Raw genomic sequence first — 71736 nt, 5'->3', positions numbered from 1 at the left:
GTGCGGTCTGCGTCACCATGTGTTGAGTATGTTGATTGCACTGTAGTTAAAACGGCATTTATGCAACCGATTGAATCACTCTGTGGGGGAGGATTTGCTAATAGTGTTGCATTTAACCTACTCCCTAAATCTTTATGTATATTTAGGAGCCCAACATTATGATCACTGTATGATCATCGGTAACGTTTGTTAACCTCATCTACGTCTTGACCTTTTTCACTTCTGTTACTTATGGTCATTCTTGGTGACTACTGGCAATGCTGAAATACAGTGTCTGTACCGTTTAATTTAACAGCCCACACTGTCCCGTTCACTGTAGGGAATCCAATCTGTGTCTAAATAAACAGGAAACTGTATATAGTACTATAGTACTTTGACCTTTTCCAAGAAATGCATCCTCTATTTGGGTAATGATTTATAATCCAGTTGTCTTTGGTTTGTCATAAAGTTGTCCCAGCATGTTGTCTGCTCTTTCTGTCAAAAGTTTTCCTCAAATCCTTGTTCCTTGAATCTCCAGATGTATATTCTGCCCTTGCATGACCAAGTTCCCCACAAGAGGGAGGTCTTTAGAGTTTCATTGAGTACATGGTACAGGTGGGTAGTTTGCCTTTGTGATGCCTGTAACATCAGTATTAAACTGACTAATATTAACAATGTTATTCAGTATTAAACTTTGAAAAATTTATTGAATGGTGCTATAAGCATTTGTAATTCTTCAGTGTTTGGGGGTGACAGCCCTTTGTAGGTGAGCTTCCACAAAGCTGTTGTAGTCTTTAGTGGAACACCAGAGAAAAGAGCTAGTAGTTATTTTGCAAATGGCAGTGAAACTGGCCTCACGACGTGACACCTGAGAGAAGGATCTTGGCTGCCTCTGGTTACTGACCCCAGGAACTTCCAGTCTGGGGCTAAGTTTGGGCAGCGCTTTTTCTGAGGGTTGTTTGGTTAAGAACTTAGAGTGGTAAGGAGGGATGAAATCTGGGCAGACCATGGGTTTTAGGAGGATGAAGAAAAAACTGCTTCACAGGGAAATGTAATAATATTAAGGAAGTAGTATGAGGAGCTGCAGAAGTTCTTAATCTCTAGTGCTTCCTGACCTTGAAGTTGTGTCACTCTCTACTTCTCACCAGAAGTCAGTCACATCCAAATCAATTCATACTGCAGAACTTCCTTGTCTCCAGCTGGGACAATATGTTCCTCAAAATGTCTTTCTTTTTTGTTTTTTTTTCAGTCCTACAACAACATGAGAAACATGGAAAAGCCTGAGGATTTTAAAAATGTTATTGTAGTGTGCTGGTGTTCTCAGCATTTAGGGAGTACTCGTTTAAGATTAAAAGCTCTTGTGACCTGTACTTTATAGTCTGATTTCAAAATACTGACTCCTCTTAGCAGAAATGTGTTGTTTTAAAATTATGTCTTCTTTCACAACAAAACTTCCCACAGTATTAACATGAGCCAGCAGTGTGCCCAGGTGGCCAAGAAGGCCAACAGCATTCTGGCTTGTGTCAGGAATAGCGTGGCCAGCAGGAGTAGGGAAATGATCGTGCCTCTGTACTCAGCACTGGTGAGGCCTCACCTCGAGTGCTGTGTTCAGTTCTGGGCCCCTCTATACAAGAGGGACATTGAAGTGCTGGAGCGTGTCCAGAGGAGAGCTACCAGGCTGGTGAGGGGTCTGGAGACCAGGTCATATGAGGAGAGGCTGAGGGAGCTGGACATGTTTAGCTTGGAGAAGAGGAGGCTGAGGGGAGACCTCATTGCCCTCTACAACTACCTGAAAGGAGGTTGGAGAGAGGTGGGTGTTGGCCTCTTCTCCCAGGTGATTAATGACAGGACCAGAGGAAATGGTCTGAAGCTGTGGCAGGGGAGGTTTAGATTAGATATTAGGAAGAATTACTTTACTGAAAGAGTGGTCAGGCCCTGGAACAGCCTGCCCAGGGAGGTGGTTGAGTCACCATCCCTAGAGATGTTTAAGAAACGTCTAGATGTGGCACTTCAGGGCATGCTCTAGTGGCAGAGATTGTAGGTTGTTTGGTTGGACTCGATGATCTCAAAGGTCCTTTCCAACCATGAAGATTCTATGATTCTATGATTTTCTATATTTTCCACCTGGCTCTACCAGAGTCTTTCCATTCTTTCCAAGTGAAGACATACTTTGTGGAAAACCATTTGTAAAGCTAACGATGTATATTTAATACAGCAAATAACATGAGATTAATTCTTAGTGATCTTTGGAAGACAAAGTGTCTGAAAACAAGCAGTCTCCAAGCTTATAGCTGCAGAGGCTCTCCCAGAGTGACTCCCTCGAGGGTCTTCTCCTTCCCCTCAGGCCACCAAGCTCGGGGCCTGGGCTCCTGATGTGGGGGATTGCTCAGACATCAGCCAGATCCCAGCCTCATCAGATATCCCAGATCATGTGGAATTTCCCATATCACATAGTTACATCCCGGGCAGGACACACTCTGGAACCCACCCTCCCAGCGTGCTCCGGAGGACTTGGGCACAATGATTTCGCCATGCGGGACGTGCGGCTGCCCTGTGTGGTGTGTCCATCTCAGACCGCGCCAGCCCTCAGTCACTGCTGTGCCCAAAAACTTTGAGATGGCCCTTCCCAGGGCAATGTGGGGCTGTTTCTGACGAGGGTTTGGCTGCGTGGAGGAATAGCTTCCCTTGCAAGCTGTGGCATGCAGTAGTTGCTGGCCCCAGAGCACCCCTGCGCTGGTAAGGCTTTACCTCACACTGATATAATGAAATGGCCAGTAGGGTTACATCGGCCGGGGACTCAGCCTCTTTGACAACCTTAGGTTGATTGATGCAGCTGTACTGATGTTTTTTGTTTGGGGTTTACGGGTAGAAGATACTCAGTAGGGAAAATAAAACAGAATTTTTAATGCTACCGTACAGCTTTTAAAATTTAATGTTGTCACTTAGGACTGTTGAAATAAGTCATAATAAAGTCAAAAAGAAATATAAATAGTTGACTGAAGAAACACTTCATCTTGTTCTTTTGCAAATAATTTTACTAATATATCACTTAGCTTAGTGAAAAAATACATATTCTATTCACTTAATTTTTTTTTCCATCCCCTTCCTGACTCATATTTCTCTTTGGGCTCTGAAATAATGATTCAGAATATGTCTGGGTGTTTATATCCTACCTGAGATATATAAAAAAAGGCTTCATTCCAGATGACCCATATAGGGTTATAAAGTAATTTAAATTAAATAAGAACTTTTTTCCCATGTTTAGAAAATAATAGAAAACATGTAGTTTTGTTTTTAGCTGAGAGTATTATACAATTCTCCAGTAAAGCAACAGCTAAAAAGCTATTTACTATGAAGGTGCAATTTACACTAGCACTTTCCCTTTATTAAAAGGGTGAATTGATGATAATTCTTAATTAGAAAAGGGAATATTAGTCAGCAGTGTTTAAAGAGATGTCATGCATTATAGCTATACAGTAATTAAAAAAGAAGGGAAGATGTCTGCACTATTTTGGTTTTTTGTGTTTGCAGCTGTGGACTACACATATTCAAATATGGGTCAAAAAAACTGCAAAACATCCTTGGTACAAGATAACAGGGTGAGGTTCTCACTACAAAACCAAAATCATTAAATATTCTTAGGCCCAGTTTAAGCTTTGTTCATAAAGAAATGGTGAGGAGGTAGATGGCATAAACTCTAATGTACCATTTCTGTTTTAAATAGGCACATTCAGCTTATTTAATGGAGATTCATCTGTTTCAATCAGCATGAATCTTAGCAGTCATATTTAGTATACGTGACTCTGAAAAATCTCTTTAAAGGCAGAAATCCCGAAGTGCACTGCAGAAAACACAATACCATGAACCGATTACCTAAAGAACACAGATGTGTTCAGACCTTTAAAGACATAGTAAGCCAAGGAAAACTTATTTCATTAGTGTGCTTTAGGGGAAGCTGGTGACTCAGTACTTGACTTCTAGCAGGATTCATATACAGGGTATTCATATGTTCATACCCTCTACACCTCCATGCGCAACTCCTCCACTCTCCTCTCTTAATCAAGCAAGTCTGTATCATAGAATCATAGGGTTGGAAGGGACCTCTGGAGATCATCTAGTCCAACCCCCTGCCAGAGAAGGGTCACCTAGAGCAGGCTGCACAGGAACGCGTCCAGGTGGGTTTTGAATGTCTCCAGAGTTGGAGACTCCACCATCTCTCTGGGCAGCCTGTTCCAGTGCTCTGCCACCCTCAAAGTAAAAAAGTTCCTCCTCATGTTTAGGTGGAACTTCCTATGCTCAAGTTTGTGCCCATTACCTCTTGTCCTGTCCCCGGGCACCACTGAAAAGATCCTGGTTCCATCCTCCTGACACCCACCCTTTAAGTATTTATAAGTGTTGATAAGGTCCCCCCTCAGTCGTCTTTTTTCCAGACTGAAGAGACCCAAATCCCTCAGCCTTTCTTCTTAAGAGAGGTGTTCCAGTCCCCTAATCATCTTGGTAGCCCTTTGCTGCACCCTCTGTACTGCCTGCATACAACCGTATTACTGCTGGGTACCTCACTCACGGGTTTTTAGAGCTCTTTTATCACTTGTGTGTGTACAGCTTAATATCTATTGCAACACAAAGTCTTCTGGATACTTACCCAGTCACCCTGTTTATGTTCACAAGCTGCTCAGGCTTATGATTGAATAAATGAAGCTAATCCCTTTTTCTCTGATACCTTATTTTTCAAATACTGGGAAATTAGCTTCTGTCTGTCTGACAAGTGGGAAATTCTTGCCTTGACGTTACAACCTGGCAAAGAAAGTCAAACAGATCAAGTCTCTTGTCAAGGACGCACCAGGAGAGGGTGAGGTAGCTGGGAAGAGCTATTTTCTGCTGCTGAGTCCCTGGCTTTAACCCCAGGATCATACAAATGAACACAGGCAGAAGCCTGACCTGAAAATAGCAGATTTTCAGTTAAGATCACTAATGAGGATTTTAATTAGTTGAGTAAGCCAGTGTCAATACCATCAGTAAACGAAACTCCATGACCTAGCAGCCTACTTCTTTCTGAAGGAAACTGTATTGTAGACGTGTGGATATCAGGCCTTTCTCAGCTACTTTTTACCATTTATTGTAACGAGTCTGGCTTCCTTAATTTGTATTTTAGTTTATGTTAAATAACACGGCTCTTCTTAGAGTGTAAATCCATTCTGAACGCCCTCGTCAGGACTAGGGTGACCACCCTTTTCCACCAATGGCCAGTATGGCTGTGTGGCTCACTCCTGGGGACCTGCTAGCCTGGTGTCTCCTTCTCCCCTGGCAGCTGGTCTTTCCCCACCCGGCCCTCTCCAGGCTGACAACGTTTGCCTTTCCTCTGGTCCCAGCAGTTGCCCTCCCTGTGTTACAAGGGGAACTTTCTGCTCTGTGCCAGTGCTTGTGGGAAGGCCCCCTCCCCAGCATCACCGGACGTTTTCTGTTCCTGGGACCTGGCTGTTCCTTAGGTAACAACAACTAAAATAAACTTTTCAGCAGACCTCATGCCCCACTCTGATTTGTATTATTTTAGCACATTACCCATTGTGAAAGGCTTGGCAGTGGCTATACTATTACGGCTTAAAATTTATCTAGACAATCTAGACACATTCTGTGATGCAACAGGGTCTCACTACCCTTTTAAAGTAGCGTAATCACCAGTGGAAACAGTTTGCTCCGTTGACATGGTTTGTTATTTCCGCGGTGTGAAGTCATGTTTGCAACAACAGTCAGGCATGCTTTCTAGCCGAAAAGTTGTGAATATGCAATAAAATAGGGAACTTTTGAACTTGCAAAAAGCGTAGGATGACTGCCTGCATTATAAACAGTAGCCTTGCGACAATCACCAGCAATCACAACTGCAATACGTTGTGCAAACGCTGAACAGGAGACTTCCATATCCCACGGAGTTTATAAACAAGACTGGGTGAAAGGGCGGGGGAAGGCTGGAAATAGGGCAGGAGAGAGGATAGTATGAGAGCTGGCAATCAGCGGGGCAGTAGCAAGGAGGAATTAGCAAACCAGGGAGGGAATGGAAGGAAAATCAGGTAAAGAAGTTTCCTTACAAGCTCCCGAGGAAGGGAGGAGAATAGCTGAAGAGAAAAGGAAGTGTGGAAGGGCGAAAATAGTACTGCTTTGCTGGACTCTGCTGGATGAGTTGCAGAACGTCCCTGTTACGAGTGCACTGAGCAAGCTATACTAGCCTGGGAACACACTGCATAAAATGGCATAGGGCAGAGCTACTGTTGGTACCAAGAACTGCTTCACCATTGGAATCAACTGCCTTTCTCAATAGCAGCAAGCAGGAAAAGCCCCATACGAAGCAAGCCTGCGCAGGGCTAAGTAAGAGAGTCCTGCTGCTGGAAACGATGTGTTGGTGAGGGCTGTGGGAGGCCTTTGCAACTCTCCGTTCCATTGGAAGCCAGCACTTCACAAGAGTGAATACAGACAGAAATATAAAATACAGACATACTCTCAGGAATGAGAATGCAGAGCAAAATTGTCAGGCTAGGTCTGATAAAGAAAAAAGTTTGGAATGAAATCAGAGCGAAGCATCTAATGACCATTGACTTAGGTCGGTAAAGGACTATAGGTACAGACACTTAAGTCAATAACCTTTTAAAACCTTTAAGCTGGTTTCTAGGTGCTGTTGGGCATGAAATGTTAAATGCACAAGAGATACTACAAGCAATCAAAGACAAAAATAAAAAATGTTTTAAATTACTTCCTCATGTCTTGGTTATACAGACTATTAAGTGGCAATAGAGCAGTGCCAATTTGTATTAACTTCTGCCATTTATAGCAGACAAGAATGTGGTTCTATTTTTATCCAGCATCAGTGGTGTGCTGATAATTAAAAATATCACAGCTTCAAATAATTTTCTAATTCAGTAACTTTTCTTCTACCTTTTTACCTGAGTTCAGAGTAAATGAAAAAAAAAAAAAAAATCTGAAATGCTCACCAGTTAAAACTTTAGCCAAGTTCTCTGAAGATTACTAGATTTATTTTTTATGTCTGAAACTTTTTGCAGAAGCATGATTTTTCTGAAAAAGGAGTAGCTGTTTTTAACGGTGTTTGTCAGCCAGCCTTGCAGGGGCAAGAAGCTTGCATACGTATCCAGGATTTATGCACCTTCCTATGCACAAACTTTTGGAGCCTATTTTGACTGTTCTAGAGCCTTCTTTCACTTTCCTGCTCGTCCTTTCTTTCCTAGAGCAAGCTCAGATCAATTGGTTTTGAATTTTACCTGCATTGCAGGGCATTCTTACCAAATCATTAGCTCAGGTCTCAAACGGCTCGCTTCATTATACGGAAAGCTGCGAGGAAATGAAGTTACTGCAGAGAGACCTGCACCATGCATCATTCATCTTTTCAGCGAAGAGGACAAGATTTACTAATGCAATGGTGAGTCAGAGCTGCCTCTTGAAAATATCTTTGGTCAAATTTTCAGCTAGAATAACTCATTTTGGTCCCACAAACATTGGTTTGATTTTTCGTCCATTTCTAATATGCTCAGAAGTATTGGTTTTATTTCAAGCTGTGGTCTAACTCTTACCACACTTACTCAGATACCACGCAGCAGATTCTCTTTTTAAAAGTTAAACACATTATATGAAAGCACTATGCCTTTGGAAGACAAACACAGCTCTTTTAGGACACTGTATCCTGTTTATTCCTAAAATGGAACTGTCTTAGCTTCCTTGAGTGTAAAGCTATAATAAAAACTAAAAGGGAGGCAGCAGGTACCAATTATAATGATCAGTCTGCATGGGCACCAAACCTGCAATTATAATTTGCAGGTTAAGTGATCACTCCACAGAAAATCTGGGAACATAATAAAGAATTTATTCAAACTTAATTAGGACAAGTCATTAAAGCAAATTTTGAGGGGGAGGAGGGGAAAAAGCAGGCAATGAAAAGAAATTGCTGTCCTTAATACTGTCATATAAAGTCAAGTCACTCTCAAGTGAATCTAATTATGGCAGCGAAATGGTAAAAAAAAAGAAGAGTTGGGAAAAAAAGCAAGGGAAAGAAATTGAAAAGAAGTAAACTGTTGGTTAATGAAGGGGAAAGGAAAAAAACAGGTATATGGTTTTCTTAAATCTTTGTGTGTTTTCTGCTAGCGTGGCTGTCGTAGAAAGGTTGATGTTGTCCGTGCACACCCATTGCTGATTTCTTCCCTGGTTCCACATCAGCTCATTTGCCGTTGGCTCTCTGCTCTCCTGTCACAATGTTTGGAAGGACTTTAATGAGGAGGTGAAGGGCAGTGCTGAGAAGGTATGGCCAGAAGTGGCCCATCGGCCAGGCCTGAAACTGCAGTGTGACCACAGCTGCACTCTAATTGCCTGCCTTACTGACTTTCCCAATGAAGGTAATTATTAAAATCTGTTAATTGTATTTCTCACTTTGAACTGTTCCATGGTTTTGGTTAAACCCTAACTTCAGTCTTTTGATTCTGTAGCACTCTCTCCTTTTAAAACTACAAAGCAACTAATAAAAGAACAAACCTACCTGAGTAAGTACCCTTTCCATGCCTCACTATTGCAGAGAAAAGTTTGAAATGCAACTGAAGTATAAACAGAGAAACTAAAAGGCCTGACAGAAAAAGAATTCAACACTGCTATTTTAGATCTCATGATGGTGTTTTTTAGGTTTATTAGTTTGGGAGCCTGATATCTGATTTTTGAACAATAAGTTAAGACAACACCGGTAGCAAAGTACTGCTGTCCCCCTTTGTCCCCCACGGGCACTGCCCAGTCCTGCTGACTCTCTCCCAGCTGAACAGCACAAGCACAAAGCTCACACCACTTCAGGACTGCCAGCCTCTGGTCTATCAATGCAGGAAGTACTTAATTAGGATTATTTATATCCAGATTGATGTCAGACTCTGAATATTCTTGTTCTGGCAGTAGGTTGCTGAGTATCTGTCCCATTTGTGCAGAAAGCTACTTTTGTCGACCTTCATGTTCTCAGCACAGCTGCTGCCTGGTCTACCCAGGTACCATTTTCAGCTGTGCTCCCATCGTCATTTATCCTCAGATGCTCATGGCACCAAAGGACTTCTCTGGTGCCTGTGATCAGCCAGGGCACAGCATTTCTCTGACAGTGCCTTATAGTGCACTTAGGGGTGAGAAATGTATATCCTGTCCCTACTTTACACAGAGAAATCATTCTCAGATGATTATTTCCTAATGACCATGTCTGTGTCACAGCCTTTTTCGTTCTGCTAAAGCAATGGGATAGAGCCACAGGGCAACTGAACACCAGCGCTGCTCGAGCCCAGGGTGTTGGAGGCACGAAGGTGACTCACTGTCACAGGCTTTTGCCCTAAGCCCTGTTTCTAGGGTTCTGATCTTGCAAAAGCACCCTGCTCTGGGCCATTAGCAGAAAGGGATTGCCCGTGCTGTGGTCAGGAGGCTGCGTTACCCCCCCTTAGCCTGTGCCGATGCATCTTCCCAGTCACCTGAGAGGTCGAGCTGCTGTCAATCCCCGTCCTCCCTCTGCCCTGGAATTTAAATAAAACATTGTCAGACTGTTTTAAAAAGGTCACGGATGTCAACAGGACGTAAAACCTACAACACGGGAGGTACCAGTCGGCAATTCTGGCGTTTTCGCAGAGCTCTGAGAAATTGTAGGACTGCGACGATTGCAGCTGGTGTAAGATGATGTTTAGCTCCCCCTCCGCCCACCATTTTCCCTGTCTGAGAAACGGGCGAGGAGTGTAATTAGGGAAACTTTGTTGGTGTCTAGAGACAGCAGGGCGAGGGGCCAGGGCTGCGCCCAAGCGCTGCGGGCATGCGGGGGGTGACGGCCCCATCCCGGCTCCCCGTCCGGGTCCCAGCCCCGCCGCGGCAGCGCAGCATCGTCCTGCAGAGGAGCAGCCTTCTCCCTGCGTCTCACCCCGCATCCCCCAGGCGACTGCTGCCGGAATGTCCTCAAAAGGGAAAAGGCTTTTAGTTTGGGACCCCCTTTTTTTTTTTTTTTTTTTTTTTTTAAGTGCTGTGTTAATCTCTGCACTGAAAAATATCTTTTCACGTCCTTCTCCATAGTGACAGAAAGAGGCAGCGTGGGTACTGAATCTGCGCATACCGAATTAGAGCTGCCTTTCTAGGTATTCCAAACCTCTTGTTCTTTCCAGAAACACTTAGCAGTGTGAAATAGGACCACTGCTATTCTAAAACCCTTTTGAAATCAAGTGGAAGTTGTAGCCTTTCCATAATGCAACTGACAGTAACAGGAAAAATTAATGCAAAGCTATATCCTTAATATTACATGAAGGTTTAGAAAAGTGTAGCTGATGTATTACTGTAGACTGTGCAGCTCTAAAAAAAGCACATATTAAAGCCTTACTATTTAAGTGTTTAAGCATCATCTTATCTTTGAGGTATGTGCTTCAACAATCTTGCTGTGAAGAACTCCTGATACCAGCATTTTAAAGAGCTGAGGCTTAGAAAGAGGTAGATAACTTGCTTGTCATCACACAGGTTACATCTCAGATCCCCAACCACCAAAACCACCTACAGCGGCTTGGGTGTGCTTGAGCTGGGTGAAGACTCAGCCCCAACTTGAACACAGACCTTACAGGCACAACTGGCTAAGCCCATGAAAGGACTTAGGCAAGAAACGCAACATCGGTGTAACTATGGTGAGAATGAAATCGAAGCCATTACCTGAGGCAGTGCCCTCATCCTTTTTTGCATGCTGCTTGTGGTGGAAGCATACGACTTAAACAAATAGGGACTTGAGGAGAATGGAAGCAAGAAAATAACTGAAATCCAGGAACGGTTTCTCTATGGCGGACTATATAGCTGAGAAACACCCATCAGAAATCTTTACTGGGTTTCGTTTCTAGGCACACTGAAGAGTCTCCAAGCAAAATATCATAAAACTGTTTGGCAAATCCCAGCATTTCCTCTGTGTTGTTTCTCTTCCTTTTCTGCCTCAGTGCCTCATTCAGCCCTGAAAACGGAGCTGTTATGTTTCTTTTTGTCTGTTAAAAACGACACAGCTTTCACTGACATACCTAGATCAGCCTAAGATCAGATCAGCCTCTGGAAGCGGAAATCAGTCCATTAAAACAGAAGTTAAAGTCGGCTCCTGTATTTAACCTTTAAAATGTGGTTTTGGGTTGCTTTACGTGGAGGGCATTTACTGCTGGCTCAGTTACTGTAACCTTTCACTTGCCCTCTTCTAGGCTGATAATCACAGCAGCTCCTGGTGCACGGGCACCTGGCCCTTCCTATGGTCCTGTCAGGGCATTCAAGACATACAGGAAAGTTTGTTACTGTCTTCTTGGAGAGTTTAGCATGGGCTGTTTGAGGAGCCACCAAAAGTCTTTCAGTGCCACAGTATGTAGCTGTGCTCATACACGTTTTAAGAACCCCTTTCTTTTGGATGTAGCTATGCTCATTTTGTTTCTGTGTAATATCGCTTAGGATGTAAAGGGAAAAAGGCAGCAGCTCTCACGAAATTCACTCATTAACAGCTAGGCTGGTGTTGACGGGCTTGCTGGAAAGCTTGCTCAGTCTATATTCCTAGGAAATGCGGGGAGATTCAGGAACTAGAGGAAAAGCAGGGGGAATCAAAAGGCCACCTGTTAAAAAAATCAAGACCCAAGTGAACAAACTCAGCCCACTCCCCTGAGATGTCTGACAAGTCAGAGCGCACCAGCTCTTTCACTCCAGATGTGGTGGTAGGACTGCACCGCTGCAGAGAGTGACAGTGCCAGATTCACCCAGCCTGTAAATGGGTCTGAGAGACCTCTCTGAGAGAGACACTGGAGTGTTTATTACCCTTTTATTATTGCCCATTAGAAAGTAAGTTAATAAAACCGGAAAGACTTAGAAAAAATGCCTATTCTGTTTGTAAAATAAAGAAAAGTTGGATAAATTCTCAGGTAATGTTAATTACAAATCCCGATTGACTATAATACTTTTCAGCCACTGTGAATTGGTCAGACCAAATCTTGCCATATTGATATGTGAGGTTGAGTTAACACTGTTCACCCCTGTCCTAAAATAGTGTTGCTTTGAGAGTATGCATGGCTGAAGAAGGCTGCTATAGTTCCAGTAAAGCCAGCATGATTTTTAGCAATCTTTATGCCGTTTCTTTGCAGGTTGCATCCAGTTCTATGTTAGTATGCTTCCCATAATTACTCACTAAACCAGATACTTCATGTAGTCAGCTCATGAAATGCCTAAAAGCAAAAAGAAATAGTTTCCTGGGTCCATTTCTCTGCCTCGCCCTTCCACAATTTAAACCTCTTTTGGCAGTCATTTACGACTTGACTAGTCCCGAGGCAGCAGCTAGATTACTTGTGAAGCTGTTTGTAAAAGTGAGTGTTTTCTGGATTCAAAGTCAAAATGTTTACCTCGTTTGTCTTGATAAATTGTAGGAGCAGAAGTCAGTGTAACAGAGAAGTGGGGATAAAATCACTGTCACATTTCTCCTTATGACATGTCCTGGGCTGTTCGGTTTTACCTGGTTTCTGGTGTCCTGTCTTTTGGAGAAATAAGCATATGCCTTGAGCGTGCAACATACTCAGTTGGTATTCTTGGTGTAGTATTGAAAATAATTGCTGTTTGCTAAACAGAATAAACATTTTCATTCTTATTACTCTACAGAGATTTTATCTTCCCAATTCTACTCATCATCTGTCCTTCCTGAGCTCCCAAAAGAGGAGGTTTACAGCAACATCTAGGCAGTGGTCCGATGGCCTCTGAAAGTTTGTTGCATAGCCAAATTCTTACCTGGAACAAGAATCAAGTTGCATTTTGTTGCTCCATTCGTTATCATCTTCAGCCATGAGGTAAATTATAGATTATTTTCCGTGTATGAAAGTTTGAATCTTTCTATATACAAATTATAGAATAAACCTTACTCTCCAAAAGGCCTCAAAGCTCTTAGAAAGTTGAATCACTTCTTTTGTACCAGAACACGCATGAAGTCTGGTAATCTGCACTGCCCCAGAAAAGCAGAAACATCTTAGGGACTTGTAGGTCTCAATTCAATATTTAGTGTATCTGTGATTTGATTCATTAGTTGCAGTGAAAGTTAGGAAGAAATCCTGCTCACTAGCGTCTGTTGCTGAATTGGAGCCAATATAATATCTGAAGCCAGGGCTGATGAGCTCATGGCAGCCAAGGTCATGCAGAAGGTGAGGAGGTACGTTTTGGGTCAACTGGAATTGCTTCAGCATCGGTAACTTCCTCCTCAGATGCAGCTGATGCAAACGGCCCTGCCTAAATGCGTGTCCCCCAGAAGGAGGAAGAGGCGAAGCTCATGCAGTGCAAGGGCGTAAGGTGATACTGTCACAAAGGACCCAAGTGCCACCATGCTGTTAGCCAAGCCCAGCAAGCAATTTAACAGGGCTCAGAAACTCTGCACAGCTGACAAACGAAGGCATGAATGGAAAGTGGGAACGCTGTCAAGTCTGCTACTTCTTAATGCATTTTGGAGAATGAGTAGCTGAGACATATGGAGGGAGGTCAGTAGGCCAATATACATCTCTGTGCCATCCAGATTTGCAGCAAGTGCTACAACTAATATGGGTGCTCTGCCTGAGAGAAAAAGAAGCAAAAGGAAGAAATGAACATGAAACCTGCACACCCTTCTCCACTTGCTGCCTTTTGCTGGCAACTGCTTATAGAGATCGTGCCCACTCTGTGCGTATTATTCATTTGCAGCTATTACTGGCAGGAGCTAATTCAGAGTACCTTAATGTATGGAGAGAATTACTGGCAGCAGATGGGTATCATAAGCTGAGATGAAAGGCAAGGATGGCTTGGTATTCCACTAAGTGGGCAGAGCTAGGTGACTCCTCTAAAAGGCAGAAGTGAATTCAACACAGTGATATGGAAAAATAACAAATATATATATAGAACAAAAGCCATAGCTGCCCATGTATTGACATCATATTGGCAGGAGGTCAACAGGCAACTGATTTGACCCAAGTGCTGTATTTTCCAAAAGGTGTCTTTATAAATAGCTCTTCACTACCAAATAGCAGAGAGACTTGGAGATTTCACAAGTTTTATCTGAGGAAAAGATGAAGAAGGAAAAAGGGAAGTACGAGGACAGAGAACTTCTCAGACATTCAAATAGAACCATTTTTTTTCATTTCCATAAAATAGCTCATTTATTACTATAAAATAGCTAATTTATTATCTATTAGATACTTTAACTTGTTTATTATTTATGCTTAATATGGAAGTTCTGAAAAGGATGTTCATCATCCTTTTGAATTAGGAATTCATATATGCTGTGAAACAGCCAGGATGGGAAAATCTGTCTTCTGCTACAGACACGAAGGCTATCCTATAAGGAAAGATGAGTGTTTGTACTTCAACCTCTTCTCCATCCGTATTTGCAGAAGGATGTTGTACAGCATTATTCAGAACACGTAGCTGATACTCTTCACTGGCACTAAGCCTGTCCTTCTCAGGGCTTTTGCTGTGGGTGGGAATATACACATGGCTCTGACTTTGCTGCTCTGAGCAGAAGGTCTCAAAACGACGGGCTCTCTCTCTTTCCTGAGCGCATCAAGCAAAGGAGTTCTCCCTCTTGTGGAGTCAAATGTAACTCCACTGGAAACTTTAAATTCTGCTTCCATGAACACACACACGCAGAGCCAGGTAGGACCTAACTCCGCAGACAGCAAGAGAAAGGTGAACTTAATTTGCAGCTTTCCTTATGTGATGGCGTTGCATGGACAAGAGCAATAGCTAATCAGAAATAAGGTAATATCATCATAGCAGGAATATTTTGACCCCAGCACATACTGTGTCATTGCAACCAGGTTCTGAAATTCTTATTTTGTGCTATTATAGAAGCACATCTCAATTGGTCAGGCATCTTGTTCAGCAGCTTGTCTTGAACTTACCATCATTACCATCAAATTTGCCTTTTTTTCTATTTCTAAATGACTCTTTACACTTCCCCTCTAAAGAGGAAAGATCTATTACAGTTTTAAACTAGTGCACGTTCCTTTCTTTTTTTTCTGGTCTCTGCATGTAGATAGGATATTCTTAAATGGCCCCAAGTAGGTTTTTTCCCAATTTAACCTCTCTTTGCCCTCTCTCCAGCAGCTGTGGCTCACAGTTGTTTTTGTCTGCGTGAAATGAACATTTCTGAGCACTAAGTAAATATATTGCTGAATAAATCTTTGTTCTGTTTGTATGCCCAAGCGCATTCAGTTCCATCACTTGACACCCAGCACATTTTGGGTGACCAGCTCTTTAAACACTTACTAATTTCTACTGTGTTCTTTATTGAACTGGAGCATGGACCAGTTGGTTCTCATTTATTCTTCTTGTTAGAAAAGCATCGACTCACGATCATTTGCTTTAATGTTGACCTTTCCCATTTCAGAACCATGGTCATGTAAACCAAATCCCACTCCCTTCCTTTGAATCTAATACTGACTTTTCTAGGTAGGTAATAACCTGACATTTCAGTAGCCCATTCGTCTTTCATGTTTGCCAGTGACATCCGTTACATTAAATGTGTGCTCCTAAATAAGTACTTCTAATTTCTTGTGATTGTAATGCAGGCTCCTGATGTACAAGTCAACGAAGTTATTCTCCTGTTATTGTATGGCATCTTGTTTAGGCTTGCATCTTATTTTCCTCATTCGCCTTCCTTTTTCTTTTAATTTTAGGGCTTTTGAGGCACTTGCAAAATTATAGCACTTCACATAGGCTTGGCTGCCACTCCTCATAAGTAAAAAATTAATCCTGCAGAAAAAAAAAGGGAAGATTTACAAAACCTGATAGCTTATCAGCTAAAGAACAGGGACTTGACAGATCTAGTACTACAGATTCAAAGATTGTGCAATAATACTTCTAAAGTTCCCGTTGCACAATGAAGGTAAATTTCAAGAAAAGATCTTTAGGAAGCGCCTTCAGTTTCAAGTCACAGATGTTCTGAAGGTGCTTCATCCTGTAATAGAGCTGTGACCCGTCCCAGTGCCAGGTCGTGCATCTCTCAGGTTGTTTCACACTCCAGTATCCTTGTCCTACCCGATAGGTGAAGGCATTTCTTCACCTCCCTACCCAGGGACCACACAACCCCCCTTACGGCTCTTCAGGCTCATGCAAAGCCCAGACACCTTCAGACTTTCTGTAGCTGATAACCTTTCCTCCATCAACACCAACCTCTGTTTTCCTTTGCTGACACAGAAATGGAATCTGATACCAATTCTCTTCTGTTTTTATTCAAAGAACTGCGATTCTTCATAAAAAGCAAGAAATCTGTATTTTCTTTATTCCTAAAGGAGAGCTAATACTACTCCCAAGTACTGTATTGCCCCAGCTTTTACCCCTGAAAGACCCTGCCCCAGCTCTGCAGGTGGGCTGCTCTCTAGGGTCTCTTGTCCCTGCAGCCTGCCAGGCTCCCGTGACTCCATGGGAGTCGCTCCTCTGACTCCTGTGACTCCATGGGCTACGTCTTCCAAAGGCTCCCCATAGAATCATAGAATTGTAGGGTCTGTAAGGGACCTCTGGAGTCCAACCATCTAGTCCAACCCCCCTGCCAGAGCAGGGTCACCTAGAGCAGGTTGCACAGGAACGCATCCAGGTGGGTTTTGAATGTCTCCAGAGACGGAGACTCCACCATCTCTCTGGGCAGCCTGTTCCAGTGCTCTGCCACCCTCAAAGTAAAGAAGTTTTTCCTTTGTTGAGATGGATTTTTGTGTGTTCCAGCTTGTGCCCATTGTTCCTTGTCCTGTTGCTAGGCACCACTGAAAAGAGTCTTGCTCCAGCCTCTTGACATCTGGCCTTTAGATATATATAAGCATTGATAAGATCCCATGTTATCCATACCCCAGTCCCTTCTGCCACAGAGATGCCAGCTGACAAACCAGATGTCAAACAGTCTTCTTGTTGTTTTGTCATGTAATGATGACATACTTAGCCTGGATGCCAAGATCGTCTCTGAAAAACTGTTTTTTGTTTGACTGCATAATTGAGCATCTGTGAATAGTGTAAAAAGATGTGTTTACCCTTAGAACAAGAAAGTGTCAGAGTAAAGAGTTGCTAACAACTGCATTGAGAATGAGTCCCACCTGGAGTAACTGGAATTTTTTCCTTCCATAAATGCTTATTTTGATGTGCTATAGAGAACACAAATAAAAGTTAGTATCTCATTGATCTCCTGGGAAGCCAACTTGTGACATGTAAGGCAGGGCAAATTTCATTCACATTACTATTTTTGTGCTTTAAAACCACACAACTATAGCATTTGCCAACGATCAAATGTTTATTTATTTAAATATGTCAGCATCTATGACTTGCTTTAGATATTTCACAATAACTTACATGTAATATTTGTAAAGAGTGAAAAATCAACAAACACATTAACATTTCTGAGGTTCTGATGTCCATAGAGAATTTCAATAAGATTATTCACATTTATACCCTTACATCTGACTACTGCTTTCTTTCTGTCCAGAAAGAAAGAAAATGAAGGCTTCTGTGTCCTGCCCAGAAAGTTAGCAGATTCACGCAAAACCAGATTTTGGCAAAAAACAGACAAAGAAGTTTCTTAGCTCTGAATTCTCTATGGAGATGGTCTTAGTCTGTAGCCCTTATTACACTACCTGTAGTGCCTGCTATCTGTTACCACCCAAGATGTCACCTTAGATGTCTCAAATCACTTAGGAACTTTGGTCCTGCAAGGGAAAGCTTCAGGGGATGGTACAGTGCTGTCCTGGTGTGACACGTAGCTTGGCACCAAGCATGACTTTGAACTCTGTGGAGGCAAAGACAGTTTGGTACCGACTTGTAGAGTTTGTACACTCTCTGTGCCCTGATAGAGTCTGCGGCTCCGTCATTAATAAGTGCTTTGTAATTTGTCATTAACAAGTGTTTTCGCCTTCTGGGGTGAAAACACAATATTTCCGTACAATCATAGAGCAGGACCAAAACGATGCTATGCTGTAACAGAGGCATGTGTTTTGTGTGTGTGAAGAGACGTTCTGAGCTGGGCAAACTAAACTACACCCTAGGTCTTCTTTCCTCTTCGTGGTTTGTGAATGTGATACTGAAGTGATTTTAGTGCTCGAAAGCTGTGGCTTCCGACAAGCAAAACATGCATCTCTAATATCTTTATGTTTACCTTAATTTAGTGCATTTTTATTGTTCATACTTTGTATCAATAGAAAACCCAGCTGAAAGGAAAGTGCCACAGCAGATGGCATTGAAATGCAAATAGAAGGTCTCACAGGAGCCCTGTCAGCAAACGTTGTGTTGGAGACGCACGGAATTACAATCCTGCAAATGACCTTACAGCGGGAGGAGGGAATGAAGAGAGGTTTAAGTAGCAATGATTGCCTTCTTCCCTATTCCATTGCTCTTTCTCTGGGCAGACATCAATAAAAGACAATAATGCTAGAAGTCACAGGGACTTGTACAAGATTACATTACCTTAATTGAGGTTAATTAAATAGGAATAATGAAACTCAAATTAGAAACAATGTATGTTATATTCAGATATAATTACAGAAAGGAAGTACGACTTGCCAACAGGGATAACAAATGGTGCTACGTATCAACAAACCATATTAGAGCTGGAGCCGCTGTTTTTATCGTCTAGGTTGCAAGGCTGATGGCTCGTTTTTAATGACAGTTATTGTCTCTTCCATTTCAGGAGACTAAGAATCAGAACGAGTTATACATTCCTGGGTGCCACACGGAAGAACTTAGTGTGCAAGAGAACGATCCTAGTTCTGAACTGCCCTTTTCTGTCACGGCACCCACTGGTGAGTGCGCTTGTCCAGTCCACGTGCCTGTGCTGGCGGTTGTGCAACAGGCACCTACGTGGTGTGAAGACCTGGCAACCGGTGCTGGAGGTTCTCTGTGTGCTCCGTAGGAGACCTGCGGTTCACCTCGCCAGCAGGAACTGGTGAGGCCTGAAGGGTTGGGCAGGGGGCTCAAGGGATTTTGCAAACGTCAACAGTTTTTAACTTCTCCTTGTGAATTCCTTAAATAAATTCCACTGTGGAAAAAATTAGTGTGATTCATGGGGTCCCATCTTTGGTATTTCTAGGCAAGCAATGGACACTATGAAAAGGTGAAGTGTTTTCCCTGAATATACTCTAGCTGGAACATGACTTTGTCCCTTACAGTGCTTCACGGCAGGTTGTTCTGCTGGAAAGCAAAAGTACTTCACTTATAATGGTATCATTTCTTTGTCGAAAATACCTCTTCTGCAAAAGGGTAATGAATGTGGGATATTGTAAGACGAGAATTTCTAACAGAATTTAAATAACCGAAAACTTTGGTTTTCTCCTTTTGGTACAGTATGTATGCTGGTAATTATGCATTAGAACAGTTTACCACTAATACTACATTGACTCAAAGCGTGCCTACCAGTTCGAATTATATATTTTTTACTTCAGCTAAGAATTTAGTAATATTTTTAGAAGTACACTGTGGCTTTTACTTCTCAACTCACGTTTTGAACCTTGCAAATATCTGGTCTGTCTTTTGTTATATTTATCAATTTATTTCTTAGGATTGTGACTAGACCTAACACTCTTTATTACAATTTTGAAATTAATGTAATATTTAGCACTTATCTACTAATAAATGTTTGTTCATACAGTGCTTTGTACTTTCAAAGTGTTACATGATAGCTCACTATTAACAATTTTTTTTCTTTTTAAGATTTTTTAAGATCAAATTTTAAGAATTCTTAAAAAAAACCTGTAAAACAGAGGGGTTTATAAAACAAGCACAAATTAACAGACATCAAACTGACGCATAGTACAATGGTTTAGTATAACTGAACAGATGGATAGAAGTTCAGATGACAAAAATTGCTCCAGATGGGGAATGTCAAGGCACACCTCTCAATGTCAAGGCAACTCTATTTACTCTTAGCTGCTGTAGGTTCCATGTCTATGTCCAGATCCGACAGAGCACAGTAGAAGATCATCTGAACATATTTTGTTGTTGTAGCTGCAATATATAGCAAAAATGTGTGAGACAAAGTTATAATATATCTTAGACAAATATATGGATTTTGAGGATTTGAAAGCACTACACAGATATTAGGATAATCTTAAACCACCTTATTCAACTGGATTAAGCACGTTATGAATAGCCAAAGGCAAAAGGAGCTCAATAATTAAACAGAAAGTCTCGTTTAATCAGACTTTCATCAACATTTTCATTGAATTGTCAGATTGATAGCTGAGTTCAAACTGAATAAAGATATTAAAGTTTTGCTTTTCAAGATTGCCTGAATTTGAGGAGTGGAAACTACCCTTCGGGCCAATAATTCATTATTTCATAATTTATGAAAAGCCATGGACTTCTTTGACTGAGATGTTCCACTCCTTGGGCAGAAAGTGGAGCAATGATGTCCCGGTATTTCTGCCTTCCGGGGTATCAAACTGCATGCATTTAGTCTTCGCAATCCTACATGGCTTTTGTTAAGCCAACATCTTGAAACAGCTCAACACCACAAATATTAGGTGACCGTATATATACACATATTGGACTGTTTTGTACAAGTATGCAAGGTTTTGTTTTCAGGACCATGTGATGAAGCAAATGATCTCAGACATGCTGTATACAGCACAGTAAAACTTCGTAAGGAAAAAGGACTCTAGGAAAAATTATTCTTTCTGTCTTCTGACCAAGCATTCAAGACTTAGGTGCACTGACTAGGACAAGATGATGTTGCTTACCAGAGAGCCACTGTAGACATTTAGGTCGTTTTTCAACTGGCAGGTAGACTCCCAGGTAATACGCAGGAATACCCGAGAGGGCAATACCGATACCAATAAGGGAATTGATTGTGTCACTGTAGAGAGGAACTATGACCAGGAAAAGGGAACATAAACAGTATACTATAGGGAAGAAGAGATTAAGCTGTGGAGACAAAAAAAAATATTCCAACATTCATTAAAAGATACAGTAAATATCCTATTTTCAGGCTTTGCAGGTTAAAATTAGAGAAGTCAATAATAAAAATATAACTATTGACTATATGACTTCTATGTATTAAATCTTTTGACTGCCTACAGCCAGTGTGATTTGCTAGCTTCTGTGTGTGCTCCTGAGAACCTCTTATCTGGCACCCACATGAATATCTGACCATTTTGTTGTTTTCAGGCCTGCACAAGCTCAGTTCCTTTCCACATTAGTAAGAGATCAATCTTTGAAAGCAGTACTTTAAAACTGAGCAGCAATGGCTAGTTTCCCCTCAAACTTCAATTGCAAATTTTTAATTGTAAGTTTGATTGGGAACTAACTCAGCTGGACTTTCAGTTACCGTGTTGATGCTACAGAATTAATGGACTGACGTTCAATCATTTTGCCTGGGCACTCAACAAATATCATACCACAAATAAGAAAAGCTGCAATAACCTCTTTATGGATTTATTTATCACTGAGATATTTTTCACTGTCTGTAGTAATGAGCCTTCTCAAGAGTCCAGGAGTTGACATTTGAATACTAGCAGAAACTCCTGAGAGTTTTCTGGTACAAATTTTTCTTTTTCCTATAAAGTTTAAAAATATAAGTTGATGAAAACCAACTGCTATGTTTCAGAAAAGGAAAAAGTGTAAGCGGAGTTGTGACATTGACTAAACTGGCAAATGCTGATAGGAATTAAATGGTCATTGTCTATAATCTGACTGTAATCCTTGCTTTAGTAGAGTCAATAGCAAAACTGCCAATAAGGCAAGATTTAATCTTCCACATATTTTGGGTGAGAGTTTGTAAATGAAGTGTGAACATACTTCAGGAAAATTTGTTCTGCTCTGGAAGAATGGAAGGTTTTCTAACAGTAGGTGCTTAGCATATTTTACTCCTTCGTTTGAATCACGTTTCTTATAATCACGATGTTACACTTAAATGGGAAAAAAAATTGTTGCTAAAAATGGTGTGGGAGGTTAGGAAGAGTGAGTGACAAGGAAGAAATATTTAGATAGGGTGTTAATTTGGATTTCTTATAATTTTTACTGCATCACTGCAGAGCTGAAAGGCAGGTCACAGAGCCAGGAGAGCGCAGGGAGAGAGGAGCCGCCAGCGCGCGGTTTTGTGTGCCTGGGGGAAGCTGCGGGTTTCCATCCCTGCTTCCTGGACAATCACTGGGTTAAAACGAGAAACAAGTTTTAGGCGCGCTTTGTTTCTGTGCAGCCTCCCTCTCCTAACTGGTAGACAGACGCGCGTCTGCGATCACTCATTACATTTGCATTTTACTGTCTCTGACCACTATGCAGTGGGGGAGAACACTCAAAATATATTTGATTATTTAAGCTTTTGATCTTCTGCATGAGCAGAATTTGGGGCATTTTTGGGCTTCGGAGGGGTTTTTCTGAGTTTGTTAAGTCATGTAAGTTCTATCAGAGAGTTAAACTCTGGAGCCCCCATCACTAGTTCTACTGAGGTCTGCTGTGAACAATACAAAAAGGGGTTGTTCCAGGAGGGGCTGAGAACTCCAGGCATTTATTTATTCATTCCTTATTTATTTTGAAATAAAGATAGTTAAAAGGTTGAATGAACGGAAAAAGACATGGTAAACATCACTTCAACCTCACAGCAAAAGTTACCAGAACAGATGTTCTTGTGGAAACTCAAATGGGTTTTTGTGCCTTCATTTCTCATCGTGTATGTTGAAGGGATTTCCATGACTGATAAATAGTCTATAACATAACTAGTAATGTTATGGTTGTGGTAATAAGGATCACATAAACACGTGCATTGGCTAGCTTTTAGGGCTTGTGTCCCCTCTTACTTACTTACTTTAATAGGCCGTGGTCTATGTGGCTGCGTATATCTCAAGTATATCAGTCCTGCAATAGACAGACCCACAAAGAGCCAGTAGTTGAAGCAGTAGTAATTAATGAGGAGGAAAACATCTTCCACAAGGAGATAAAGCAAAGTCATTAAGCCCTGCAGATAATAAAACCAAAGACTTTTAAATGTGAAAATAAAGACATGTCTTATAAAATTAAGAGGTAGTAAAGTTATAAAATGGGCTGTTTCCAACATATTTGTCTGGAGCCAGGAGAACAGGTTCTTGCAAGAAGGATGTACTTAAAACTCAGAGAAATCTGCAAATATGCTGTGTAAAACATGTTGGTATCTCTTCCTTTAAACATAGCAGTGAGACCACCACATTTGTCTGAAGACGTGTCAGGTTTGTGAAGTTATGTTTCAGCAACACCAGGAAACCCTCCTAAGAAGGCCAGATGAGGAGCCCCAGACCCTGCTGAGCCCTGGAGAAGGCTGCTAAGAAGCTTTCTGTAGGCAGCAGCTTGCTCTGCTCTTCCCGTTGCCTTCAGTTGGAGCTCAAACTTTTAATTTAGTTTCACTGTAGGAGGCTCTCACAGTCCACTCATACATTGAGACCATTAGCGTAAATTCTGCTATACTGCCTGCACGGAAAGATCTAAAATACCAGGAATTTAATGCCTGTTTCAACAGATCAGCAGAAAGATACCACTGTGAAAAAGGTGAATGGTGGTGTATTAAGGGAATATAGATCTTTTTACTGGTGCAAACAGAATCTGCCTGAGAAGAGCAGTTATAATGACATTGTTACTTTTAGTAAATTATTTAATGTCAAACAGGACCCGTGTGATAATCTATTCATAAGCCATATGTAAGACAGGGCAACGGAAGACAGCAAATAAAATACATATTCAAATAAACAGCAGTGTAGTGCTTTTGAATGATTTCACCTTCTCTGTTCATGCATATCCTCCTCCTTATTTAGTTTGTTAGATTTATGGATTATTTAGTAAAATCATTTGCACTAATTCTATACCTTATGGTTCCTGGATTTTGTGTCACAAGATTCATTTGTATAGCGACAGCAGGAAAAAGTCAAAATGGCTATATGCATCCAATGGTAGGAATTTAATTTTAAGTGCTTTGTCACTCCTGTTATAACTAGAGTCCTAGAAAATCAGCCTATGGCTGGGTCAGAGATATTCCTGCCATATTCTTCTCCAGTGACACTCTGAAAACTCACATAAAGACTTAAACGACTCCTGTCTATACTATTACATATGTAGCCATTCTCTGTTTTCTAAATGATCCTACTGTACTTACTCCTCACTAATCTTGTTCAGAGAGCACATGAATGTGAATCAAGCCATTCTCTTTTCACTGAAAAAAACCCCACCAGATAAAATAACTTAGCAAGACCACCCTTAATGAGTTTTAGAAATTGTGGGCATTTCAGGGAGATGTCTCCAGTGCAGAAGAATCCTGGGAGAAAGAAACACTGGTCAGAGACGAGGTGTTACACTCCCCGGGCCAGACCCCCAGCTGCCCCGGCCAGGCACGGGGCCGGGCTGTCGCTTACATTGAAGAGGAGAGCGGGGACTGGTGTGAAGCACTTTATATGAATCAAGCTCAGACTGTCAGGGAGGTGTCCTTCCCTGGCTCCAACATAAAAAAGCCTGAAAAAAAGAATAAGAAAACTCAACCAGATGATGAGGCAAGGAATAGCTTGTTGCTTTCTGACAAAGGTGGCATTAATTCTTTTATATATTTGGGTAGATTTAGATTGGATATCAGGAAGAAATTCTTTACTGTAAGGGTGGTGAGGCACTGGAACAGGTTGCCCAGAGAAGCTGTGGATGCCCCATCCCTGGAAGCATTCAAGGCCCGGCTGGATGGGGCTTTGAGCAGCCTGGTCTGGTGGGAGGTGTCCCTGCCCATGGCAGGGGGGTTGGAACTATATGGTCTTTAAGGTGCCTTCCAACCCGAACCATTCTGTTGTAAATGCTGCTCTCTTCTCAAGTGGCTTTAGTTTATGAATTGGTGCTGATCATGAGAAGACACATCAGATTGTAACAATCCTTCCATCATAAATGAACAACCTGACATGCCAAAAATTAACCGTGTCACTTTTGCAACGCATTAGAAAAGAATGCAGATTAATAATAAGTTATTCCTTTTCAATTATTTAAAATAAATCCTATATTTCATACCTAGATGCTGCAATTATTGATGAGTTTAAGCCACTATAGCAAGACATGGCCACTGCTATAGGAATTATCCACTTAGCATAACTAAGGGTTTCGCTGCCAAACGTCTGCAACAGAAAAAGAAAATAACAGTGAGGCTCGTTACACTAAGCACATGGACAATCCTGAGAAATTCTCAGGAAAACACACCAGCCCAAATATATTGTCATACCCCAAGCTGTCTTATGACACCCGATGATGACTTGGGAAATCAGAAATTGGAAAAACTCATCAGTATCAAAATAAAAATGGCAGATACATTGTAAAAAGTTTAAAAAAAATTCTAGCCTAGTTCAAGTCAATGAGATAATAGAAGAATATATATTGGCTTTAATGTATTCTGACATATCCTGACGGTAGTAATCCATGAGTTATAATTGTACTTTTCTGTAAAATATTGATAAAGTTTTAAAAGCATTTCACTGCACATTTTTGTGTTGAAAATGTTGCTGTGATCCTGCAGCATTAAACATCGCACACTGTACATTAGAACGATAGCAAAACCCCCTGGTTCTTAAACCACCCAGACTTTCCGCAGCTCTTTCTCCATCTGGCCCTGGCAAAAGCATCTTCTACAATTTTAGGAGCAGGATTTACAGTGTATGTAAGAGGATTTTACAAGAGCAGATTTATTGGATATATTCTTTATATGCACCTTCTAATATACCGGTACTCTTACATAAAAACAAAGTTTAAAGCAAAGCCACAACCTTCAGCATGGAAATACTTCAATTGTTTTGCCAAGAAGTATGCTACCTGAGATTCTTCCACGGTGTCACCCATACAGTAACTTTTGGCTTAATTATTTTATACAACTTACCACAGCCACTGCATCACTTGTGAGGAGAGCTGACATGTCCAACACTACGTAGTACGCTATATTAGTCAGCAAGTAAATAACAGTCACAATAGGCATTGAAATCGCAATAGAAAGAGGTAGGTTCCTGGAAAAGGAAAATGGCAAAACTATTTCATGTTCTTTAAATGAGGAATATTTAAATAGAAGATTGTTCCCAAATTCAAACATTTGTGACTGGATACTTCCATCACTTTTTGTAATTCATCATTTTGTCATCATGGGGTTACAAAATAACGTACAGCCATGTGTCAAACAATTCCATAAGCAGTTTAGTTGGCTGCTTGGGGTTCTGTCACAAGTTTTAGAGAAAAAGCTTACATTTATACCTGTAATTTTTATGTACTGTCTTTTCTATGAAGCAGTTTAAGAGAGCACTTAAGCAATGAAATTTAAACACACACTTAGGTGTTTTTGTGATCGTAGCGTTTTTTTCCTGACTCATAACCCATGTATGTCCCAAGCCAAGGTGGACTCAGTCTGAGTAGGTGAGGCACACCACTCCCACAGGGTGGATGTCTCTGCAGAGGGGAGGAGATGATATTTCCAGTGCTGCTCTGGACTTCCTTATTTTTCACTTAACCTTTCATTTTTAGTAAAACTAAACATTTTTTCCCATAAACGGTAATGCTGAAGATCACATGATAAAACAGTCATAAACCTGAAACAGTCTTAAGTCTACTGGTGGAAAATAAAATAACTGTTCTGTCTGTCTGAAAAGAAATAGGGAATTTTAGAGAGCTAGATGGACCCACACTGTTCCCTGCTTTCAGCAGGGATTTGTTCTCCTCCTTTAAAAATTCTGGCCTAAAGTGAAGGTTTAATATACATATAGGCAGACAAGTGATTTATTAGTGTGATACAATGGGTGAGAGAGAATAATAATCAGGAAGAGTTTGCATACTTACTACTTCTCTGGAAAAGAAGACTTTTTTTTTTCAGAAAAAGTAGTTTGACTCATTTCCAATCAGAAACAAATACAGAGTGGCATGTCCTGTCATCACCTGTCTTACCAGGTCACTTCAGGAATTCAAGGGAAAGGCACCCATTTACCTCTCAGGGTTCTGCATTTCCTCGGTGACGTAGTTGAGCGTGTCCCACCCAGAGTAGGAGAAGAGGGCGGAGTAGAGAGCCAGCGCGATCATCCCGGGGTTTGTTGATGAGCCCTCGAACGGAGCTCTCAGGTTTTCTGTTTCTCCTGTACAAACAGCAGGTACCAATTGCCTGTTACGTTTCAAGGATTATGATGTAGAAGGACACTACACTAGAAGTTTCATCTAACCAGAAGGAAATAAAAACCCACTGCATCCCGGTTTCATTACTATTTCTAGAAGTGCACGGCCTATATTTTTGCTTGACAAACAGGAAAGTTTCAGTCAGACGTTCAAACATCTACACTTGTACAGGGCGACAGCAAAAGACATCTTTCCATTATTTGGATGTGACTTGTGAAATTCTACCAGGATTCATGGCCTCCTCGTCTCCTGGCATCACAGTCTAGCCTATCGAAGGAGGGAGCTGTATTGAGGTCATGCTATGCCCAATCAGCCAGGCAGAGGCACTTGGGAAACCCAATTTCAGTTCCTGAATCTGTCATATTTCTTCCTCTTATCTGTGCTTTTGTTTCCACCAGATGCATTAGTGGCCACTGGAGGGGGAACTCCTAAAGGCTTGGTTCTCACCGGGATGCTCTGCCCTGCAAAGGTGTTTGCCAAAATTAAAGAGAGGAGACTTGAAAAATCTTTCTTTTCAAAATTCTCGTCTAGTTTAGCTCAGTCAGTTGAGATGACAACCTGCAGAATGCTGCAAAATAGATGAAATATTAACGAAACTGCGTGAGCCTTCACTGCGATTCTGGAAAGGGGAAGAAAGGCCTCACTGACTTTGCAGAAGGAAAGTCAACTATCTAATATAAATGGAAGTGGGTTTAAGTATTAAGGAAGACAGAAACGTGCTGAAACCTCTATTGGGGAAGAAAGTAAGGTCTTTGTTATAAAACGAAACAACTTCACCTTGTGGTTAAACTAAGGAGTTTATAGATACCACAAAAGCAGTACAGTCTTTGGAGAGCAGCAACTACTAGGAGACTGTTCGAACTGAAGAAGGTGAAGCTACGAGATGCACATGCACTTTAGGAAAGAAAATGGTTGGAAGGAAAAAAAATGAAAAATCCAAAACAACCAAGAAAAGCTTTTTTTTTTTTTTTTTTCTAATGATAGCTCATATTCAAAATCAGATACATTCACAGTATTTTAAAACAAGAGGCATATCTGAGCACATCAGAAGGAATTTGGCAGGGCTAAAATGTCATAACCATCCTTTTCATTAAAACAGCTGCTGAGTTTAAACGAGTGCGTTGACCCGAACACAGCTTCCGCCAGAAGTCTACAGCATTCCTCCTCCCAGTCCTTTCAATATTTAAGTGCTGTTGTGGTTTCAGTCGGGATAGAGGTAACTTTTTCTTACTAGTATCTCGTATAGTGCCATGTTTTGGATTTGGGATGGGAATAGCGTGATAGTGCACTGGTGTTTTTGATTGTTGCTGAGCACTCAAGGTCTTTTGTCCTCTTCACACCACCCCACCAGTGAGTAGAATGAGGGGGGAGGCAACAAGGCGTTGGGAGGAGATACAGCCAGGACAGCCAACCCCAACTGACCACAGGGATATTCCCTGCCATATGACGTCATGCTCAGCATATAAAACTGGGGGAAAAACAAGGAAGGCGGGCACATTCAGAGTGATGGTGTTTGTCTTCCCAAGTCACCATTATGCATGATGGAGCCCTGCTTTCCTGGAGATGGCTGAACACCTGCCTGCCGATGGGAAGCAGTGAATTAATTCCTTGTTTTGCTTTGCTTGCGTGCATGGCTTTTGCTCTACCTATTAAGCTGTTTTTACCTCAACCCACAAGTTTTTCCTCACTTTAACTCTTCCAGTTCTCTCCCCCATCCAAGGAGTGATGGGAGGAGTAAGCCAGCGGCTGCGTGGTTCCAGCCGCTGCCTGGGGTTAAACCACAACAAGTGCTCAGTTCTGCTTAAAGAAATCAGAGACGAGACCTTTACTACTGCTAAAACCCATCAGCATTTTGCATTCCTCACAATAACGTTTCCTCTCTGCCTTTACCCTCCCTGACCCCACGGAGCAACACAAGGGACCAGGCCTGGGTGATGTGGACGCAGGAGCAGAGGGAATGGCCCCCGGCCCAAACCGCGTGGTGGCGGCTGCGCAGCAGTGAGTGGGCTGGGAGTTTTGAAGGTGGCAATTTGAAAGCACAGGTAGATTTGTGACTGTGGGGACAGGGAAAAGCTGCTATAGGGGTGACATCACCCCTTTGAGAGCAGCAGCTTTACGGGGGGATCTACTCCTTCATGTAACTGTGGCCCATAAGCAATGCTTTTCCTCTGCATCTTCACACTCCTGCCCTTAGGACTGGGTTGGTTTGTTCAGGTTTCTTTAGACTTGAGTAAATCAGTGACAACTGACATGCATGGATAATGGCTAAACAAAAAAGCTCTCTTAAAATCTGGTGTAGCTTTACAGTGTGGCAGCTAATGCATTAGAACTGCAGCCAAGGAAAGAAGAGAACAACAAACATGGAAAAGCAAGCCTGCTCGTTAGGTTTTATAAGCTAGTTTCAGCAAGAGAAAAAGATAATTCCTAAATTGAAGAGGCAAATCCATCTTTATTTTAAATGAATAAAGATGCAATGCCTATTTAGGAATTTCATGGAAAAGGAAAATGAAGAAACCTTAGTAACTAAGCTTAGTAAGCAAAGCTAGAGTTAGAAGAGACTTTACCGCACCAGTGACGCAAATTAATAAAATCAAATCTGTTGTCATATACAAAGATAGCCTTTGTCATATACAAAGGTAGCACTGGAATAAACTAGTCTCCAGCTTTTCAGCATAGTCAGTTCGGTCCAGTTACTGCTGACAGCGAGTGGCTCATCTATCCTGTGATGTCTTACGATACCACGGTGATTCACAGGAGCACAGTATTACAGTCTTCTCCCTTGTTTCTAGGAACAAGCACACCCTCTCACCAGTGGAGGAAAGGATGAGTTCCTCCCTCCCCGATCCTCTCCCCTCACCAGGCTCTGCCGGCGGCTGCGGGTGAGGAGCGATGCGAAGGACGTGTGCGGCAATTTCTGCTGTGCTGTCCTGTCACAGGACAAGTAGCGACGCTAGCCTTTACCAAGCCTGAGTCAGAGACACTCAGATTGACTTTAAACTAGTTGGCACTAAACCGATGTTAATTCAGCTGCTATTTGTTATTCAGCCCGCACAACACAGACCGTGGTGTATGTTGGTTTGCAAAACTAAGGGTGGAAGTATAATTAAACCCCCATCGTTTAACAAGCCATAAAATTCCTCTCATCTTCCTATGGCAGGCAGTTTTTTTCCAGAATAAATAACACTTCATATGTAACGCTTAAGGAGTCTGATCTTCCCGCACAGATTTTGAAACTCGTATACAGTTCATTTTTAAGAATGAACTTCAAATGAAAAAAAATAATCTTACCTTTACCAATTTTGTAAAGGCCAACAGATATCACCAAGATAAGAGCCATAACTTTTGCGTATGTGAAAACATCTTGTACGCGAGTTCCCCACTTCACATTAACACAATTAATAAATGTTAAGGAACCTGTAGAGAAAAAGAATATACATGAGAGGAGCACTGGTATTTTACATCACATAAAGCACATTTCAAATACATCCAGATATCACCCCTCTTTCAAGAAATAAAACAGAATCAAATTCCACCTCGATTTATTAAAATGAATGAAATACCTGATCTAAAAGTTTTTTGGAGGGTGCTGTTTTCATAGCAGTAGGTAAGAAAAAACCACATCAGATTTTGAACTTTAGGACTAACTCTTGTTCCTTTTAAATAATCTTTAACTTTTATTGAAGCCAGCAGAGTTGCTCACATGCAGAAGGTGAGGCTTCTCTAAACCTTTTATTTGTGCTGAAGTTTTTCCTGAAGTCATCCCTGCCGATTTGAGCTCTAGTCTATGCACAGCATAAGGACAGCTTCTGCACAAAAAAACTCGTCTGCAGTTGACAAGATACTGAATTGAGCCAGGCCAGCATGCTGTTAGTCTGTGCCCGTGCCTTAGGAGCTCTGCCATTCGCGCTTTGACCCCAAGTCTGAAGATTACAGAAGTACTTACAGAGCTCTCTGAAGCTTCAATTTTCACAAAATCTAATAGAAATAACGAAGTAGTGTGGTTGCAGAGAGTGGGTGGGATCAATTAATTCTTCTTCTTTCCTCCTTCTGCCATATTCTTTGCATTCAGTTTTGTGGCAGAAGTTAAACCCCGATGAGAGGATAAAGTATCGTGGTGAGCGCTGCTGCTCGGTCCAGCCAGGGGCCGAGCCACCTGCCCACCTCCTCTCGCTCTAGCACATGCACACGCGGCATCAAACTTATCTCTCTTGCAACTCCATAATTCAAAACAGAGGTAGACGAGGAGAGGAAAGGGTATGCGCGGGTACCAGGTATGAAGCCCAGCTGCTGCAGAAGACAGCAGGCCACATTTGGCATGGGTGGCCCAGAGCGCTCTCAAGCATGGATCAGAATGGGCTATTCCTTCTCTAGCAGCCTTGTTGGTCTTTCCTTCTGTTTCTTTGACCTGCCTATAATCTACACTCCAGTTTTGAAAGGAAGAAAAAGGGTTTTGTAGTGCTTCAAATGAAAACCATTGAGAAATGCTCACAGAAATTCTTGCTGTCATTATCACGAGCAGCTCTGCGTATTTGGCAGTGTCCTGTCAGCTCTCAAGGTGATAATAAACCTATTTAGAGAAATGGGACCTGACTTGCCCCCACTATTTCTTATTACTATGCCAATGTTATGCAATGGGGATAGAATTCTGGTTTTATTCTGGTATTAAAACAACCCAAAAGGCTTTTGATGTATAATGATTGTTCATGCCTAGTGTCAGGTTTGAATATAATTTTAAACCTGTCTGTAAATTATGACTTCTGTAGACCTTGCTCTAGTAAATGTAGCATACATATTGAAATGAGATTTTGTGCTCTACAGTTTAAAAATATCGCTTCAGTAGAACTTAACCATATACCTCTTCCTTAAAAGTACATAAAAGTATTATATATCATTAACTGTTAGAATTATGGGTCTGTGTCTTGAAAATTATAAAGTAAGAGTTGACTGAAGTTTTTAGTCCCTAACACGTAGGAGTCATTTGTGATGCTATAAAGTGCTATTTGAAACACTGCAAAGGATATATTTACTGCATGTGTACATGACACATAACATGCATCATGTGCTGCAGAGTGTAATTAAATTCAAGACAATGGGATCTTGCCATGGAATTCCCAGTAAATTCTACTAAATACATATATTTAAATAAGTTCTCCCCACTATATTGGTGAAGTGCCAATTAAATCCATGCTCCTGAGCCTTATCAAAATTGTTCAAGCTAGGAATAAATTTGATATCTGACACTCCTAGATTGCATATCACAGTTAATATAATACACTGTAATTTTCCCTGCAATCTGGGCTGTTACTCAAAACACTGAGCCTAGTCAGTGGTAAGGCGACTAATTTGCTGTATGAGAAAGCAGCAGCTGCCAGCCACACCTGGGGCATCGGCTCAGAACTCAGAGGTGCTACAGCACACAGCTGATTTGCATGAAGACTACAGCAAGAATAATGAAGATTAGATATTAGGAAGAAATTCTTTACTCTGAGGGCGGTGAGGCACTGGAACAGGTTGCCCAGGGAAGTTGTGGATCCCCATTCCTGGAAGTGTTCAAGGCCAGGCTGGATGGGGCTTTGAGCAGCCTGGTCTAGTGGGAGGTGTCCCTGCCCATGGCAGAGGGGTTGGAACTAGATGGTCTTTAGGGTCCCTTCCAAGTCTAACCATTCTGTGATTCTGAAATGAAGGCTTAAAGAAACATCAGCATTTGAACACTGCTTCTCTTAAGTGTTAGGATTTCATGAGGTGCACCTAGAACACCGGGAAAAGAAATGTTGATCTAATAAATAACTGCTTTCCTATGCAAGTAGGGAACTTCAGCTGGCAAAGTCTTTTGGAATAGTATTAGTTGCCTTTTATACTCCTGAGGGGTCATGATGGTCTCAAGTTCTACCATGGAGATTTTCAGAAGTGAAATTCCTCTGCATCACAGTGGCAAGAGTCAGGGCTACAGAGAAAACACCTTCTCAGAATTGTCAGTATACATATTGTAAGTTAAAATTGCTTATCCTTTTGGAAGCCTTTGTTGAGTTATCCAATTTAAGCCATTTAAAAAAGATCACGCTAGAGCACAGTCTCAAAGGAATACATGCCCCAGCTTGACAAATGCATGTTTATAAGGAAAAGAACTGAGTGCAGTTCATCTACTAGAGAACAGACTTTTAACGCTTATCCCTGTGTTCACCCAAGACGCACAGTCACAACAAAGACAACTCTGCGCAGTGTTTGATTACACTACACAATTTTTCTAGAGATAATACTCATATTAGGCAGAGTATTTTTAAATCTATATGAATTTTAAGATTTTTGTTTAACTTTTACGATTTGCAAGAAATAGGGGAGAGAGGGCATGGACCAAATGCAGGCTGCAAATCAGGCCAGTGATCCATAGACATATAGATATCTTTAATCAGCAGTCACAGTTTCTAGTTTCCCCCAGCCAAATTTTTGTAATTCTCCTTTCCTCTGTAATAATCTGAGCGCCAATTAAAATCTATTCCAACAAATGATTATTATTTCTTATTAAGAACGTGTTTTAGAGAAGCAATAATTATTTTCACAGAAGGCAAAGGAACAGAAATTCAGAAAAATCTCTCTGAGTACCTACAATTATAGTTCTTAACTTCTGGGAATCATAACTTTACTTACAAATACAAGCAGCTGCAATCAACCTGACTGCATCATATGGCGGCTCACAATGAGGAAAAATTGGTTGAACAATATAGTTAGCAAATGTGATTGCTATCACTGCCTGGGTTGTTGGTTCGATAATTAGCAAGGAAGACCACAGTCTGATGAAGGCCACAAAGGCACCAAATGCTTCCAGGATATAGGCATAACTGCCTCCAGATTTAACGATGGATGTTCCCAATTCAGCGTAACACAAAGCTCCGAACAGCGAAAACATCCCACCAAGCGCCCAGATGACTAGAGAGAGTCCGTAGGAAGCACTGTACATTAAAACACCTCTGGGTGATACAAATATCCCAGAGCCAATCATGTTCCCTACAATTAAAGAAATTCCATTTAGTAACGTGATTTCTTTTTTCATCTGCATTTTTTCACTTGTGTCTTCCATATTGTCCATTTTGGCTTTTCCATTCTTGGTTTTGGATTTTTTATTGCAGCATATTCTCCAGGGGGCTGGCATCCTCAACTGTCATTACCTGAAAACAAGAGGACAGAACAACTTTTGTAAGGCACATGGCATCAGAGACACAGATAAGATAATTAGGAGACAAGGCATAAATTCTACAAAGAGCAATTATTTTGCCTGCTTTTATCTTGCAGTCCAGGAACCATATATTAGTGGATTTTCTTACCTTTCACTGTTCTGTACCTTTTTAACAAATGAATGTGAGGCCACTCTCCTTGGTTATAAATCCTGAAGCTTTCATGAACTCTCAGTTCACTTCTATTATTTATCTTGAATTGTAATCCTACATTATGTTATTGAAGTTATCTTAGGGAAGAAAGAGATGCTGTACCCCTAGAAACATGTTCTAATTCAGCTCGAGTGTCCCACACGGGTATACCTCTCCTTAGATTTTGCTCTTATCCCCGGAAGAGTTTTACTTCATTATTGTTTGTTTCATCAATTACATCCATCTGAAAATTATCTGCTGAGGAATAAAAGAGAGAAAAAGATAGTCAAGAACTCCAGGCTCAGGAGGCTAATGTTACTGTGAGGATAAAAAGAGCTTTTGCTGCTGCTAGAGATGAGATTGCTGCTGCCGTGAATAATGCAGCTTGTTTAGTTATTAACCTCACTTGACTTCTGGGTAGGAGCCACTAGCATGCACAGGGACTGAGTTTTGAACACCCTGTTCCTGGAACGCTTTTGTATAAGGGAGTCCAACAAAACATGACTGTAAAAGCTTCCCATTACGGTGTTTGCAGGGCAGGATCCAAGTACGCTGGGAGCTGGGAAAAATGAGGTAACTGAGTAGCTGCATTGATAAATCAGCCTTGTGCACACATCGCACCCCTCCAGGGCCGAGCTCCTCAGGGATGGGGAAGGGAAACGTAACAGCTGGGACTGCAGTGACTGTCTCAATCCTTTGGTCCTGCTGACTCGGAACGATGCTTACTTAGAACAATGACTTTTTTTTTTGGTGCCTGTCTCAGAAGAAATTTATTTCTCCTTCCCTTTCCCCACCTCCGCACACACTCTAAAACACTTCCAAAGAAAACTTCCTCAAAATCCTATGAGCCAAATTCTCTGAGTAGAACAAAGTTCTTCCACGCAACACTGGTCAAAAACACTTGATCACAAATTTACGTTGTTAAAACGTGGGTCAATGGCCAGTTTCAAAGAAACAACCTGCCCTACCCAAACTTCCCGAAAGGTTTGCATTCCTTTATAAAGTGTGTCTCCTGTAGCAGCCCTGTATAATGCATATGTGTTCTTTTCCAGCCTTTTTTTTGGTGTAACTCAGTTTCCTAGTTGATCAAATAATTAATGAGGCCTGATGAGGATTAAAGATTAAAAGATGTCAACCTTTCTTTAAAGATAAATGCTTTTGTCATCCCAATGGCACTTTCTCTAACTGTAAGAGCACTGTGGGAACACTGGAGTAAAGTTAAAGATTAATTCTTGCCATAGGTGTTCAAGCGTGACTGCTGAATCACCCATCCTTTGCTGACCTCCTCTTCACACGCGGGTGACTCCTCTTATTTCTCACCGTATCCCTCTAAGAATAAAAAATGTCACCTTCATCTGGAGGGTGGAATTTCAGGCATCCAACACACCAGTCCTGTATCTTCCTTAAAATTAGTGATAAGCATTCCCAGTTTCCTACCACTAACACAATTTTTCTGATTGCGTGAAAGTAAGGAGGGGAAAAAATGTCATACACCCCCTTCTCCCCGCCACACACTGAAATCCGAGCTAATACTTCCAGAACCTTCTGGCTCTGTTTCTGCTCTCCATGGCTATGTGAAATGTTGGCAGAAACCCCCTCCCATGATCGCAGCTGTCCTGAGAGCCCATCAGGACAGCAGCATGCTAAAAATTTGGGCAGAACTCTGTATTAGTACTACTTCGGCAGCAGAGCTAGTTTAAAATCACCTTGTGCTTTTTATGCCTGATCTGGGATTTTTTCTTTTTTTTTTTAATTTTTTAAATGTCAGTCATTCAGAACTCTGGCTCTGAGACAAAATGCACAAACGCTTGTGTGGGTACAGCTCAAAGGGACTGAGAATTTAAAATGCAGCTGTTCCCGAGGTGATGTGAATGTGGAGCAAGTAGTGACCAAAACCAATAGCTATCAGTTTTCCTGAAATGAAGTCTCACTGATAAATGAGATAAAGTTATTTTCCTGTAAAGTAGGGTACATCACGCAAGTGATAGGTTGTCACTAGTAACTTGCATACATGATATCAAACCTGAACTTTGATGTCTAGTGCGGATGACCCGGTAGCTAAAGGGAATTTGAGCATTTAAACTGGCAACGCTACTTGGGTCTAGTAGAACTTTTACAATCTGTAGCTTTCATGAAAGCACAAAGGTAAAGATTAAATTATTTTCTTAAGTAACGCAGTGTTTTGCACATTTTTTTTTCTTCTCTCTTGTGCTAACAAAAGATTGTTTCAGATTTCTAAAAATGTGTAACCAGAGCTGTATGGGGAAATATTTCTTTCATAAATAAGTGACTGTGGATGAAACCATTTTGAAAGAAGAACAATTAGAAGAAGAAACAGTTCAAAATTCTGTACTTTGAGAGATGTCACAATAAAAAAAACTTTTAACAAGACCCTGAATTAAGTCCACGAACAGGTACACCAGATTCAGTTTCCGTAACCAAGATGTGTAACTTCACTGTAGTTAAGTTACCTCAATTTATATCAGCTAAAAATCTGCAAGAAAGTAGCAATTTGAGAACAAAATCTTTTAAACAGCTTTTGCCTGTCCCTGTCACCCCCCACCCAAGACAAAAGCACTATTCCCACTAGCTTTGACAGTACACAGATTTCATTCAGTGGGGTCATAATATTGAACTTGTGATTGATTTCTTTATTCACGACTAAGTTTTCCTTAAGTAAACAAGGTTTGACTGCCGCAGGACTCATAGTAGTTCTTAGCAAAGTATTCATACTATTAAGAAAATTAGTAAAATATGGGAAATAGTCTCCTGTACAGATCTTCTGGTATTATAGGAAAAGGAGAAGAATTTTTTGTCCAAATGTGTAAAGAATGTACTGCTGTTACAATACAGGCAGTGATGAAGACAATTCAAGGATATGCCCAGACCATCGCCATGGTCTGACCCTTTCCCTCTTTTATAGCTTTTGTTCCTACTGATCCTGGCCCATAGTCCTGCCCTCCTGTCATCACTTCATCCTCATGCACTCACCATCTCCCCTTCCTGGCACCATCACTGCTACTTCTGCCTTCAACAGGTGTGCCAAAAAGGTTAAGCTAAGAAGCCTGGCTGTTCAAGCATGACTCTATTCTGTGGCACCTGGGCATCTCTGTAGGTCACAGTTTGAGGGTGCACATAATCCAAGTGAGAGACGGTGCTAAGGTCTGGGAGGGCTTACATGCGGGGGACAACCATCAGAGCTGTAAAGAACTGGCTTCTTACAGGAGGATGGTGATTTTCAGTTGGAAAATCCTGTGTTATAATAGGTAACAAATCCTTATGGTGAATCCTCTAGAAGAGAGGAGTTCAGAGTAGCTTGCTGAGAATGGAAAGATTTAATGTATGCAGTAATTAAAAAAGGGAGGTTCTTTGCGTTCTGGCATTCTGCTTTAGCATGGTTGAGTATTTAAAGGCTAATGCTACTGCAATAATAGAACTTTATGGCATCAAAAATATAAGTACAGGTATTTTAGGAGCTGTTGTGTATGAAGTCTGACGAGCAAGATGTAAAAGCTTCCTAACATGAAGGAAGGTTCCTGCTCTTTTCGTCCCCATGGACTGTGACAAGCAGAAAGAGCTATTGCTCTCTGGAAATCAGAGATTCAGACAGGCATCAACACGCTGAGGTGCCTCAGAAGCGGCAGCTAAATGAAGGCTAAATGAAACAGCTGCAAACACTTGCCTGTGCCTTGTGTCGGCAAGGGATCTCTACAGCAGAACTTCAGAACCCAGTTTTCATGCAGGTCCTGCTCTGCCTTAGGGCCTCCCTCAACAAATGGAGGAAAGTTTTCTTCTGAGAGAAAAAGCAGAATGCCTGGAGAGCACAGACAGGCCTAGTGGCCCTAAATCCTTTGCAATCTTATGTTTACTTCCCAGCTGTATGCACAAAGACCAACAGAAAGGAACTTGTAGACCGACACCTGAGAAGTTATGGAAAACAATAACACCATATACAAGTAACTCTCGATAACTCATTTTTTAATCAAGCCACTGCCAGAAGTCACACAGAAAAGTGAAGGAGGAAGGGACAGCGCGATAGTAGTTGAAAACCAAAGTTAACATCAAAGACGGTTCTTCCATAAATTAGTGCAGGACTGGTTTGGCAGGTCAGAATTTTCTCAGACACTTCCCATCCTTCAGGGATTTACAGCCTCATGAGTGATTGCCTCTTTCTTGAGGAGGTAATTAACCTTTGCCAAATGATTATGCAAGGCTTGGTCGGAGGTTATAGAAGTGTGATGTCTTATGAACTGCTCACATAGACTTCCAGAGGGACAGGGCTGCCTCTATTTATTAGGACATTTTGAAATTCTCAGCTTTTAATTCAAGAAATACTAGTAAATTAACCAGAGGTTCTTTCTTAGAGACCAAATATTATTCCCTTCAGCAGATTCCCTTAGAAACTGAGGCCATTTAGAAAGTCATCTCCTGTCAAAGATGTTGGAACATGCTGGACATCAAATTTACTCCTTAATGTTATTTCAGGTAATTTCATGGCCTCTTCTTTAGGCAATTGTTGTCTACTGCCACATAATTTCTCAATAATGAAAGTCTGCTCTGCCATCAATGAACATAGGGAAGTCAAACCAGGCAATAAAACTGCTAAACCCTCAATATTTTCTGGTTTCAGGTAAGAAATGAATGACATTAAAGATGACATTTAAAGAAAATCTAGCGTATTTTAATTATGCTTGTAATAGAAATCAATATATGTGTAGAAAGCCATTTTAAAAGTAATGAGCAATCTCTTATTTACTCCAAGTACACTCTGAATAATTTTTTCCTGCATGTAGCAGATTGACCAAAAATTAAAACAAAACCAACCATATACATTTATATTAATAGCTACTGGAATATGAAATGAGATGAGCTGGCAATTTTCAACATGACCAAAAATGTACAGAGCATACTTCAAAACTCTGTTGCTGAGCATGAGCCTCAACAGGTCTTAAAGGAAGTATTCCTGGCAGATTATACTGCTGGACATTTTCCAATGTGAGAGGAGATCAAGCAAACAAAACATGATTATGCATTATGAAGGAATAGCATAAAATAAAAAACTCTTACCATTAATAATAAAAAACCCAAACAACAGCATCAAATTCCACTTTGATCTCCTCTGACGAAAACGTATCCCACTCAGTAGGAAATAAATAGATTTTCTTTTAGTTTTTACGTTTTATGTTTATAAAAACACTCAGCGAATTAATGCTTCAAATGCTCCAATCACATTACTGTGGTCAGAGGCTGGTTTTCCCATAGGAGGCACTTGCTCCACCTCCAGTACTCCATTCCCACCCCAAAGCAAATCACAGAGGATATTTGAGAGAGAAGCTACTGTAGTCCAAACCTAAGAAAGGTATTAAAAAGAGAAGTTAGTGGCTTACCAGGGGGTAGGCGATACACTTGCTTCCTTTAGCAGAAAGGTTACTGCAACTGAATAGTGGCTCTCTAGCTGCTGATCTAAATAAGCACACCTCTGTTTCACCAGGACGGGTAAGTTAACACTAATATGAACAGCCTCTTCTCTCACTCTTGGTTTAGCCCTGCCTTTAGCTGCTATTTTTATTAAAATAGCATGAATACTAAAATCAATGAGAGCATTCAAGAAAGAAGATCCCAGACTCTCCTGGAATGTGGTTTCTCCAAACAACCTCAACTGAGGTCATTACCGGGCAGAAGCAAGCAACTTAAACATCAGCTGCTCTCTATTCCTTAGAAAACTGTCATAGAAATAAGACAAAAGGCATGTTGGGAAAAAAAAATAATAATTCCTTCATCCACGCATCACTGAAAACAAGAACAACCTTTCCCAGACGTTAACATGAAACAAATGCAGTCAAATTCCTTCTTGTTAATTTAGAAAGCCGTAATGAGACTTTTTACTAACACTGTAACACAAAGCATATGTTTATTCTTGTGGCATAACTTGCCAAAACCAGAAAGATTTTCAGAGTAGGGAGACTAGCAAAGAATGGTAGTTAACTGTAATTCATAAGTATTATGTCATTTCAAACAGTCTAATGTTTTTCCGTTTACTTTTTTGGATATATTTTCTTTTAAATTGAATCTACTGATTGTTAAATATTTATCAACTCAGTTATTTTTCTTAACTGGAGAATTATACGTCTGTGTCTTTCCCAATAACTTATGACATGATACATGATGCACAAAACAGCCTGATCTGGTGTCTTTAAAAAGAGCTTTAAAAAAAATCTAATATAAAAAATAACCAAAGAAAGAAATTCCTTACCCAATGTACTCAGCTTTGTCTTCTGAAACAATATGTTGCCCTGTCTATGAAGTACTTTTGGAAAGCCTGCGTGGTATACAGCACAATATCGACTAAAACCAGTAAACATCCAGAAAATAGTCTTCTCAGCAGAGCAAAAAGTTAATGAATCCAAGAGCACTAACCTGGGATTTTTGTTTTCCGTGAACAACAAGGCCAATAGTAAGGCAAAAATTTATACTCAGGTGTCAAAGGGCATCTGGAAGGAGCTGATCCAGCAGGTCAAGAGTCTGAAGTCGCAGGACTGAGCTGAGGCACCAGATAGCAGGACATCAGAATGGGCTACTAATCCACAAAGAAAAGTGAAATAATTGCATTCAAACACAGATATCCCTCCAATCGGCCTCAGTAATCCAACTGGAAAACAAGCAGGAGAGTTGCATCATGTTGCACGTTCCATACTGTAACCCACAGTGACCCAAAAGAATAATAAAAACAACCCAAATCGTAAGTCAGTGCTCCTCCTATTTCTTCTTTTTAAAGTGATAGATTGAGACAGGTCTACGGTTAATGTTTACACAGAAATGGCTGTGCTTTTTTAAAACGCTATTAAAAGCAGCTATATGGCAAGTATTTTGAATATACGGCCTCCAAGCTGCTTTATTTTTATCTATGAAGGACAGTTATTTATCCCAGAGACCTCTTTAAGTCTGTCTGGAAAGATTGCGCAATTCCAGCTGCCTGCAAGTCTGTGGTTACGTACATTATAATATATCAAGAAACATTTTGGCAACAGAATTGTTTTGCAGGGATGTTGCTTTCTTCTGGAAGAGCAGAGAGGCTGAGCTCTACATGCCTTAATCGGGGTCTCTGTCATCTTAAAATCTTTTTCTTCTGTCAGGGCAGTGTTAACAAACTATAGCCTACAAAACAGAATGCATATTTTCAAGAATGCATAATTATTTTCACTCTGAAATTTGACCTTGAATTTGTCCTGTTTCTGTTCTGGGGCACCAAACTGTTTTTTTTGATTGTGTGCTACCCTGAGGGGGTCTGTCACCAGATGTTTGCCCCCTCTTAGGGCTGGGGAGCACCTTTACATTGTTCATAGATCCCCCTCCTGAGCCAGCTTCAGCCCTTTGTTTTAATTCTGTAGAGGCCGCATGTTGGAACACGAAACAAAACGTTTTCTTCATTAGTGCTTCCCATGTTACTATTGGTCTGAGCCTGATGGCTGCGTCCTACTCAACATTTCCCGCAAATGCACAGCACATAAATCAGCATTGAGCAATCATAAAGCGAGCAGTCCGCACGAAAAACATTTCTTTCTTGAACATTTCTTCTGTGAACACAAAATCTAGTTCCTTTGCAAAGGAAGACTACACTTATTTGCATTTTAAGTAAGCAGGATGGATAGTGTGAAGAAGTGAATGTGACTTCCTTTATAACATATTTTTCTCATTCGCTTTTACAGTCTTGCAGAATTTGACTAGCACTTCTGCAGTGAGGATTCTCCTCTGACAACTTACTGCTCGCAGCAGTTCTTCTTTGTGTTACAGCTACACATACACACATTTGCTTATGGAACAGCAAAGTGAGGTACAGCTGCCTGAATGAGCCTGTGACATTTTCTGGTTTCTTGCCTACGCTTCCATTACTGCTCAGGAAGGCTTTTCATAGTCTGCACTGGAAACAAGAGTACTTCAATGATTTCCACAGCCCTCTTCATTCATACCATTGCCCAGAAGCATCAAACTGTTCAGTTGCAGCTCTGCCAAGTCCTCTGCTGCCTCCTGTTCCTTACCTCTGCCCCCTGCGTCTTAGCGCTCAGCCAGCACAGGCTCCTGCGGTCCTCCGCTACAACAGAGGCACCTACAATTAACCCTGATGGAAAAAAATACTTTCCCATGAAGTTGATGCAGGTCGGAGCACAGTGCACAGACCACGTCAAGGAACCCCTACCAACCACGTTAACTCAAGGTGTGGGAGCAGAACACAAGGGTCAGCCACTACTAAGTGACTGAGGATCTCTCACTACGAAGCAACTAGGTGCTAAAATGGCACATGAAATCTAACGGTAACAAGTGCAAAATAGTATGTATAGTCCTATGTTTCTATTTTTCCCCATGTACAAGTAAAAAGATGGTTTTATGTGTAGATTTTAAAAGGCTCTCAATGAGCTGTAAAAACTCAGAGAAAAGCTTTTATTGTCAAGAAGAACAGTGCTCTGAAACATCAGCAGCATTCTTCATTGTAGTGAAAAAGCTGAAAAATCTGTTAGGAGTTGCGATGAAAAAGTGAGGGGTGCACAAAATACTGTTGTGTATTGGAAGGTGTTGGGGGGAAACCAACCAGCTTTTCAAATGGTAGTCATCCCGCGCGCTCCCAACCCTTTCCCTCATGAAACAGGGTCCCACCTGCCACATTCCCAGATCTGGCATGACTGTAGCAGACACCCCAGACTTGGGCTTCCTGACAGAGAAGTTGTGCATGAACTGCATGACTGTGCCTGACTGTCCTCGCCAACCCTGGACTTGTTGCCACAGTCAAAAACAGTGCTGAGTGTTCCAGTTGCACAGAAACTCTGTTCCTCTTTCATAGTCCTGGAGTTAAACAACAGAAGCAGCACCAGACTTTGACGTATTGGCTTATGTGTTTGTCACATCCACACACCCTATACACACCCTGTGTGGATCAGGCACACAGCCTTCACCTCCCTTTCCCCATGCCTACCCCAAAGCTTTCTCCTTACCTCTTCTTCTTTATCCCTCAAGTCCCGAGTGTGGCTGCCCCCTCCTCCATTTCACTCTTGAGGAAATTGTGCGTGCCTGACATGTGGCTCCGATGAGACCTTATAGTGGCCTACCAGTATCTTAAGGGGGCCTACAAGAAAGCTGGTGAGGGACTTTTTAGAATGTCAGGTACTGGTAGGACTAGAGGGAATGGATTAAAACTAGAGAAGGGTCGATTCAGACTGGACGTTAGGAAGAAGTTCTTCACCATGAGGGTGGTGAGACACCGGAACAGGTTGCCCAGAGAGGTGGTGGAAGCCCCATCCCTGGAAGTGTTCAAGGCCAGGCTGGATGGGGCTCTGAGCAACCTGATCTAGTGGGAGATGTCCCTGCCCCTGGCAGGGGTGTTGGAACTAGATGGTCTTTAGGGTCCCTTCCAACCCTAACAATTCTATGATTCTATGTTGGAGAGGGCAGGTTTATGTATTCTACTCCCTTATGGAGGCAGGCTTAGGGTCCAAGGAAAGAAAAGGGAGATAGAACCGAGTTCTTCTGTTGAGTGGCCTGAGGGCTGGGCTTTGGCTAGAACAACACCCATGGCCTTACAGATGCATGTGTATTCAGGACTGGGGGTAGAAAATTACTTTCCTGCAGCTATGCCAACTCTGGGTGATGGCACATGAAGAGGGGCAGACCACAGTGACTGAAGCAGCAAGACAGCACCGTTGCTCTGTAGGCCAGATTTATCATTGTCATTACTAACTGACCCCAAGCTAGGGGTCATTTAATAATAATAATGCCCTACTGACAGGCAAGGGGCAGCAGGGGGACTTCAGAAAGCAACAGAATGCTCTTTTCCCTCAGCCAGGTGTCCTACCAGTGGATCCTCATCTTTTACATCCAACATTTCCTCTCCACTCTGAAGAGACTGGAGGGTGGGCAACTACCACAGTTGCCTTGGCAGCACCTGGAATGGCTTTGGGATGTGTCCCACTCGTTCGCCAGGGCTCCACCGCCCATCCGCATGGCCCTGGGGAACAGCAGCTCATGCGGTGCTGGCGGAAAAGCTGCAGCAGGCACACTGGCAGGCTGCAGAACACGTCAGGGGCAACCAAGTGCAAAGGTGCAGTAGCAGCACCAAGAAGGATCAACAGCACAAATCACAAATTCAGATCAGTCTGCCAGCCTGTACGGGTATCATCCGTACTGTGCTAAAGTTCTGTTTGCTCTAAGGCTGCTTTCAAAGAGCCGGGAAGTAGGAAGAAGATGCGGACCCCCGGACATGAGACATCAGACGCCACCTGGCAGGCCAAGTGCAACCTGGCAAGCCAAAGCTTTTTACACATAACAGGACTGCTTTTACCTTCTTACACATAATTTTAAATAATAAATTACAAAGTTTGCGACTCATGCAGAACCCTACTAGAAGAACAACATATCAGCTTGTAAAAAGATACCCCCGAAGAAGCCTCTGTTCTAGTTTCTAAAACCACAATTGAGGAAACCTCTTAATACAATACACAATGAATTTCGGACACACATCTAAGAAATGCTATTTTGCTACCTTGCATGACACAAAGCTTTCTTTAGGCACAACTAATAATGAACAAATGTGGCTTAAAATGTGACATGCAGTAAAACATAGTTCTGGCACCGAATTTCCACTGGCAAGGCTGTCAGCTTTCCTCAGAGCCTGTCCCTGCTGGACATCTTCAGCTCTGCTCTACAAACAGCACAACCATTCATTGCACCATTTTCCTGCTCTCAGCTATCTAGTTTGAATTTTACAGCCTTCAGAGAGAAGCAGGATAAAATGCAAATTCCCAGTTTATGCCAAAAAACTTACAAAAAATTTAAACCTCCCCTTTTCTATCCTATAAATTATACGTTGTATTCTTGTGATTCAGTTCACAAAATAAGTTAAGTCAGATACCGAAAAAACGAAGCTGTTGGCAACTGGTAATGCCCACACTGAAGCTTGAATCATTGAAATGGGGCAGATGTCGCACTTCCATGGGTTTCCAAACAGCCATCACTCAGGATTTCTTATTTATCTGTTCTTTTTATATGGTAGCTTAGGTAGATTTCAGCTTTCTTGCACATGAAGTTTGGAGTTTCCCAAATTTTAGTGTTAGCAGAATTTGTAATTATTTATTAATTCTTGTAAAAATCATTTGCCTGTGCTGTGTTCTGACAAATTAAAAACAGTAGTTTTTTCACTACTTTTGAAGCCACCTAGGAAAAGTCACTAAGGCTTTCTTAAATGAGCTGCAAAAAATACCACGTACCTTTTCCTCTCAGGTGGCCCCATTTGTGCCTCAACATGTTAGCGCCACCCTTCAGACAAAAAAGGATGGCCAGATGTTGTCTGGAGAAGGTTAGAGGCAGGAGAGACCCATACACATCACTTCCAGCCTGGCAGGACAGTGCATGCTGGATCTTTGTACAGACCCAAACTACTGATCATCATGTAAATACTAAAAATAAAATTGAATTAAAAGTTTGATCCAGCAACATGAGATGAGAAATACTTATGGCAGATGACAAAGGTAAGGGAGGCATTAACTAAGGAAATGTAAAAGAGGTATTAATTGAGGGTTTCCTTATATAAGCTGTACGCAGATCTCATCATACTATGGTTTCAAGAGGAGTTTAAACGGGTGTAACCAAATAATGTAAAAGGCTACAGCTGCACCCTGTCTAATGTATCAGTTCTTAGCAGAACAAAGATGATCAGCACAATGTCCTCCTTGCCCTTGGGCTCCTCTTTGGACTGACATTCTTCTTATGCAGTGGTCTGAAGCGCTTGCCCTGGCAACAAAATGGGAAAAACAAAACAAGACATAATAAAAAATCCTGTAAAAATGCAATGTAAACCTCCTCCCACCTACCATTCTTCTCTGGTATCTTGGGAGGAGTAACCGGTAAGGCTGAAAGAAGAAAATTTATTATAAACACAGCATGCAAGCCCCAAAATAGAGCACCTAGATTTTTTCCTCCCTCTATGGGAAAGATGGTGGGAGAAAAACCAATACTCCAAGTTGAGATGGGTTGTCTCAAATCTGTGAGGTGAAAGGAAAGGATATGTATAAACAGAAAATATGTAAAACAGGGAACATTTAATATTTTTTCTTTGTCATGTATAAACAAAATACCTGTATGAATCAAGTCAGTAAGTGTCAAGTGTTTGGCTTTATGACTGCACTCCAACTGATGAATTTGTAACTCACCAAATGCAGTCTAGATGAACTCAGTGTCATTTCCAAGACTCTACAAAGGCACAGTAAAGACAAAGTGGTACAAACTACTATACAGAAACAAGACTCATGTTACAAGAAATATTCACATGGCTTCATACACAAAGAATAAATTTAAAGATGCAGTCTTAGAGAATTAGATACAATGTCTGGATAAGGTTGAAGTCCTAGCTGCTTGTTATCTTTCAGCTTTTGTATTATAATTCTGGCAAATTCCTCTCCTTGGCTATCGGAGGTATCAAGGAGTTGTCGGACTTTTGATGTCCTTGTAGGTTTGGTGCTTATAAGTTCATAGTCTTCTTTCATGAGTAAAAATCTTGATAGCAGAGCATCCAGTGACTGATTCAAACATGCTTCAGTCATCTGATCAATAATTTCTTCTCTTTTACTTTGGATCCATTGATGAGCTACATTATGTTGTATGGTTTCCAAAACAAAATCTGAGATTGGAGAGGATTAAAAAAAAAAAAAATTAGCATTGTAACTGTCAATAAATAGCGTCATAGAACAAAGAACAAGCTGAGAAAAGAGCTGTTTAAAACTTGGTTTTGGTCAGAAAAACATTGGACTACTAAATATGCTTTTAACATTTCACTACTGTATTCCACATTTAAAATGTTCCAATTTGTCAAATTTGGTGGTTAAAGTATTTATTTTGTCTGAATCACAGAATAATTTAGATTGGAAGGAACCTCAAGGAAGTCATCTGGTCTAATGGCCTGCTCAAAGCTGGACCAACTTCAGGGATAACTCAGGTTGCTCAGGACCTTGTCCAGCTGCATTTTGGGCGCCTCCAAGTAATGGGACCTCTACAGTCACTGTGCACCGCCTATTCCAGTGTTCAACACAACCTGGTACTAAAAAAAGACAGAATTGGTAACTTCACTTTCCAGAGGGATTTTTATTGAAGTTTACTGAAAACACCCCTCTAGTTTCCTGTGTGTTTTCCTCAAGCTGAGGATTTACACAGGGAAAAGGTGCCAATTCTCGTATTTCCAGAAGAGGGATGATGCAGCAGATCTTTATGAAGTTGCATGTTATTGTGTGGCCTATAAAAAAATATCCCTCTGAATAATTCATCATGCATTAAAGATTCTTTTTGTTATTTTTTTTTGGAAGCACGCTTTTAACAGTTATTTGGTGCATAGGAATATCATGCAGTGGGGCTGTCAACTACCATAGGAGATTAAAGGTGAGATGCTGACACAACTGATGCTTCTCTTTACCCCACCATTACTACGAGGAAGACTGACAAGCTTAAAAAGTGAGAAGAAGTGACAGGCAACAAGGTGAGTTAAGCTTGAACTCACTTTTTTCCTGTTCTGTTGGACTGCAGCACTGCTACAGCAGTAGGAGAAAGGAGAGAGAATATGAGCAAAGGGAATGGGATAAAGAAGACCCAAGGCAGCAGGAATTAAGTTTGCTTAAAAGCAGAGAAAAACGCTAGGAGCTACAGGTACACGTACTTAGATGCATTTTACATTTGTTTTCCTTACTTTGTAATATAAGGCTACAAGGACAGAATTACTTGCATTCTTAATTTGCAGAATGCTTTGTTTTCATTTTACAGATGAACAAAAGTTCCAGTTTCCTTTTCATACGCACATATATTTATTAGGACACTTATTGCGGGTTTTGGAATTAAATCAGTGTTTGCTGTACCTGAAGGAATCGGTGATGATCGCAGCACACATGATGCAGAATTCGAGGCATCGGAAATAGTCTTCTCAGATGAGGGAAAACGGCTGCATGGATGCAAAAGAAGTTTGGCGCTCTGAGTTACAGAGATATTTTCATCCGTGCTCTGACTACTGAGAGACTGCAGAACCTCAGAATTTCCATCTTAAAAAAGAAAAAAAAAAGGAGGAAAAAAACCGGGACACATATTACTTCTATGTTCAAATAAAGAACAGCAATGATTCTATGTTCAAATAAAAAACAGCTACGAGCCTAGTTAGAGCAATTCCCTGAAACAAGTAATTAAGAACCTAAATTAACTTTAAATACAACACACTATTCCTTACACTCAGGTTTTGAGGACATTTATGTCTCTTATCTTTTACCAGGGCTTGAGCATGGGTTTGGGGGTCTTGTTTTATTTTAAAAGAACATTGAGAGAATAAATCCAGTAGATGTGATCTTTAAAAAAAACTGTCTGACAGAAAATTTGTGTAGGCACCAGAAGAACAAAATAACTTCAAGTGTTTGGTAGCTAGGAGTCAGTATGAAAGCTGACTAATTTATTATGATGAAGTTTGGCAGTGTTACAAAGGTAGGAAAACGAAAGAAAGATCCAGGTGGAGGGAAAGAACATGAAGCCCAACAGTGATATTAGTGGGAAGCCAATGGAAGCTTTTGGTAGTCAGTCAAAACAGCATATGACTTCAAGAAAGCTTCATGTAAGCATTTGCAAAGAAAGGGGGGAAAAAGGATTTTTATCAGGTGGAAAGCTTAATACTTTCTATTTTTAGGATTTTATATGGCAGAAAAAGATGATGGATGTGAAAGCACTGGTAGGAATGACCCAAAGAAGAGAGGACAAATAGCTGATGATATTGCCTAATCCTGTATACAGTTTTTGTTACAGAATTTCACAGTGTCACTTGATAAAGAGCTTCAGAGATGTCAACTAAGAACCAGAGATGAAGATGTAAGAATTCAGATGAACATCTAAAGACACAAAAAGAACAGGTAGCCCTCAGACAGCTCAGGATTTATAGATACCCATCGAATGGAGGTATTTTAAGGTGCATTCCTAGATCAGAGTGTTGATCTGTGGAAGACTGGCTATAAGAACAAGGAGCAGGAATAGAAATATGTGAAAGAAATGGAACTCTTATTATGTAAAAAATGGTGGATTAGAACCCATAGTAACTAGCTTTTCATTTCATTAGAGAGAGAGAAAGTAAGATGGGCAGAGCTATATAGTGTGAAGCAGCAGATGTTACCTACTCCATGAATGAGAAAAGATTAAGAGACAACAGGTGTGAATGAAAGATCATTTTAGAAAAGAATTTTAAACAGCTCTGCTGGGATAGATTGTTATGGAACTCTAAGCACACATGGTTCTTTAATACCATTAGAGAAAAACTACTGGGATTGTACTAGTATGGGAAAATGAACTTGACCAGTGGCCATAGCATAAAAAATAGAAACAGGCAAATGAAATCTGCAGATGTTTTTCAGAAAGAAAAGGTTGACCCAGGTTACTCAGACAGGACCTAGTTGACCTAGAAGACTAAAGTAATAGAAGTGGTAATTTGGTAGCACAAAACATGAGATCTAGACTTTCTGCTTCAGGCTGGGGCTAATGATTTGGAATTGAAAAAAACCAACAACCTAGGTAGATTATTCAGTAATGAAGGATCTTGTGAGAAAGGGAAAATAAAATTCTAAGCTGTATTAAGTAAAATTCTTGTTTTAGGCAGAAAACACTTGTCACACTTCTTTTCTAATACTGAGTACAGATGTTTGGTAGCCTTAGTTCAATGACTTAAGTGAGAACATGCTCAGGGAGGACTAGTAGGATACCAGGAGAACAAAGCAGCTTATTTTACAAATGGACTTCAAGAGAGCATATCCTGTTTGTCTATCAAAACAAAGTGCATTAAAGGATTATTCTCTATATCAGAAGTAAAATGGGAAAAGAGCTATTTAAGCTTAAACGCCCAAGAACAAGTCTGTGTATAAGCTGGCTAGGGAAGAAAAATTAAAGAGGCTGAAAGTTAGAAGACAGTTCCTAACTCTGAAGGAGCGAGTTTCTGAAACAGTCTTCTAATTGTATCGGTGGAAAAAACAACTCCACTAAAATCTATAGTCATCAACTTCTGCCTTGGTGCCATGCCAAACTCATCCCTTGCCAACAGATACCAAGGAACAGATTTTCACGTGAAATGATTGCATCCAATTTCGTCAAAGTAAGAAGAACGCAAGTCTTGCATTCCATTATAAAACTACCTGATACAGCTATTGTCAAAGTAATAAAAAAACACTTCTGTAATATGGCTTTATAGACACTATTTTCACCAGCTTTACAGTGGCTATAAATATATGCAACAAAGTCTAAGCAGTGACTCTGTGAAGGACCACCAACTGATCAGATTAATAGTACCACCACATCAATGTCCTCCACAGGCAGACATGACAATTTTTGACAGGAACCGGAAGCAAGAAGGGCTGACATTTATCAATATCTTAGCTGATTACACTTATAGTCTATGCTCAAATCAAATCTAATATTCCACTTCCTAAAATTCATCACAACATTCCTATTAAGCTTGGTAACACCAAGTTTTCTTCATCTCTAAGATTTTTTGCTATGTGTATAGATAAATGCTTGGGTAGAGGTACAGCCAAACTATACTACATTTGCCTTCTGCCATTTTCCCCTGTAACTCAAATTCCTTAAGCCTCCCATAATTTATTTTCCCTGGAATTCCTGCTGTATTTATATCTTTCTAGTACATTGAGTACAAGCCCAGACTCATGGAGGTGTTCAAACAGGAGCTGGAAAAGAAACTACCTGTGCCCTCCTACCTCTACCAGAGTATCTCCAGTTTTGCAGCACCTCAGAACAAGTTTCCATGTCCTGCTTTTATCAGAGAAGTCAATCATCTTGTCTGCTTTCACACCACTGGTCCCTGCAAAGTCAAAGGATGCTCCATTCTTTTGAAATATATATTTGCATTCTTTCAAGAGAAGAAACTCATGAGCAGTTTTAGTTTTGCCATGTATTGCTATTTCACCGGAGTCCCCTTGCATTTTTCTAGCTTCCGATGTCAACAAAATCTCAAGATTGAGTTTTGTCTGAGAATTTTGCCAACTTTTATTCAGAAAAGGTGATGGCTACAAAAGGTCTGTGCAGATACTTTTGCAAGGCAATCTATTTATTAAAGCTGTTTTATTTATTTACAAAACAAATCTCTTTTCTGACATAAACAGAGACCCAACTATCTACTATGCAAATGTAATGTTACATTGAGAGCGTAAGGCTGCAATGGCCAATTTATATGAAGTCATGAGTATCTCTACCTGATGAGAGGATATTACACTTGGGAACAGACTTGAGTCTTGACATATCTGGAGAGATGCTCCGAAGGGGAAGTGCATCACATTGTATGAAGCCAGAAGATGTTTCCTAAAATGATTCCAGTTGTATAATGAAAATACACATTAAATAAATACAAAGTTGAAATGATTTACAGAGTACTGTCCCATCACTGTCTTTTTCTTACTATCTAAATGCTCAATAGACAGCATAATTAAAATACAGTAAAACAGAAGAAATCTATGTAATCCTAATAATTGTGGTTTTCCAAACCCAACTGCAATTTTGTATCGAATTTTAATTACTAGTTAAGAATCAAAAGAAGCAGCAGTAAGCGTCAAAATGTAAAAGCAAATCTATATGATCCTATACAAGCAAGCCCTGTAGAGGTGCAAGGGAGCAGAAGTCAGTCTCTTACAGTTTGCAGACATTGTGTGCTGCATTCCTCCTTGAGGGACTGGCTTTTCCACGCTTAGAGGATATACCAAACATGCCCTTCTTATTTCTGCCTACACACCCTTTTCTGTCTTCACCTATACGGTATGCCTTTTCTTACACCCCAGCTCAACTAATGCATTTTATGCTTTTTCTGCACAGGAAAGTAAACTGTAGAACAAGTTAACATCCCCTTAAAGCTCTCAGGATCTGTAATGATGCCAACATACCAAATGCAATATGTAAAATATTTACCTCTTGGGGATTCAGAGGTATATTTAGAGATATCTGCTCCACATCTGTTATCTTTCCACTCTTGTAAATACATCGCGATTCATATAGTGACTGGAAGAGACATATTTACCTGTATTAAATTCCTACTATAAGACAAGATGAAAGCTCTCTACAAACACATGCTTCAGTCAGATACAAGATTAAATGAATGACAAAGGAAATGACATTTCTTTTTGCAAGCAAAAGTTACCAACTTATTCGATCAACTCATAACTGTAACAAAATCCACTTACCTTTGATCTCTTTAACAGAATTACTGCTTCCAGCATAGCTATTTCATCAAATGTTCGCAGGGCTGGCTCAAGGTCTATTAAGCATTCTAAACAAAGAAAGAGTACTTCGCTGAACGATTTACGGTGGATATTAAGTTTTCATTTTGCTAAGGCTACTTTCTTACATTTACAAAAGTAATTTGTCTATTGATACATATCAAACGTACGCTGCTAAACAGAAGTTTCTTGCTTTCACCTGTTGTTACAAACGCAACAGTTTCACATCATCAAATCAAACCCTGTCCTGATCTGGCCACCTCCGCACCCTGTATCAAAAGAGAGATCCAGACTCTTTTGATGCCCGACTGCAAGTTTTGCATTCCTGGAATGGGTAGATCAGTGGGTTTGCTATATTACAAGGTATCAATGAGCCTGGTTTGCTAAGTGGGACCAAACAGCACAAGACGTCAGAGCGGGTCACTGTCTTCCCACTCTAGCAGAGGTGTTAAATATTTACATAAGAAAAATAAACAAAAAAACCCTCACCACAGCAAAATCCAGAACAAATGCTGTGCGGCAGGGACAGAGAAGATGGTGATAGTCAAAGCACTGACCTACCACATCCAGCGACTCCAACGATAGTGTCGTCGTGCCCACCAAAGGCAGCAAGTCAAGCAAAAACCATCTACTCACATCGGGAGACACATGACAACCCAATAAGCAAGTGACAACCTGTGCTACACTCCCTTGCTTTCCAATCTGAGAGGTTTACAGAACTAAGTATTTCAAATTTTGAGATGACTGTATGATAAAAATGTCTCTTTGAAACTGTGCTCAAGTACAACAAAAAAACCTCAGGGAAGGATGATGTGACGTTATCACGATTCTACTGCATTTCTATGGACTCCACCCATTCGGCAAAACCTATTTACTGTACTAGCAATCCATCACATCGCATCCTTATTTTTTTATTTTTTACTATAATAGTTCTCCCAGATTATTTTTTTTTTCCAATGGCATCTTCAAGACATACGTTCAATACTAGGATTCTTATTTTCTTGCATCAGCTAAAATGGAGTTTTACAGGTTTGGCACTCCATTTTCCACGTTGAAACACTAGCACTGTTAATTTTTGTTGATTATAATTAAATTGTAGGTACACATTCCAAGTACATGCAGAAGCATGGTGATAAGTAGTCTTTGTCCCTTCTTTATAAGGGGAATAGACAGGTTAAGTGACCTTTTCTATTTAAAGTTTATTTTAAAAAAGGGTGTTTGGATGTTTTAGTTCCCCCCACCCCATGCTATGGTAATTGCAAAATTTCCCAATCAGTGAGCTTTACTTCCCTTAATTTTGCAACCATTTTGCAACTTCCTCTTTCTTTTTATGATAGTAAAGTAGGGGGAAAAGCAATGCATGTTTTCTTCAAAGATCATCTTACTACAGACACGACACTAACAGAACCCAAGTTAGCTCACACTTTAGTACACATCCCAGGTAATTATCCCTTCAGTGTGACCATAGACTTTGATTGCTATTTTATTTTCATTAACTGACACAGGAAAACAAGAATACATAAGGAAATATCATAAGGAAATATCATGATGTGTCTATTCTTTTCGATTTAAAAAATATTATAAATAGATATATTTCCTTGCTTGGGAAAAAAACAATCCACAATTTACAGTCATATAAACTGACATTTCAAAATGTTCTTAAATGCGAAAATAAGAATGCCTCAAAAAAGGTCATGTAATTAATTCATTTTGGGCTGTAAACTGAATGTGAAGATGCTGTATGTGTTTGGATGTGTCCCCATTTTGTACTCTGACAAACTGATGCAAAAAAATGAATTTATGAACATTTCTTTCTAAGCTATGTGAACAGCAACTTTCTACTGCTTTCCAGCTCAAAGAAAGTATGCCTATAAGATTTTCAAAATAATAAAAAAGTTCTGTACGCCAAAGCTATAAATGAAACACTAAGATTGCAGACCTCTTTACTCTTCACATTAAAAAATCCCATGTAAACAAACCCTAAAAACAAAACCCACCAGAACAAAATAAAAATACCTAGTATTTCAGGTTTGAGTCATTGCATCCTCAACATAACCAATGAGAAACTTAAAATATAGAATTGTTGAAGCCACATCTCTTTGTACTGTTCTATATTTGAATACTTTCAGTAACTCTCTTATTCTACATTTTTGCCTCTCCAAGGCAATTTAGCTTTTCCTACAGAATTAGGATCATGTTTTCCAAAGGCGTAGGGAGGAAGTTTTTAAAGCACAAGCAAATTAAAGAAGCACAGCGAGGCAGCTGCAGGAACCACTCTCAGCTTCACCACACTGACAGTTGTGACCACAACAACACTCCCAAGAGCAAATTTCACAGTTGAAAACAGGTAATTGCTTTCTGCCAATTTTTATGGAAGTACCTTTACGCAATGGCCAAACAAGAGCTGAAAGTCACCACAAAATTGAGTATGTTAAGAGAAATTGTTATGGGGGATAAATGTGGACTCAACATACACCAAGTATGTTGGTTAAATGTGACAAACACAGGTTTCCAAAAAATCAAAACAAAACTTTTCCAGTTCACACTATGCCACTCTTATCTCTACAAGCTCACACTTCAATCTTATTCTCTAAATTCTGTAATGCACTGTAAAAAAGGCGGAAAGTATCTATATTTGGTCTCGTGGACAAAAAGCTGAACGAAGGGAAGAGGGAAAGAGAAAGTTAAGTGCGTGGGTTCGACCAGTTCCTGCTCAATCTGGGAGGTGGAACAGTCAAAGATAAAGTCTAAGTGAAAAAGATTTATACTGAGATACAAACACAAGGTGAAGTCACTATAGCTTATCTGATGTGCAATGATTTGTTGGCGTGTTTGCCAGCTTGCTCATAAATCCCATAGTACTCACTATGTATTTCACTTCCCCCAAAACCAAAAGTTCCCTTCAACAACAAAAAAACCCCAACCAAGTGCAAGTAGTTAAACAAAAAATGATGCTTTTTTCACAGGTAAATTAGAGACGGCAAACGCAAAAGACTCCAACTAACAACTTGGTTTTATGGCACACACGTAGTTCCACTCATAAAAGTTTGTTTCAGACATGGTGGAAGCAGGCAAGCACCTTATCATACGCAACACGACTAGGCACATGTATCTTGTGACATCTTTACCATTTCCCTTTTGCGACTATAACCTTGCTCTGTAAGTACCATGGTCCACAGAAATCTGGCAATTTAAAAATCTTTTCCCATTATGCAAGGTAAACTCACTTAAGAACGATGGTCTTTCATCCGGGTTTTGTGCCCAGCCACTTCCTATCAATCTTATGATGAGCACTCGATGTGGAATGTCCATTGATAAACTTTCTTTGCTTAAATCTAGTCGCTGTCCTTGTGACACACTGTACATTATCTGCAAGGGGTTTATAACTTCTGTCAAAATAGACATCGTGCATTCATTAGAAATATATGCAATATAAATAGGTTACTATAGGAGGAATAATTTAGTTTGCAGACACAGTATTAACAGTTCACCAAAATAAGGTTATGCTTCTTTTTTTACAAAATTTTTAATTTATCAAACAACACTAATTTTAAAAAAAATACAGAAAAAGAGTCTAATTTCAAAAGTAACTCAAAGTGTTCTTCAGCAAGTTTACAAGTTGAATCATTAAAAAGCAACCCTTAAAAAGAAGTCCCCGGGTACTCAGGTCTCAGGTTTAGCCTTTACATAAGGCTGGAAAAATAAATTAAAGGAAGACACGGCCTTACCTTCAAATGGCTGTTTCCTTGACATCACTTCCCACATAATAATTGCATAACTGTTTAAAGTATAAAAAGTATAGAAGATATTATCTGAGATTTCCAATACTTAATAGCACGATGTGCTCAGCTTTACATTTTATTAAAAACATTTTGCTAAAATTGTCCTGCATGTGCACACGGGACTGACTATAGCTAACTACAAAGATGACCTGAATATATGAAAGCTTGCAGGAATTTTAACTAGTGACTTCAACTAGAACTAGTTAATAATATTAAGCACAGAAAAGGTACACGGCATATAAACTCCTATTCCACATCTTTATTAGCTCTGCTCTACCAACATGTTGTGAATTACATACGTGTAGTCTAAATCTCAGGATGCAAGTTGAAGTGAGCCCCAGAGTCCCAACTGCTGTGTCCTAACTGCAATACGGTGGCATCTCCCCAGTCCGGATCGACACTCTCTGACATTCCCATGGGAAGCAGGGTCCTAGCAGGGAGAATGGCATTCACCCACACCTCCATCCCCACACAAAGTCTGAGTCAGGTAAGATAACGGACTTCCATCTGGGAAGCACACTCCAGCTTCCCTCACAGCCATATATACTTTCAACATACGCAGTCTTCTCTATAGGGAGAGATGTCACTTTTATGTACAAGACCCGCTTTACAAAAGAGACTTTCAGGAAGCCTACCCTGAACTGTACCCAGCAGACTGGACACACATCTGCTTACTCAAACCGGTTAGATTTTTTTTCCGTTCACATTGACATGAATGTGTCAGTGGCTCAGTGAATACCAATCTGCTCCATCTTTACTGGACTAGTCACTCTCTTCAATCATCAAGATATATTAAAAAAAAAAGAAAAGGTAATTTCAGACAATTTTGTAATTTAAATTGGATTAGATTATTTAATTTAAATGAAGCATTGACTTCATTTATAAAAAAATAATCAATGAAGTTAAAGCAAATAAAATAAAATAACATAAAAGCCCCAAATCTGGTTTTCCTGTTTAAGACTAGGAATTTGGTGTGAGGAATAAATCTAGTATTTGTAAAGCTAAAATGAGAGAGCAAAAATATTTCACTGCTTAAGAATCTCATTTCTAATTTCAAACATATCCTTGTAGACTTACCTCTAGTCCTTTATTCTTTCAGTAAATCAGTTTAAAACTAGATTGAAAAGTTTTTTTAAATGTTACTTCAAAAAAGTTGAAATCCAATTTCCACTGAAGCAATAAAAATGAAACTATGCAAAGAATTGCTCTTTTGCTAAGGAAGAATTACACTTTTCAGAATAAATATTTGCTCAACTACTCAAGTAACTGTACACAAAGACAGTATTTTCCTACGTCACTAAGAAGTACAAAATTCTGCATACAGGTTACATTTAACTGCTTCTAAGCATTGTATCATCTAACAGCTACCAATTAGGAAGAAACAAAAAAAATTAAGTAAGAATAAAATAACTGATGCTTAAAATCAATCATATAAATTGAGCTTTCCTAACTACTTATTCCATTCCCATTTTAACTTTCATTAATGTTAAAAAATTATTAAAGTAACTTTTAATAAAAGCAGTCCTCCCTGTTAGAAAGCCTGCTTTTGATGCATTCCTGAGAAATTCATGCAGGCTGGGTTTTTTTTTTTAGCACAGCAAATCGTTCCTTTTCAAAAAGTTAATGCTGCTTGACTGCACTTTTAAGGATTTGTTTCTTTAAGAAAGATCCTTTCTCACAAATTAGCTTCAATAGCTCAACAGCATTCAGCTGTATCTGCTGTGGTCAATTAATCAGATATCCAGCTTTTCATTCAGCTTAGAATCTCTCTACAATTAAAGATTATTTTCTCAATTCTACACCACTACAGCACACTACTTCCTGCTGATCCCTCTTTACACTAGTCAGGTTTTCCTTTCTTCTTTCTGCTTCACAGCATCTCCTTCTGATCCTGAGCGCAGATCTTCCTTGTGACCTTTCTGGTGGCCATTTCCTTCACTGTCTCTCAACCTTCATGTCTTCCTGCCTTGAACTGCCATCCCTCTTTACAATATTGTCTCAGTTTATTTTCTCTCTTCTCAAATAATCTCTTTCCTTCCTAATCTGTCAGTTTTCCAACATCTTCTACTAATCTTTTCTCTCTTACTTTCTCCCATTTTGTTGTTATTCCTCTGCACACATTTTTTTTCTTGTTAACAAATATTTGTTTTCCTCATCTCCATTCACTTATTAAGCCACCAGCCACACTTTCAAATCCTCTAAAATCATAGAATCATAGAATTATTTACGTTAGAAAAGACCCTTGGGATCATCGAGTCCAACCATCAACCCCACTCTACAAAGTTCTCCCCTACACCATATCCCCTAACACCACATCTAAACGAGTCTTAAACACATCCAGGGATGGTGACTGCACCACTCCCTGGGCAGCCTATTCCAGTGTCTAACCACTCTTTCTGTGAAGAACCATACGCCAGAGGAGATAATGTCACACTACTTCTTTCCCCATAATATACCGTTATTCCTTTTCAATGTCTTCCTAGTCCAGATTTTCTCATCAAAGGGTGAGGAAAGCAGGTATGTTACCATCTCCATCCTTTGCACAGGAATGTCAAGGAACTTTGTGTGCCCCTTAAAGGTAAGGGATAATTAAGAGAAATAGTGGTGTCCCTGGAAGTCAGTCAGACCTTCTGAGACTGATTCATCTCTCACCAAAATACAACCCTGTCGAAGACAGCTGAAGGTAAAGGTGGTAGAACGATGTGCCTCTTCATGCCTCCTCAATCCCCATTTATACATGACAATTCCCTTCACAATCCTTCAAGTAATCTTTGAGCTCTCCAAGCCTTTGTAGATTAGCAAACTGTAACTCTTAATGTCCTAAAAGCAGTTGCCGTTTTGCTCTACACGTTGCCACCACTCTACTACTTCCTGTTCTATTACTTCTACTACTGAGAACTAACTGACGGAAATCTACCTGAACTTTCATAGAGTAAGTTATTCCTTAAGGAGAGCTCTCTAAATACGTCCTCTAATCCCATCACCTTGATTTTTCCTAACCCCTTTCCAAAAATATGTTTTCTTCTTTCCCCTGAGTACATTCTGCAAATTGTGTTAATTGATGTGCACAAATTACAAGGGTATGTGCATTGAGATAATGGTGTAAACGTTTTTTCCCCTCCCTACATTGTCTCTATGTGTACACTTATTTATAGAAACCAGCCTCCTCTGTCTGTTTCTGTAGTTCTAGCTTAATTTCTGAAGCATTACATTTGTCATGGTGTTTCCTAAAGAAATGGGTGATCAAATCCAGCTACCACCCAATTCTATTTTCCCCGATTCACTTTGCTTATAAACTTATGACACTTCTGAAAATAGTAAAATTGCTGAAAATATGTTAAAGTCTAAGTTCAGTAAATCAAATTTGAATTCGGATCGCAAAGCCCACTTGAGAACAACATGAGTTACCTGTAGATATCGTGTTTTACACTTGCACGGGTTTTCTGACTGGGATTGTAATCTTCAGGTGGCATGTAGATAATTGTCCCTCCTTCTGGCAAAGAGGTTTCACTTCGTGATTGCGACATGGATATGACACGCCATTTCGACATGCCAAAATCTGCAATCTGAAGAGGACAAATCAGTTGTTCTGAGACCAAAAACTGGATTTATCTGGTGACCGTTGTTAGAAATTCCTGAAATCCCTCCCGAAAGAACAGGTCGCTAGAAGTCCTTAACCTGACACACAGAAAGTATGTGGTTGTCCTAGCAACAGGAAACACCAGCTTCCCTTCAGAAAGCATTCCCAGGTCATGACTCACGCTATCCCTATAGCTCTGCCCTATCCTGTTGTTCTTTTAAGGAAGAACTCCTATACTCTATGGCTGGAAAGTCTGCTATGGGAGTCTGTCTCTGTCCTGCATGAAGCATATAACTTTCTTTGGTTAAAAAAAGCAAACAAAAAAAACCACCGAGTACTTCTAGCTCCCTGGTTGTGAAGAAAGCACAAATTTAGGATAAATCATAATCGCTGTATGTAACTTAGCTTGCAGATATCCTGAGACAGTTGCTCTCACAGAAAAATTTTAGGGCACTCCACCTTACCCCCAAAACTATGAAATATTAATCTTGGGTTAATGAATTTGATATTCTGAAATCCTGTGCTGCAAAAAGTTGCTGAATATATTGGGACCTTGTCCCTTCCTACAGAATTTACAGTACATCTACATAAAGAATAACTGACTTCAGTTTACATTCCCAGACATCCGTGAGCCAGGGAGCAAGGTGTCAGGCTAGGTTACAGGTAGGAAGAGGAACAGCCAGCAGAATAAGCTTCCTGGCTGAGCTGCAGAGTGATCAACATACAAGGGAGAAGGATAAGTAGCCAGTGATGAGCTCTGCACGTGTCCAGCTTTTACATAAGACCAAAAACATTTTCAACAAAGAAGCCTGCGTGAGCACCGTGGCAACTAAGATAACAGAAATAATCTTTCCGGAGAGCGTACAGTCAGAATCCACAGAGAAAAATAACCTTTTTTTCTCTACAATTCAGTCTCATCAAGCCTTCCTCACTGTAACTGTCACAATATCTTGCTCCTTTAGTAGATCTAGGACATCACTCTATGAATGGTGTTACTTTTACACATATGCAATACTTCTTCTATTTGGCATGCATGATAACCTTCCTTGCGTTTCCTGCCAGCTGTCCTAATTAAGAGAATCATAGAATCATAGAATGTGTTGAGTTGGAAGGGACCTCTAAAGGTCATCTAGTCCAACCCCCCTGCAGTAAGCAGGGACATCTTCAACTAGATCAGGTTGCTCAGAGCCCCATCCAGCCTGGCCTTGAATGTCTCCAGGGATGGGGCCCCCACCACCTCTCTGGGCTACCTGTTCCAGTGTCTCACCACCCTCATTGTAAAGAACTTCTTCCTAATGTCTAATCTAAACCCACCCTGCTCTAGTTTAAAACCATTGCCCCTCGTCCTATGGCTACCTGCCCTTGCCAACAGCCCCTCCCCAGCTTTCTTATAGGCCCCCTTCAGGTACTGGCAGGCTGCTATAAGGTCTTGCTTCCCCCCAAAAAAACCACTTAAAAACCCTAGGGACAGGCCTCCAGAGACTCCTTACAGGAGGTAGGGCAAGAGTTAACCTCTTCCCTTCAACTGCTCCAGCAAAGCAAATGTTTAGATGTGGTCAGGCAGAGCACCAGGCTGTACCAGTGCTGTTAGGGATTAAAAAAAAAGTGGATAAAAAAAATTACTTGGACCAGTTCCTCCAGTCAGGTTTATCAGGAAGCCTGAGAGATGGCAATACCAGCACAACTGAGTGGGAGGAGGTATGAGCTGCTGAGGGCGTGAGCGGAGACAAGGCTGCGTAAGGCGCCTTGCTGCCAAGAAGAATGTCTTGGCAATGGAGAAAGAAGAGATTAGCACTGGATCCTTGATCTTTGCTCCAGGACTCACAAAAAGCTTCATCTCAAGGTAACAACTGAAGCATTCGCCACTCAAGTATAAATTAAGTGCAAAATATCTCTTATTTCTCATCTCCTTGAATAGAATATTCTACCAATTTGAAAAACAGAGGATCTTCAACAAAAAAACCAATCAACTCTTGCAATTATGGAAGCAGCTAACCATTTTGTCAGAAGTACTTTATAGTCTCTTTTTCACATCGTGGCAGTGGTATTTTAAAATGCAGAGTTATAGTTTTAAACTAATATTACTTCTCTGCGTGTGTTTGCTTTCTCTAAGGAGCTTCACAAAAGCGATCTTGCAACATGTTCATATTTTGCAGTTACGTTTTATGTGTTCTTATACTACGCGAACAGAACATATACGTATATACTGCATGACAAATGTCAAATGGGGTATTAATGTTTTAATTTGGTTCTACTGTCCCCCAGAACTAACTTGTCTGAGCATCTTGGACAGGAACACTTTCTATTTTCTCCTCAGAAAGGGCCAGACGTAGCTACCCTTGGAAGGCTGCCATACGAGAGCATCACTGCTATTGAGTATCAGCTACTGCTAGAGCACAAACAGCCCAAAAATTTGGCTTTCTGGTCTCTTCAGATGGATCAAATCCACACTTGAGCAAAGCAGAGTTTTGAAAAGAAGTTGGTAAGTTCTGTCTGCAAGGAGAGAAGAAAAGATCTGGCATAAAATTATGTCCCCTCTGTATGACCACATCCTCAGTCTTCCTCCTCTACAATAATTAAAACACTTTTACTCATTCTGGGTGCTGAAGAACATAAGAATTAAATAACTCTACCTTGACATGAAACTCATCATCCAGTAAAATATTCTGGGTTTTCAAGTCATGGTGCAGCAATGGAGGATTCATGTTGTGCAAATAGTTTACTCCCAAAGCAATTTCATAAAGAATGCGGAATCTCAGGCACCAAGGAAGGTCAGGATAAACATCCTTCTGCCAAGATAAAACCACAAAACCAGAATATAATCCTCTGTTCTGATCTAACAGCACAACACAAAGACTTTCATAATACGACTAAAGTGACTTGGACAAACAGTAATCTTTTAAAATATACGTTACACGAACTCCTTAAAAATTGTAACTGAGCTGGTTAGCTGTTAAAACAAATACATAAATGTTAATCGTGAAGTGTTACGTTTCCATCCTCTAGCATTCACCTAATAGTTCATGACTGTTATACATGATGTGGGACATTTCCTATGTTACTCATTCCTATGGAAATATGATTTACAGATGAACTCCTGTATGAAACTTGCAACCCACAGCTTGTAAGTACTACACAAAGGCAGGCAAGAATCATACCTTCAACTGACATTTGGAAAAAAAAGAAAGAAAAAAGCTGTGGTGAACCTAGCACAAAATACTACCTTTATAAATATTAATACACCAAGAAAAAGGCAGTAAAACTCAACTGAAATCTTAAAAGTTCCATTGACACTAATGCCTTTGCGAAAAACACACAGCTGAGCTCCCTAAGGCATGAGATATTAAAGGTACAGACCAGACTGCAGTGCTGTTGAGACACAACTGCAGCAGCTTTACCGTAGCAACGCTGGATGCTCAGACCAAGCTAACGGGAGCAACTGCGAGTTCAGCACAGGAGAACCCACTCCTGAGAGTAAGATCTGGTAGAAATATCCGTATCTGTTCAGATTTTTAATAAAGATTCAAATTCAGGAAAAAACCCTCATCTTTGTGTTTTATTTACATTGACATTTACATTGTAAATACTCATATTTACATTGACAGTAATTCTGAAACCCAGGCTGAAGTAAGCATTTCAGCTTCTAATTAGAGAACAGCAGAGATTTTTTGAAGCAATTGTATTAATTCAACATGAAGCCAGTTATAGGTCATGACGTTAAAGGAAGAAGGGTAATAAAACTAAAGCCGCCTGAGTTTGGTTGTCTTTTTGGGATACACGAAGTCGATCTGTGCACCAGAACCTACTAGTGATAATGACTGTTCTTTAATTTGAAATATTACTAATAATACACTTTACTGTACTACTTCTGTTAAGTATGGAAATCACAATCTATTTGAAACAACATTGTATGTTGTATGTAAATAAAACAGGGATTGCATTTAAAGACTGTAAGTACACTTACCCCATGTAAAAGCTGGTTTAATGACCCATTTGTCATGTATTCTGTTACTATCCCCAGAAATTCAGGCTCGTTGCAAATTCCCAAAATTGGCAGAATGTAACTAAACCTGGCTTTGTGTAATATCTCTGCTTCTTTTAGAAGGTGGTTTCTATCACTTAAAGAAAACAAAGAAACAAAAAACATTACCATACCAATACTAGGAAACTCAAAGCAGATGTTGAGTTCACATTTCTCTCTTTATTCTCATATTCTCTTTAAAAAATTCTGTACCTTTATGCAATACCACCACCCTTCACCATATGTTTCCTACTACACTTGTTTTGATAACAAGATACTGTAAGGCAAATTAGAATCTGCAAATGCAAATACAAGATAGCTTCCCCAGTTTTGTTGTAACACACAAACCTCTCTGTTTCCATCACACATTTCCTCCATGTTTCCAGTAAATAAGGATACAGTCAGAAGTCCAGCTTTCACCGTCCCGTGTAACCATAACGGTAATACCAACTACATTTGTCCAATTTTACTGCCCATCTTCAAACCCTGAGTTTTCACTGAGGCCCAATATTAATCTCCTACAGAATGGAGATTTGAATAGTTGCAATTCTCCATCCATTTAAATTTAGTGGACACTGATGTGCACTAAAATACTATGGGCTAAAGGAATGCACCTTCAGTTTCTGAAGGAAAAGGAACAACCATGTTTTGTTTTCATGCAAATTGTTCCTTCAAATTGGGCCCCTGCTTTGAATCACCCTCTGGAAAAAAGATTCCCTGGTTCCACAGAAAGCAGGAAAAGACCAGACTCTTGATGTTTGGATTCCTGAATTTGGCTGTGGGAATGCTCTCTGTTACATCAGACCTCCTCATTAATGTGAATTTGATGCTTATTTACAAATTCAGACCTTGCAGCATCTGGATTCGAGAAGCTCAAGTTTTATAGTTGAATATGCTTCTGTTCCTAAAAGCTATGAACTATTTGGTATGCCTTGTATCTCAAATGTTGTTGAACAAAATAGGTTTGTTGGCAGTGAGGATACTTAGACTGTGAAGGATAACTGGGAAAAAAAAGATTTAGATTTTATACTGGCAGAGACTGGTACAGGTACAAGTACGTGACTAGGATATCCAATAGCAGGACTTTTACAGCACATCTCAGACTGACCCTCTGGATGTGAGCCAGCCCGATTCAGAAGCAACACAGCTGCGCCAGGGCACACAAGCCAGGGCTATGCCCATCACGATTCGCCCCGCACAGCACACTGTTCATGTGGGTACACAGCTCCTGGGTGAGAGCTGGCTTGTGTCCATCATCCTCAGGGTACGCACTGAAGAGCTCACATCAGTCTGGACCCAACGATGTAGACCTAGCCCTCCCAAAGAAAAGGCTGTCAGAGTACATGGGGAAAAGAGGAAGCCTGGAGAACTAAAGCCTGCTGCTTTTACGACACAAAACCTTGATTTTAGATGGACGTGAAATTAATGGCAATAGTTGGTCCTTATCTATGTGATGGAAAAAGGCTCCTATTAGATTAGAAACTCTAGGAAATGATCCAAGTAAAAAGGCATCCTTCAGGGAAAGCAGGAGACAAAAGACACAACTCTCTCCCTTCCTCCCTGTCTCCAGAAAAGACTGGGTTTGAGAAAGTTAGGGGTTTTCCCAGACTGCATGAGGATTCAGCTGTAGCCGGGAAATGAGTTGCAACATATTGAGGTCTATTCCTGTGCCTCTAAGTCACTTCACCTTTGTCTGCTCTATATCAGAAGGGCACTGAGTAATGCCTAAATTACTACGAGCCCACAATACCTTCCCAGCTGGCTTTGCTCTTTGGCTGGTCACACTCCAAGTTCTGGGATACACAGTGCAGCTTCTAGTTAGGGGAATTACCTGCACCGTGAACTCTTCCCTGTTCTTGACAGCATTTACAGGATGGCATTTTATGTCGCCTGTCATACAGCCGACAAATCACTTCCTGCAAAGACTTGAGAATAACAGATTTCTTACAGCTTTCAGTCTTCTAGTACCATTTCCAAGCTTTGCATGATATATGGTAGGTGGATGAATTATTTTGATTACCTCACTTGCCCTTTTCATCATAATTTCATGGTCTAGATGTCACGCTAATCTAAATTCTTGCAAGGCTAAAAATAATATTTGTTGGTTTTCTTTCGATTGAGTGCAGAGGATAAACATTGTATTAGCAGGGATTTAAGCAGATATTTAAAGTAAAGAAAAAAAAAAAACGAACAATAAACTTATCAGAGAACACAGTATTCCTGCTTAAAAACATAACTGAGATTCCATTTCATTCTGGCAAAATTTCAGAGATACACACCCAGGGAATAAGGGGTGAGAGAGTTTAAAACAACTTATTATTCTAGCATATTGGGTCACAAGACTAGAGCCTTGTAATTTTGAGTGAAGCTATTCTGCCTAAATGCCTAACACTAGGTCAAAGAAACCCGGGGCAGTAAAGACTGAAGACACCTAGATAAGACACAAGAGGCAGGATGATAGTCAGGCAGGCTTCGGACGGCCTAAGAAGAAGCAAGTTTGCATTGATATGATAAAAAATTGGCACTACAGGGAGTGAATGAGGCAGAGATGCATGAAGAATTATTACCTGCTGCCCCCTTACATGGAGCAACAGCTCCCGTAACAAACACACTGTCACTTGAGCCCCAAGAAAATGGGGAACTCAATTGCTACAAGTTGAAGGACTAATGGAAAATATCAGTTGTGCATGGGGGGGCCTACAAGCCTATTATTTTAAATTAGCTGTCTCAGTACTGTGAGATCTGGGGGGGAAAAAATATCAGTTGTGCATTGCCTCAGAGAAGCTGCTTCTAGGAGCTAGAAGCAACCTCTAGTGGATACAGTAATATATTCCGTATAGACTCTCTGTCTCTCACGATAAACAACAAACCTATAGTAATCACTGTATTTCAATATCCTGCTGTTTCTTCAGGAAAATGGATAGCAACCAACAGTCCCAGAAAGAGGACGAACTGTGCAAATCCCACCGAAGTGCACACTGCAGACGGAAAAAAAAAAAAAAACCTTCCAAAGAGGCAACCAGGAGACCGAAACCACCCATCTTCAACAAGCGAAAGACGAGAAGCTCCGGGGCCGGTACGTGCTTTCTCATGGCTCCAGCTGAATCACTCATTCCGGGACCTCCTTTGCCCCTGGATTGAAAGCAGGGCTGCCCACCAAAGACACCCCCCTTCGCTGATCCACCAACCACGAGGAACCCACGCCGGCACATTCGGCCGTGGCAAGCTCGACCCACGCCCGGCCAGGAATCCGGGTTCCGCCGCCCCGCGGGTCCCTTCCACCCACCGACGGGACGCACTCGCGGAGTGGCGCGGGCAACGAAGGAGCGTGGGACCCCCCTCCTGGTTTCGGGGAAAGGCGGATTCAAGTCAGTTCTTCCCCACGGGGGGCGGCCCGGGGGGGGGTGGTGAGGCGGGTGATGGGGGCGGCGCGGCTGCCGGGGCAGCCGCGCCGCCCCCATCACCCGCCTCACCACCCCCCCCCGGGCCGCCCCGCTCCGCGATGCCCCGTCCCCGTGGTCCCCCCTCCTCACCCCCGTTACCTATCTAGCAGCGGTCCCTGCAGGCATTTGAGGGCCACCGGGACCCTCCAGTCAGCGTGGCGGGCGGCGGACACGGTACCGTAAGCCCCGCGGCTGATAAAACGCAAATCCGGCAGTTTGTTGGATGGGATGGAGGGAAGGGAGTAGCTGATGGCGCCCGCCCGGACTCCACCATCCCCGCAGCTCATCCTCGCACTCCGCCGCCGGGGACGGGTCCGGAGAGCCCTTCCTCTTGCCCTCCTTCCCCGCCCCTTCCACCCGCCCCCCCCCCGCCCCGGGCCCGCCTCCTCTCCAGGCCGCCGGCAGCCCGCTCCTCCTTCAACCCCACGGAGGAGCGACTTCCCTTCCCCGCGGAAAACGGCCTCCCGCGGATTCTCGGGTTCAGGGGAAGACGGATCCGCCGCGATGAGTCTTGCGGGGAGGAGAAACCCGGGAGCGAACCGGGGTTCCCCCGGGAGAGCTGTGCCGGGGCAGCAGCCTCATTGTCCTCGGGAGCGCATCCCCATTCTCCCGGGGAGCGCATCCCCGGCCCGGGGATGGAACATCCCCCGACCCCGTCCGGGGAAAGTCGTGCCGGGAGGCATCCCCCGGGCCGGGGATGGGGGAGAGGAGGGAAGCAACACCTTCCGTGCGGGAGGAGGGCGAGGGATGTGTTATTTCTGTTTTTTAGAAGGATGATGCGGGACGGCAGGGCCGAGCCCGGCCGGCGGCGCCGCCCGCCGTTCTGCGGAGCTGTGATTTGTGCAGTTCCGGGTGTGTGTTCATTGCTCAGATGAAGTGTGAGCAGAGTTAGCTCTTACATTCGCTTATCTCCTCCCTGTCTTTCCTAGGAAGATTTTTTTTTTTTTTCAGGATAGCGGCGTTTCAAAAAGGGAATTTCGAAATTTCCCAAAAGCACAATTTCACCTTTGCCCCCGCTCAGTGCGAGCTGCTGGATCTGCTGATGTGTTTGTGATAGCTTTATGAGAGGGTTATGCAGGGAGAGTTTGCAAGGCCTGTTCACCCACTCAAGTTCTCATAGGCTAACAAAATGCTTTAGCTTAAAGTTAGAAGTCTGTAGCTTTCCACAGGGAGTGACAGTTCCGCAGGGTGAGATGGAGGTAAACAGAGCAAATCCCTCGCCTTGCCATCTGTGTGGATCTTGGGCATACATAACACTCAAAAAGTCTGTGGCTTTTCACCTCTCCTCTTTTCTCCCAGTAATGGATATGGACCAGAGAATGAGGGAAAGGAGCTAAATGTTCAGACTATGGTACCATGCAATATTTCACAGCATGCATTTTAAGGCATGACAATTATTTTTTTTTTTAGGTCCGTCTAGGTCCTAGTACTTTTGATAGATTTGCTATGTTTTTCCAGTTTTCTTGTGTCTTGGATGATATATATCCTCCAAATGCTGCAGCATTGCTAACACACTGAGCAGCCATATGAAGCACGTGCTGACTTACTCTATTTTCAGTTTTCGTTTAGCCTTTGTCCTTCACACACACTAGGTGGTTTCCCAGAAGTGTAATTTTGATGCAACATTTGCAATATACAAGTTTTGGGTATCTGTTTATGCATAATCCTCTCTGTATTTATCATGTCGGTAGTACTATATGTCATACTATTTCAACTTTGATACATAAGAAAGGTTTTGTTTCCTAAAGAAAATAGTATGCAATGGACATCTGCCATGAGCATGTACTACAAAACCACTGAGTAAATACACACTTACGGTATTTCCTATTAAGAGATTATGAATGTCACTATACTAAAAACTTGAAGATACTGTACAAAAAAATATTTGTGCATCTTGTTGCCATGTGTTGTGTTGATTTCATGTATATTTATAGCTTTAAGTATACTAACTTAAAAAGTAAGATTGTTGTGATTATAAAAAGTGGCAGATCGGTAACAGTGCCAAGAGTATTATGATAGTCTATTTAACTAATTGTTTTGTTATTAAGTGTAGAACTGTATGTTGTTATAATATATATGTATATTATAAAGTGTACTGTTAAAGAATCCGTCCATTTCCACTGATGTCAGGGAGGTTTGGACCACGCAAAGACAAACCTGGGTTAGTTTCTACTGGTTGGGTGGAAGCAATATTGACATTTTCATCACAGTAAAGCAATACAGGATGAGTAACAGGACGAAGTAGTTAGTTGCTGCTTTCTACAGATCTTTAGGAATTTTGCCAGGGTTTGAAGGCAAGCTTGCTAGTCAGGGTGGGAAGGGAAGAGGAACGCTGCATTTGGTCTGAGTTCTGTAGCTGTAGGGCTGTGGGGAGCCGCATGTTTTGCTGACACACCAAAGCAGAATTTCCAAAAAGATAAATTGGTGACTTGGAGCTCTCAAGACAAAGAGGGGCTTCCGAGGGAAAAATGAGAGTAAATCACCACTGCTTCTGGAAATCCCCCCCTTTTTTTGGTAGTATATTAAAAGGCATTCTCTCAAATGACGTAAGTGGCATCACAGCTGCCTTAAAGTTTCATTGTTGAGGTTCTGTGGCACAAACTGCAGCTAAAATACTAAGTAATTTCAGTGCAAATTAAAGCTTTAAAATTCCTTTGAGATTTTGTTGAAACTGTTAACTGTTTTAAAACTCAAATATGACATGATGTCAATTGAAGTATTATATATGCTGTTCTGATTTTTAGATTAACTACAATTAACTTCAAATCAATGCTGTAATGGTGTTTGGGAAAGCCACGTAACAATACCTGTTGACTTTTTGTTTCCAACTGTAAATTGGGTGATAGCCTCATATCTGAGAGACTTGTATTACACTCATTACTCATTATGTGCAATTGATTTTCTTTTTAATGACTTTTAACAATTTTTGAGAAATACCTTCAAAACTATATTTCTCAATCAGTATAAACTATAACTTGTTTCAGCAGTTCATCACATGTAAAAAGATCTAAACTTCATTGTTTTCACTGTTGCTGATTTTTACTTAAAATCCCTTTGGTATCTCTAAATGTAAGCAGGATCCCTTCTTGCAATGTCTGCAAAGTGGCCTGCGAAAAAAAATCAATGGCAGATTTAAGGACAGTCAATGACTAAATAGTGAACTTTGATTAGATTTCAGTATGCTGAAGATCAAGAAAATAAGCATGTTCTTGTAAAACTCCATCTGTCTGTTTATGCAACAGTGGCAGCTCAAACTTCACTCACAGAGGAAGTGCAGCTGCCTCATCAGTGAAGAGCATGCGATGGACTTCCCAAAGGTGTGTTTGTTAGGAGAAGAGAATCACAGAATCACAGAATGGTTCGGGTTGGAAGGGACCTTAAAGATCATCTAGTTCCAAGGCCCCTGCCATGGGCAGGAACCCTCCCACTAGACGAGGTTGCTCAAAGCCTCATCCAGCCTGGCCTTGAACACTTCCAGGGATGGGGCATCCACAACTTCTCTGGGAAACCTGTTCCAGTGCCTCATCCCCCTCACAGTAAAGAATTTCTTCCTAATATCCAATCTAAATCTCCCCTCTTTCAGCTTGAAGCTGTTACCCTGTGTCCTGTCATTACACTCCCTGATAAGGAGTCCCTCCCCATCCTTCCTGTAGGCCCCCTTAGGTACTGGAAGGCCCCTATAAGGTCTCCCTGGAGCCTTCTCCTCTCCAGGCTGAACAACCCCAACTCTCTCAGCCTATCCTCATAGCAGAGGTGCTCCAGCCCTCTGATCCTCTTCGTGGCCCTGGAGACAATGTGTAGCAAAGCTGCTTGTGCCAGGGCTAATTTGTGCATTTCTGCCTTTTGGTGTTAGTGCGATACATTGCTTACCTAGAAGAAACCTTTACACCCAGCTTCTCTGGAGTCACGTTAAAGAGTTACATCTATGTGAAGTTTTAAAGCAGCGAGCAAGTAGATTTTCTGGATAAATTAACTTGATTCTTTCTATCTGATAAAGAAAGAATATGGACCAGAAAGTCAGAATCTAGGTACCAGAGCCTGAGCAGAGGACCGGGGAGGAAAAGTAGGTTTGTGCATTCTTTCTGTTCCAGAGGCTGGCTGTCAGACCATGTCAGAACAGCTTTTCGTGGTATTGCAGAGGCCTTTAACAAAGCACAGACCCATTAAATTGTAATGTGAAAATGTGCAGTTGACAATAGAGA

General features: G+C 41.0%; 2 protein-coding genes and 1 long non-coding RNA gene across 9 annotated transcripts; 1 reads left to right on the top strand and 2 right to left on the bottom strand.

The window, feature by feature from the left end:
- Positions 1-17243: 17243 nt before the first annotated feature.
- LOC134512102 (Y+L amino acid transporter 2-like) lies at positions 17244-41090 on the bottom strand. 7 transcript variants are annotated; one of them, XM_063327156.1, is made up of 12 exons: positions 40696-40828; positions 39510-39792; positions 34401-34700; positions 33727-34244; positions 30370-30495; positions 26900-27044; positions 25811-25934; positions 24955-25058; positions 24324-24420; positions 22754-22903; positions 20691-20874; positions 17244-19956 (listed from the first exon to the last, which is right to left on the bottom strand). In XM_063327156.1, exons 4-12 carry the CDS (start codon positions 34226-34228, stop codon positions 19865-19867), a joined length of 1524 nt encoding a protein of 507 aa, XP_063183226.1. In that variant the 5' UTR covers positions 34229-34244; positions 34401-34700; positions 39510-39792; positions 40696-40828; the 3' UTR covers positions 17244-19864. The 7 variants fall into 7 exon arrangements, with proteins under 7 accessions (XP_063183226.1, XP_063183225.1, XP_063183228.1 ...); XM_063327155.1 differs by lacking the exon at positions 39510-39792 and having other exon boundaries at positions 40696-40850; XM_063327158.1 differs by lacking the exon at positions 39510-39792 and having other exon boundaries at positions 34418-34700; positions 40696-40850.
- Positions 41091-41376: 286 nt separating this feature from the next.
- Positions 41377-48360, top strand: LOC134512103 (uncharacterized). The gene is made up of 3 exons (XR_010070050.1): positions 41377-42768; positions 48000-48119; positions 48234-48360. It is a non-coding gene; the product is annotated as an uncharacterized LOC134512103 (long non-coding RNA).
- RIPK2 (receptor interacting serine/threonine kinase 2) lies at positions 46504-67875 on the bottom strand. Its single transcript, XM_063327154.1, has 11 exons — positions 67634-67875; positions 64035-64188; positions 62704-62859; positions 59899-60056; positions 56437-56486; positions 55936-56097; positions 52673-52758; positions 52401-52490; positions 51695-51800; positions 48326-48505; positions 46504-47103 (listed from the first exon to the last, which is right to left on the bottom strand). The coding sequence occupies exons 1-11, from the start codon at positions 67819-67821 to the stop codon at positions 46778-46780; spliced, it is 1656 nt and encodes a 551-aa protein (XP_063183224.1). The 5' UTR covers positions 67822-67875; the 3' UTR covers positions 46504-46777.
- Positions 67876-71736: the final 3861 nt, after the last annotated feature.

Source organism: Chroicocephalus ridibundus, chromosome 2 (assembly GCF_963924245.1).
Source record: "Chroicocephalus ridibundus chromosome 2, bChrRid1.1, whole genome shotgun sequence".
NCBI lineage: Eukaryota > Metazoa > Chordata > Aves > Charadriiformes > Laridae > Chroicocephalus > Chroicocephalus ridibundus.
Note: the sequence above shows the minus strand (reverse complement) of the source record. Positions and strands in the feature narration are given on the sequence as shown.

Excerpts from the sequence above, each read along its gene's own strand:
- RIPK2 (XM_063327154.1), bottom strand. The coding sequence starts at position 67,821 with ATGAGCTGCGGGGATGGTGGAGTCCGGGCGGGCGCCATCAGCTACTCC. Across the intron at positions 56,487-59,898 it reads GTAAAACACGATATCTACAG|TTATGCAATTATTATGTGGG; the intron begins GTAACTCATGTT and ends TACTTTAAACAG. Across the intron at positions 51,801-52,400 it reads TACCTCTGAATCCCCAAGAG|GAAACATCTTCTGGCTTCAT; the intron begins GTAAATATTTTA and ends GAATCATTTTAG.
- LOC134512102 (XM_063327159.1), bottom strand. The coding sequence starts at position 34,228 with ATGCCAGCCCCCTGGAGAATATGCTGCAATAAAAAATCCAAAACCAAG. Across the intron at positions 30,496-33,726 it reads GATTGCAGCTGCTTGTATTT|GTTCCTTAACATTTATTAAT; the intron begins GTAAGTAAAGTT and ends TTTTCTCTACAG. Across the intron at positions 24,421-24,954 it reads TCAATAATTGCAGCATCTAG|GCTTTTTTATGTTGGAGCCA; the intron begins GTATGAAATATA and ends TCTTTTTTTCAG.